The sequence below is a fragment of the Patiria miniata genome, unplaced genomic scaffold (genome assembly GCF_015706575.1).
Source record: "Patiria miniata isolate m_02_andy unplaced genomic scaffold, ASM1570657v1 HiC_scaffold_3, whole genome shotgun sequence".
Lineage (NCBI taxonomy): Eukaryota > Metazoa > Echinodermata > Asteroidea > Valvatida > Asterinidae > Patiria > Patiria miniata.
In genome coordinates, this window is record NW_024037069.1 from 46404025 (window position 1) to 46476113 (window position 72089).

The 72089-nt window shown below is 40.6% G+C and overlaps 4 protein-coding genes across 4 annotated transcripts; 3 read left to right on the plus strand and 1 right to left on the minus strand.

The window, feature by feature from the left end:
* Positions 1-8969: 8969 nt before the first annotated feature.
* LOC119736865 (beta-1 adrenergic receptor-like) lies at positions 8970-9932 on the minus strand. Its single transcript, XM_038210875.1, has one exon. It carries the CDS (start codon positions 9930-9932, stop codon positions 8970-8972), a length of 963 nt encoding a protein of 320 aa, XP_038066803.1.
* A 3573-nt stretch (positions 9933-13505) lies between these two features.
* Positions 13506-34917, plus strand: LOC119736867. Its single transcript, XM_038210876.1, has 6 exons — positions 13506-13964; positions 17783-17899; positions 18792-18927; positions 32925-33120; positions 33729-34828; positions 34905-34917. Exons 2-6 carry the CDS (start codon positions 17788-17790, stop codon positions 34915-34917), a joined length of 1557 nt encoding a protein of 518 aa, XP_038066804.1. The 5' UTR covers positions 13506-13964; positions 17783-17787.
* An 876-nt stretch (positions 34918-35793) lies between these two features.
* On the plus strand, positions 35794-39431 carry LOC119738541. The gene is made up of 3 exons (XM_038213447.1): positions 35794-38022; positions 38191-38322; positions 39123-39431. The coding sequence occupies exons 1-3, from the start codon at positions 35820-35822 to the stop codon at positions 39347-39349; spliced, it is 2562 nt and encodes an 853-aa protein (XP_038069375.1). The 5' UTR covers positions 35794-35819; the 3' UTR covers positions 39350-39431.
* An 18409-nt stretch (positions 39432-57840) lies between these two features.
* Positions 57841-68787, plus strand: LOC119736868 (putative nuclease HARBI1). The gene is made up of 5 exons (XM_038210877.1): positions 57841-58149; positions 59136-59589; positions 59682-59826; positions 59936-60215; positions 68707-68787. The coding sequence occupies exons 1-4, from the start codon at positions 58141-58143 to the stop codon at positions 60213-60215; spliced, it is 888 nt and encodes a 295-aa protein (XP_038066805.1). The 5' UTR covers positions 57841-58140; the 3' UTR covers positions 68707-68787.
* The last annotated feature ends 3302 nt before the right edge of the window (positions 68788-72089 follow it).

Below are 72089 nucleotides of genomic sequence, written 5' to 3' on the forward strand. Positions count from 1 at the left end.
GCGGCGCGGCTATAAAAGCCGAGCGTATCGCGCGCGTTTTCTCTCTCTCTGGTGGGACTCGCCGGGCAAGTTGACTTGGTGAGTATAGCTGGTTAGCTGAACTGCGGAAGCGGGACTCCAGTCGTGCACGGCGCGAGGAGGAGCTACAGGAGGCTTACTCAGGATCTGGGCTACGCATGTCCATCGGGACAGGATCGGGAGGCTGACTCACGATCTGGGTACCGCTGGTCCCTCACTGGGATCGGGATCACAGCGAGCTACTGGAGGCTGACTGAATCTAACCGGGATTCACAGGAGCTACAGGAGGCTTACTCAGGATCTGGGCTACGCATGTCCATCGGGACAGGATCGGGAGGCTGACTCACGATCTGGGTACCGCTGGTCCCTCACTGGGATCGGGATCACAGCGAGCTACTGGAGGCTGACTGGATCTAACCGGGATTCACAGGAGCTACAGGAGGCTTACTCAGGATCTGGGCTACGCATGTCCATCGGGACAGGATCGGGAGGCTGACTCACGATCTGGGTACCGCTGGTCCCTCACTGGGATCGGGATCACAGCGAGCTACTGGAGGCTGACTGGATCTAACTAGGATTCACTGGAGGCTACATGAGAAGTCGTGGCCAGAGCACAGAGGAGAGCCGGGTGCATGAGAGGCGCTCGTTACAAGCGGCTGCAACCCCTTTGTTATAGGAGGCGCGTTGCGCAATAAGCCCCCCACAGGAGGCTCCCACATAGCAAATAAGAGGCACATTCATTCACATATGCACACCCCCTTAATTACAGGCCCGATGGGTATTGAATAAATCTTATATCTTTTATTACGTCACATGAAACCCAGTTGTCAGTGTTCAATATAATTCCTTTGTCCTTGTCTATTATTTAATTATCCCCTCCCCCCATCTGATTTGTGAGCTACTACATTGGAAGTCGGCGGTATATTTCGGCCAAACGGACTCGGGTTATTTCGCTAAATGGTGGCAGCGGTCTGTCGCGCTACAATACTTATTACACGCGCCCTCCCTGTTTCCCGTGACAGCGCATCACTCGCTAGTATATTTATGTGTGTGTGTTTATTAACGTCAATTTCGTATAATGCATTGCCCAACGCATGTCGATGCGCATCGGCAAATGCCTCGTGACTCGGACTCGAACTTGAAAGTAGCTCAAAACTAAGACTCGACTCGAGTGACTTGACTACGTCGATGCTCAATGTTCTCCATCGAATATACATCTACAAAGAGTTCTTACTTTTACTGAATCTCTAGTTGAAAGAAATATAATTTGCATCACATTGGCCTATCGTTGGTCCCAGGTAATAATGTCATCAACAATGATGTCACGGTCGTCCAATGGTCAACCCATGACTGTGTTCAGTTATACCGTTTAGATAAATAGTAGTGATGAGTTTTCGTGTTTTGACTTGCATCCTGCGGTCAAGTAAGAAAAATTGATACGAGGTTTTCTACTAACTCATGCAGGGCTTGCCGAATCTCCCTGTTCCTCAGATAGTAAATGACCACATTCAGCCAACTGTTGGTGATAAAGATCAAGTTTGTAATACGGGCGATTCCAAATAGTGCGCCTCCAAGAGTTTGCAGCGCGTTGGCCAATCACAATGCGCAAAATCAGTCGACCTTTTCCAAACGGGCGTTGGGTCGACAGATTTTGCGCATTGTGATTGGCCAACGCGTTGCAAACTCTTGGAGGCGCACTATTGGGAATCGCCCGTATTAAGTGAAACGACCGCAGTTCTTCAACGATTCACCGCTCTCTCATCACCCCGATCAACATTGACCTGGGCGGCAATGCGACGTGCCTGCTGACGGGCAACTTTAAGAATGTACATGTAGAGGATGAAAATGGTCACAAGGGAGATTGCTATTATAGATACCAATATGGACAAACAAATTTTGCAGGATGAGCGACCACATGTGTGAGGTGCCTCCGGGGATATGGCATTTGGTAAAACGATGCCAGATACAATTGTGAAGAAAGTCAAAGTCAAGCTCCACGTGATAGCGACAATTTTCTTTGCTTTCTTCAAAGTCATCAGTGTCGGATAGCGCAGTGAATAGACGATAGCAACAAAGCGATCCACTGTCAGAAGAACAAGTGAAAAGACACTCAGTGCACCAAAAGATGATGCTGAAACACCCCAGGCGGTGCACAGAAAAGAACCCAACACCCATTCCCCATTGAAATGTTGTGTTAGCTCCGGAAGCACCAAGAACAGCCCTATGCAGATATCAGACACGCTGAGTGAAGCCATGAACACCTTGGTCGTTACTTGGATGCCGCTGGCGCGATGAAGAACCACAAGGCATATCGGGTTGAGAGTCAGAATCAAAACGAATGTCAGAGCTGTCAACACGCCGAAGGAAACCTCCAACGGGTCCAGTTGAGGTTTTGGCTCCTCTTTCAACAATTCGGTTACATTAACAGATTGTGGATTCATGTTGGATGGTTCCGCGGTCGTACAACAATATATTTCCCAGAGATTGCACTTTGTCAGTGTTGTCAGTGTATCTCATCGCATAGGTCTACTGGCTGATAATAGGTCGGTTGACTTGCCTTTCATCAACGCACATCGTTTTCACGGCTGCAAGTTGATTTCACTGCCTTTAGCTTTCACTTGCTGATTCTGGTTGACCATCTCTGCCAACTTCACCGTGACTGTCTTCCCCCATGATCAATTTCCTGCCCTTCGCTAAATTTTCATTTTCATGCCCGGTCATTTACTTCAGGAATCAAACGCAAAACGTCAAGAACAAAGTAGCATATTCCCATGGCAACTCAGCTTTCACTCTTCAGGCGTGCCGTTTGCCTTAACTTGGCTTGACAAGTTGTGGGATCATTGATCACCTATGGATTAATTGCGGAACGCATATAAGTTTCCTCTTTGACTCATGACTGAGTACCTGTTTTGTTCGTTTCTTAATTGAAATCAACCGCAGAACTGCCGCAACTGAGTGAAAATGATGGCCCCAGTTTGGATATGGAGATCTCGTCTGTTCTGTTCATGCACTCCATTAAGTACTGCATTCGCCAGTTAATGCAATAACATTTTACAGGGAAATGCAAGGGGACCAGGAATCCCAGACGTAATACATAGAAAGCAGACTTTTGATACGACTTGATCTTTTCACATTTTAAACTTGATAGAAACATTTGTTTGTAAACATCATGCTCGTCTAATTTCACATTATCTTTAAAAAAAAACTTGATAAAAAGCGCGTTTACACTAAATATGTACATCCGTTCAAATCTGTTATTGTTGACAATTAAATAAAAGATATGTTTTATCAGTTGATGTCCAATCATTGTTAATGTTGTAGGACTCGCATCCATACAGGACTCGGACTCAAGTCACAATTTCGAGTTGTTGACTCGGACTCGACTCGAGTCATGTCAGCAAAAGATTCGCTCTTAGACTCGTACTCTACCATCATTACTCAGACTGATATTTTTTGTGTATTCGTCCACTTTCACATCATCAATTTGAATCAAAATGATAAAAGGCTGTACGGTATCTCTTAACTTTCGAAACATATATTTTTTTAATAATAAAATCTCTTAACTTTACACTAAATATCTATACATTCGTTCAAATATTTATATTGTCAACAATTTAATAGAATAAAGTTTACTTGATATACAATTATTGTCATATAGTTACATGCAGTCAGTGTTGTAGAACTCGAGTCACATCAACAAAAGACTCGCTCTTAGACTCGGACTCCACCATCATGACCCAGACTTGACGCTAATGACTCGTGACTCGCGAGTCACGTATTTTGTTACCAAAACTATCTATTAAAAACGTAATTCCCCACCACTCCCGGGTGGTGTTACATGTACAAATAATAATGTTTCTTATTACACGCGCCCTCACTGTTTCCCGCGCGAACTGTGTGTTCATGCACGGATCCTGTAGTAGCCTTTAGTCAAGTCCCACGCGCTTACCCGGACACGTGACGCACCCCGGATGCTGACACGTAAAGAGGCTACCACGAGCTGCGAAGCCACGAGGGCCTTTACCATCTCGTGGAGAACGCCTATGTTTTTCTTTACATTTGTCTACCGATTTGGTAGACATGCATAATGCATTACCCGTTGTGAATTGATCAATGAAAATGCAGAATTACTAACGTAAATCAGCCGTCGTCTGGCGCCAGACAGCATGCGCGCCATGGCGCGCGTGCTGTTGCTGGTAACCGCAAACCACCGTAAGATGATTGGTTTATATTGCTTGATTTATATTACGTCAATAAATGAATAAGCGTGGGACTTGACTAAAGGCTAATCCTGTAGAGGATCCGTGTTTCAGTACCTCTATTTTGTTGGCCAAGGCATGTCGATACATTGGCAAATGACTCGTGACTCGGACTCGAACTCAAGCAGCTCGAAACTGTAGGACTCAAGTGACTCGACTTCAGTACTGTTAACAGTCAAACGTCGATGCTGAATGTTCTCCATCGAATATACATTTAGACAAAGCGCAATACATATGCAGTGCATTTTTGCGGTGAGATCGAATTGCGCACCGCTATGCAAATGAGGACTCTTTCATTATGGGGAGTTCTTCTCAATACGGCAGGGACATGTTTGCATATCTGGCGACGTTGTAACGACCAATACACTCAGCCTGGTCAATTGTGTAAATAACATGTATTATTGTGATATACTTGATTTATGAGTCATGTATGCCCTATAATGAATTTTGTAATGTTACACAACACAAAGTACAAACCCGGGGTAATGAGAATGATCTTCCGTGGCGGCCTAGAATACACTCTGGAATCTGAACCAATCAGTGCTCGCATAGAATTCGCTAGAATTCATTATGGGAGTTCTTCTCAATACGGCAGGGACATCAACCTCGTCCCCAGGGTGTCGAACAGTACGCGCCCATCACTACCTGCTCTCTCACCCTGGTATTGGATCATTTGCATGTGCAAGATTTTTGAACACGTATGCAATTGAGCAATAGTCTGGTGCCTGGATATGCGTTACATTAGCGTTTGTTTTTGTATGCGGTGTCTGGGGTAAAAACAGAGTCAATTCGTCGCAGCGCGAGCACGGCGTGAGTTACAAAAACACGATTTTTTTTAAAATTAAACTGTTACGATTTTATCGACACAACATGCAGTATCATATTTCATATTAATATGACCATATTGGAAAGGAAATTAGTATTTTCGAGAAGGCATGGACAAATGATTGCGAAAACACGTACTGCACGTTGTGAATAATAACACCAAGTACACGATAAAAATCCATTACTAGCCAATTGAGGTATCGAATCAGGATACAGGAAGAAAGTTTCCTATCCAGGGTTTACTATTGGAAACCAGGTTGGAAATAAAGTAAGCACTGGGGACGAGGTTGGCAGGGACATGTTTGCAGATCTGGCGACGTTTTAACGACCAATACACTCAGCTTGGTCAATTGTGTAAATAAAATGTATTATTGTGATATACTTGATTTATGAGTCATGTATGCCGTATAATGAATTTTGTAAATGATACACAACACAAAGTACAAACCCGGAGTAATGAGAATGATCTTCCGTGGCGGCCTAGAATACACTCTGGAATCTGAACCAATCAGAGTGCTCGAATAGATTTCGCTAGAGATTCAAAATACTCGCATAATCATGTTGTGTAAAAAATTCAAAACGTTTCTCCAAATCGGTAATTTTATCAGAAATAGTCAGCATCATTTGGTCTGGGAACCAGACTACGCGCGATGCAACAATATTGCGTACGCGGAGCCAGTGTTAAACCGGCTCCAAGTCTAGCGTAGCCAGGAATTTTAAACAAAGGTGGCCAAATCCTGCTAACATTTTCAAAGCCCTTTGTGTACGGTTTGTGCGTTTAATAATTTAATATTGACGGAAGGTGTTCATCTTGTTATGGCAACAGATAATAGATGGATGAATTCGGCGAAAGCTGTTTAAATATTCACAAGAGCGAGTTACATGCAAATTATTACTGATGCTTAATAATCTAATTATGTGCCTCCATCCGTTTTCATGTGCGCGTTATAACGTCGTTCCGTATCAGTGTGACCGTAAGGTCATGGCCAAATTCTGCTAAATGCAATCCAAAAATCTGACAGATTCATCAATAATCTGCCAAATTCCCCAGAATTACTCGAAATACACTATAGACACTTAAAATCATATGTAGATGTTGTAGTTTTGCCTTAATTAAGGTTGAAACTACTTTCTAAACAATCTACAGTAACATAAAGATGTTATGAAATTGCGTAAATTTCAGGCAAAACGTGGTTGCGTCATCGGACAAAGTCCGGGGTTCCCAGTGAACCTCAGCACCTAGACTAGCCAACCTGTCCCATGATGCAAGGGTTTGTTTGAAAAGATTGAAGCTTTTTTAACGAAATTTACCTTTTTTCAAAGTTGTGGAAATCTGCCAAAAATCTGCCAAAAAAATCCCCTCTGTCAAATTTTCTGTCAAACTCATTTTTTAACAAAAAAATCTGTCAAAGTTAGCCGAAAATCGGCTAAAACGGTCACCGTGTTCCGTATATAAATGTAATCAATGTTCTAGTCAGGGTGAAATTACAGCGTATATGAGCATTATTTTGTTCGTCCAGGACTTATGCGAGGGCGTGGGTGCGGGAGTTTTGATTCTAGATGCTCTGTGGCACAATCTCAATTGACTTCTGGCCACTTTCCCTGACTTCTTTTTGGCAAATTACACTGAGGGGAATTCATTTCATTGGTTTACTCTTACTGTTATTAAGTTTCGGATGTGTACTTCAAAGTTGAGAACATGTGTTTCCATCCCCATATTAAAAACAATTATATGTTGGAAAAGGGATTACATGTACGACATAATTTTGTATATTGTTGTAAGGATGCTTTCTGATGTTTACTATCCCTTCTGCAATGTTCGTCAACAGTTTAAAGGTTAAACGTTTATCGATATCAGGTATACGAGTAAAACAAATGCTTGAACATTAGCGATACATTGTAATTTAATCGAAGAAAATCTCAAACGAAAAGCAATAACATTTCAACTCCACAGTTTAACACTTTTTTTTTTAGCAATGCCATGATTAGGCCTACAGAAAGCAAATTCAATTTCACAAAATCTTTTCGAAAAACTTGATAAAAGCTTTACACTAAAATATCTACATCGTTCAAATCTTATATTGTTGACAAATACATACAATTTTAGCTGATCTACAATTATTGTCATATAGTTACAATCACTGTTATTGTTGTAGGACTCGAGTCCAAGACTCGGACTCAAGTTACAATTTCAGTGACGTGGACTCGACTCGAGTCACATCAGCAAGAGACTCGCTCTTATAGACTCGGACTGCACCATCATGACTCAGACTTGACGCTGACTCGTGACTCGCGAGTCACGTATTTTGTTACCCCAAAAATATCTTTTAAAAACGTAATTCCCACCACTTTCGGATGGTGTTACTTGTACAAATAATTATGTTTCTTATTACACGCGCCCTCTCTGTTTATCTCTCTGTTTATCTGTAGCAGAATGAAGAGAAACACTAAGGCCAAAAAAAAAAAAGTCTCCGGTTTCTGGTATGCGCATGCGTCGCCGTAGCCATGCGCGTCGGCAAAATGAAAAAGTTTTTTTTTTCAATGAAAGATGATGTCTCAAAACCGCCAAACTCACTGATTTGACTGGAATCCTGCTGCTGCACAATTTTAGCGTGTTATTAGATTTGGTTATGGTCGAGAATAAGCTTGATGTGGCCTCTCTGGACTCCCATATATTTGCACTAAGTTTATTCGGGCACCATTTGCAGTCATCAGCCGACATTTGACACAAAAAAATCAGGTAAAAAAAAAAAATGCGTCGCCGCACCACTTTTTGGGCAAGCTCCATACCAGAAACCGGAGACTTTTTTTTGGCCTAAAGGGAATCATAGAAAAAAAAATAGGGTTGAAAGAGTTTTCACAGTTTGAGAAAAATGAGTTTTTTTCACTGGTTTTTCTTAACTACACGAAAGCAATGGAAAGTCCACACTTGGTATGTAACGTAAACTTGTGTGTGTGTGTTAAAGATATAGTCCATCATTTGTAATTTGTGCATTTTGTTCGTTTGAAGCAACAAAAGTGTTCAAAATCTGAAGGATACTGAAAAACTAACCTGATGAAGTTTCAGCTTCAGCTGTATATTCCGAGAAAAACAGCATCTAGGATCTCAATTTCAAATCAAAAGTTGCTGAATCATGTTTTGAATTGTTTTGAATTGCGCAGCTATACGCGATGTCGCGCACTGATCCGACGAATTATAGCAACCGACGGTGCGTGTGCGTCGTGCCAATGCTTGCGCGCGCTTCGCCGAATAACAAAACGAACTACTAATTATAAGTTTTCCTACGGTGCGTCTTAAGACGCACCATTGGAAAGGCCTTCTTTCGTTGATTATTTCAAATTGACAGCTTGCAAGAAAGAATGATTTCACAGGGATTAGTCCCCTTACTATCTTTCAACCAAGTATGTTTTTCAACAATAATTACGCCAGTTACTTTTCGGATGGCTGCAAATGATGGACTATAGCTTTAATGAACGTCGCCCAACGCATGTCGATGCACATCGGCAAATGACTCGTGACTCCGACTCGAACTTGAAAGTAGCTCGAAACTAGGACTCGACTCAAATGACTCGACTACAATATTGTTAATAGTCAAACGTCGATGCTGAATGTTCTCCATCGAGTTTACATTTACAAAGCGCTCTTACTTTTACTGAATCTCTAGTTGAAAAAAAAAAACCCAAAGTTTGCATCATCACATTAGCCCATCGTTGGTCCCATTAGCCAAAGTTCCAGCTGTTCAGGCAATAATGTTATCAACAAGGATGTGTCGTCCAATGGTCAACCCATATACAGTTTAGATAAGTTTTCGTGCTTTGGTGCCTCCTGCGGTTAAGTAAGAAAAAGTGATACGCGGTTTTTTTCTTTTAGAATCGCCGGCGAAAGCATGACGCTAGCAACTCATGCAGGGCTTGCCGAAGCTCCCTGTTTCTCAGATAGTAAATGACCACATTCAGCCAACTGTTGGTGAAAAAGATCAAGTTTGTAATTAAGTGAAACTTAAAGGACTGCAGTTCTTCAACGATTGAGTAAGTCGCTCTTTGGAGGATTAACGGGGTCCAGCATATGCAGACCGTAATGGTTATGATGAACACCGTGGTAGCCGACTTTGTGCTGACTCTCTGCGGAGCCCTCCGATCACCCCTATCAACATTGATCTGATTCTGGGCGGCGATGCGACGTGCCTGCTGACGGGCAACCTTAAGAATGTACAAGTAGAGGATGACAATTGTTAGAAGGGAGATTGCAAATATGACCACAATGATCCCATTATAAAATTTGTAGGCTGATGACTTGAGAACGCAGGTACGAGGTTCCACCGGAGATATGGCACGTGGTAAAAGGATGCCACATACAATTATGGAGAATGCCAATGCCAGGCTCCACGTGATGGCGACAATTATCTTTGCTTTCTTCAAAGTCATCAGTGTCGGATAGCGCAGCGAGTAGACGATAGCAACAAAGCGATCCACTGTCAGGAGAACAAGCGAAAGGACACCCAGTCCAGCAGGAAGTGGAAATAAAACACCCCAGGCGGTGCACAGGAAAGAACCCAACACCCATTCCCCGTTGAATTCTTGTGTTAGCTGCGGGAGCACCCACAACAGCCCAACGCAGATATCAGACACGGTGAGTGAAGCCATGGACACCTTGGTCGTTTCTTGGATTCCGCTGGCGCGATGAAGCACCACAAGGCATATCGGGTTGAGAGTCAGAATCAAAACGACTGTCAGAGCTGTTAACACGCAGACGAAAACCTCCAACGGGTCCAGTTGAGGTGTTGGCTCGCCATTCAACGATTCGGTTAAATTAACAGACTGTGGAGTCATGTTGGATGGTTCCTCTGTCTTACAACAACATATTTCCCAGAGATTGCACTTTGTCAGTGTTGTCAGTGAATCTCATCGCATAGGTCTACTGGCTTGCACAGGTTTTGTGATTTGCTTTTCACTGCAAATCATATTCACGGCTGCAATTATCGTTGGTTTTCACTGCCTTGGTCTCACAGGCGTAGCCAGTAATTTTAAACAAAGGGGCGAAATCCTGCCAACCATTTCAAACCCCTTTGTGCGTTTAATCATTTAATATTGACGGTAAGTTGTTCATCCGCTGCCATAGCAACAGATGACAGTCGATGAATGAATATTGCGAAAGGTGTTTAAATATTCAACAGTGCTAGTTACATGCAAATTATTACTGTAACGGACAGTCTATGCACACTTTTGTTGTCATTGCTTTCTAGCACTAGTGCTCCGGCGGAGGGGCTCCGGTGGCGCGCACCTGACCTAGTTTTGGGTCTGGCTAGCGCGCGCTCCGGAAATAGGCTCTACAAATAGGTTGGCTAAGTGGGGTTCTTTTGTTCAATTGCGCGGGAAGAACTTGGCTGGATTCCAGGGCTGGGATAAGTTGCTACAATTGTATACATTTGTTCAGACTGTGTGCATGTCTATGCTGGGAATTGATCAGCTGCAGTTCTGGTAGCGGTGCGGCAAGTTGCCCGCAGACTCCGCTTGGCGAAATAAATGAGATCTTCCTTCAGAGTTAGAAATCCCGTCTGTCTGTCCCTTTTTCTTGCGTTTGGCCGGATTTGGCGGACAAGAGCCCAGTAGGATCCCGCTACAAATGGTGGCAGCGGTGGGATATTGACGGGATTTTGGACCGACTGGAAATGACGGAAAGCATAGCCGCAGATTAGATCGTGGACGCCATCAACGATGTCATCATTGACGTTCTGAAGGTGGGAGACTCCTTGGAGCGGCAGATTTGTGGATCAGCCCATTCCTCGGACAGAATTCATCCACAGGCCACTGGAGCAGCGGTAGGTGTGTCGCAGAGGATCAATAAAATGATCGCCGAATTGGAAGCGATGTACAGCTCCGATGATTCTACCAGTGCGGATCAGGATGAAGATGAACGACGAGCAAGCCTGTTCAGCGGTCCGGGGGCAGAAGTTGATGTTAGGCCGGGTTGTCGCGTGAATCGGGAGACCACGAGTAGGGAGGCCGGGGCGAGCGATGATAGCCCTGCTGTTGACGTGGAGCCCCGTCCCGTGATACTGGCGAGCATGGCGGCTGTCCATCGGATCGAGGTTCATGGATGCACCGACTTTTCCTGTCCTGATCCAACTGCTGCGGAGGACTTAAGCTGCACATCGATAGCTCCATCGTTGCTGACATCTCAATCGATGCACACTGATCCACCGTTGTGGACGGCTCCGCTGGTGCATGCCGATCAGCCGGAGCACGCTGAACTCATCGACCGCCGTACTGCCTGGACAGCAACTCAGACCACGGACAATCGACCACAAGACACTGACCTTCATGTTCAGGTGACGGCAACCGAGCCGGAGCGGCACTATCCCCCGGCGAAAGCAGCCCCGCTGGAGCAAGCAACGACATTGACTTTCAGACCGCAGGTGCACGTGAAAGGGACAAGAACGGTAAGCCAGCAGACTGCGGATCCGGCGATCTAGGACGCATCAAAGAAGACGAGGCCGAAGGTACAGGGAGTACCACAGAAGACAGGATACCCGTTGATGCAGGGAGCGTCAAAGGCTGGGAATCCGCCGGTGCAGGGTGCACCACAGAAGACGAGGCCGCCGGAGACGACAACAGTGCGTGGACAGACACCACGGAAGACAACGGGGCCAAAGCAAGGTTGGGGAGTCAACGACCAGATGGCAGGAGTACAGCGATGTGACCTGTGTACTCGGCTGAAGACTCTGAAGCTTGTGAAGTGCACAAAGGACAGAGACTGGAAAGAAGTTCTCTCTTGGATGGACATTGTTTTGTGAAATAGTGAGGTCATAAAGGACAGTTTCCAAGTGAGGTGAACAAGAAAAAAAACTGTAAAAGAATGTGTTGAAATTGTTGTAAGGTAGGCTAGTCGTCACGGTTTGTTGTATCATTGTTTGATTCTGTGCACCAGTCTGGGGACTAGAATCAACGCTGATCAACTTCCATTGAGGACACCCATTGATAAACAAAGTAAAGTGTTTGATTTCTCATGTTGTTTCTAAAATGTTTCCCTTTTGAAGAGGTTGTCATCATGGATTGCTGGATTAATGTTTGATCTGAGTAACCATTTTGGGGACCAGATCAACGTTGCTCCACATCCTTTGAGGACACCAAATGTTGGGTTAAAGAAAAAAAAGTTCATGTAAAATAAGTTGTATAGTTCCCCTATTCAGGAGAATAGGCCCAATTTAAGGAGGGGGTAGTGTAACGAACAGTCTATGCACACTTTTGTTGTCATTGCTTTCTAGCACTAGTGCTCCGGCGGAGGGGCTCCGGCGGCGCGCACCTGACCTGGTTTTGGGTCTGGCTGGCCGCGCGCTCCGGAAATAGGCTGTTTAAATAGGTTGGCTAAGTGGGGTTCTTTTGTTCACTTTCGCGGGTAGGGCTTGGCTTGATTCCAGGGTTGGATAAAGTTGCTACAATTGTAAACATTTGTTCAGACTGTGTGAATGTCTATGCTGGGAATTGATCAGTTGCAGTTCTGGTAGCGGTGCGGCAAGTTGCCCGCAGACTCCGCTTGGCGAAATAAATGAGATCTTCCTTCAGAGTTAGAAATCCCGTCTGTCTGTCCCCTTTTCTTGCGTTTGGCCGGATTTGGCGGACAAGAGCCCAGTAGGATCCCGCTACATTACTGATGCTTTAGTGTCTAATTATGTGCCTCCTTTTCTAGGTTTTCATTTTGTGCAGTTCCAATGTCGCATACTCTCTTAAAAAACCTGATAAAAAACTTTACACTAAATACCTACATTCGTTCAAATCTTATATTGTGAACAATTAAATGAAATAAATTTTAACTGATCTAAAATTATTTTCATATAGTTACAATCATTGTTATTGTTGTAGAACTCGAGTCCAGTACGCGGACTCAAGTCACAATTTCAGTGACTCGGACTCGACTCGAGTCACATCAGCAAAAGCTATGCCATGATTGGGCCTACAGAAAGCAAATTCAATTTCACAAGCCTTTTCGAAAAACATGATAAAAAGCTTTACACTAAAATATCTACATGCGTTCCAATCTTATATTGTTGACAAATACATACAATTTTAGCTGATCTACAATTATTGTCATATAGTTACAATCACTGTTATTGTTGTAGGACTCAAGTCCAAGACTCGGACTCAAGTCACAATTTCAGTGACTCGGACTCGACTGGAGTCACATCACCAAGAGACTCGCTCTTATAGACTCGGACTCGCTGACTCGCGAGTCACGTATTTTGTTACCCCAAAAATATCTTTTAAAAACGTAATTCCCACCACTTTTGGATGGTGTTACATGTACAAATAATTATGTTTCTTATTACACGCGCCCTCTCTGTTTCACGCGACAGCGCATCACTTACATATCGCTATATTATGTATGTGTGTCTGGGTGTGGGTGCGTGTGTAAATACCGGCAATCGTGGACTTTCACTAGGATACACACCTTCAAATTGTGGACGCACTGGGACCGTGGACGTCCACGGTTACTTTTGCTGTATTTTTGGAATATCTTTGGCTAGAAGAGGGCGCTCTATCATTCCCCAACAGTTTTAACGATAGTCCACGTTTTGGCGGTGAAGATCAGGAGTCGGTGCGTGAAAGTATGAACTACATTCAGCTCGTGTGACAAAAAAATGGAACGTACTCGTCCCTAACTGTAGGACGCCCTCAAGCGGTACGTGCGTGGCGCGCTGTACCGATCCGGGCCGCTGCGAGCTCGAGCGCGCCGAGCGCGCAAGTTGGCACCGTGCCATGCCATTTCCCGCGCTTGCAGGATGAAACACGTCCACGATTCGATTGTTCAGATCGCTGGACGCCTGCGATGATTTAACGATTATAGGCAGATAGAAGGCACATCAGGTTTGTAAAAAAAACATTGTATTTTCTATGCAAAAACATTTTTTAGGCCTAGTTTACTCATGGTTTTCTTTTTATCACATCACGTTAATATTTCGACGCTCAGTATAGGCCTACTTGACCTGATCACGCGGCGCGGTCCCGTCACTATCAGTACAGTCACTACATCACCCGCACGTACGTAGGCCTAACAAGTACTGAAGCCAATACTGCACTGCCTAACGTTTAATTAGACTAGTCGAACAAACATGGCTTGGCGTGAATATTGTCCTAACAATGAGCGATTGGACGTTGTCCAAATTTATGTTAGAAATTTGATTTTGGCAGTATTTTGCTTGTATGTTTTGGTTTTTGTTTTGATCATAGTGTTCAGTATTTCGATTGCTTTTGTGCGTTAAAGTATAGCCTGCCCTGCATGCGGCCTAGCTGCATTGTAGCCTAGCCCTAGGCGGCCTACTCGGTTAATTTGGAAAGGTGAGCAAGTTACGGACACAAATTCAGGTAGGACTAGGCCTACTCCGGTCGGGTTCCAAAACTAGATCTAGCGATGTCGCTTAACTGTGCATACATCGCTTAGGCCAAAAAAAAAAATGCTTCTGCTTCCGATTACATGCCTTTCAAAAATAGGGTCGGTCGGTCGGAATTTTTTTTTTTTGGCCATTTTTTTTTTATGCAGATTGAATGGGGTATCCAATTATATGCGAAGTTTTAGCCTGAACTATTTCCGTTGCACTACGAAAGCTATACACGAAATGGCAACAAAAAGTGAATAAAACCTACCTATAATTATTGTCAATATATTTACGTTCGATAATTTAAAACAATAATGGAAAATTCAGGTCGTTCGCACCATATGCACAACGCTAGTCAAGACGCGGGGAGCTGGCCAAAACTCCGAGGTGTGTGATGCGAGCATGTGGGGCGAGCGGCCCGCCATGGGCCGACAGACCTGTTTTCACGGTCGAAAATGTCGGGAAACACGCTAGTCAAGACGCGGGGAGCTAGCCAAAACCCCGAGGTGGGTGATGCGAGCATGTGTGGCGAGCGGCCCGCCATGGGCCGACAGACCTGTTTTCACGGGCAAAAATTTGGGAAACACGCGGCATGTATCACTCCAAATACGAGTAGTGCAATCTCATAATGAACTCTTGAACCCAGAAAATACATACACAGACAAGCTAGATCATTTCTGTGAATTAATTTGCAAAAACGTTCTTTCTCCATCGGTGCTTTCTTGGCATTTTTACGATGTCGAATCCGACCAGTTGACAGTGCACGTGTTTGTAGCCATGCTATCGATCACATAGCCGTGCACAGACTAGTTACCGCAATTTCATCATATCTTCTAAATTGGCGCGGCGGGAACCAGTCATCGCCGCATTGCACTGGGTTTACGCACGTGATTAGACCGTGACATCGAATTGCGAAGTTTAAAATTATATCGCGAAGCGAATTTGTAAAAATAACGAAGGTTTCTTTTGAAAAAATAGCGAATGTAAGTAAGAAAACAAATAAATACAAGCTTTGTTGACTAAAAAAGGGTTGTTGAGAGGTATTTTATGAAGACAAAAAAAGACATTTATTCAATCATTATTATAATTTTTTTCTGGAATTGCAGATAACATTTTTAGGGTCGCAGCCTTAAAATAGGGTCAGTCGGGTAACTGGAAGCAGAAGTATTATTTTTTTGGCCTTAATCAAGCGACGATGGCGCAAGGCCGAATAAAAATAAATGTTTCTCTCGTCCGGTTTTTTTGATAAAAAGGAGGAGAGGGGCCTTTTTTTTTTTTTCAAGATGGCAGCCATTTTAAAATTTCCTGCAACCGTTGGTGTTTCAACTGTTCAAAGACACTTTTAAAATGAAGGACAAGTTGGACAAGAAAACTGAACATATTAGTGTCATTTAGAGTATACTGTCACTGAAACTTCGACTCACATATTTCGCAAGTATTTATTTTCCGATGAATTTCTGGACTTTTTCGGTGTCTTTTTACTGCGTTTTCAAATTTTTTTTTTTTAAATCCAGGCGGCCTCCAAAAAGGAAGCAGGCGGGGATGTGAAACATGTTTTTTTTCACTTTGCTGAACTTACGTGTGCAATACATCATTTTTTAGTTATGTTTTTTTTATAGCTCCGTGAATGAGCTCCACAAGTTCAGCCGGCAAAAAAATGCAACGTGAAAAAAATGGAGTGTTACTTTTATGTACATGTTCATATTGAATGTCTTCATTGATCTATTGCATTGGCGGATCCCGGGGGTGCTAGGGGGGCGTGCGCACACCCCCCCCCCCCCCCCCCCCCGGCAGTGAACGAAATTTTGTAAAATAAGGTCATTTTGGTCATTTTTCATTCGAATGAGCTGTTGCGCCCCCCCCCGGCAAACAACCTCAGCCCCCCGGCAAATAACCTCTCTGGATCCGCCACTGTATTGGATATAAACTTTAAAAATAATGAATTGCAGCTGCCACGGTAGATTTTCGATCTCATCGCACAGGTCTCTGGTACTCCACACCTCGTACATGCAAAATGATTGGAGCCCGTTGAGTACCCAGACTCGGCACTAATGGGTACTCGGCGGGCTCCTATCATTTTGCGCGTACCGGTGCTTGGGGTACGGTGCCAGGGACCTGTGCGATTAGATCGAAAATCTGCCACGGCAGCCGCGATTCCCGTTGCGATGAATCGCACATTTTTCGAGATATTTTTAAAAACTTTCCCTACTATAAAGTTTTTTTTTTTTTCCACTAGATTGACGAATACATTCAAAATGAACATTTATGTACATAAAGTAAGTTTAGCAAACGCTCAAATTTTTTTTGTGTTAACGTTTTTTGCCAGCTGAGCTCGTGCGCGGAGCTTTAAAAAAACATAACTAAAAAATGACGTCTATTGTACACGTCAACGTCGCTTGATATGGCTGTGTAGGATCTTTGGTTGTGTGTGCTGCCATGCTGCATTGTAAATGTCATCAACATAAGCTAGGCCTAGGCCCAAGCTAAGACCTACTTAGCGATTCATGTCGATTATAATGTGACGGTCGGGGTAGCCAAGGTATAATGTAAAATTGACATGCCCATTTGCCGCAGATATGGCTCCTGTCCTGTCATGCTGTTCTGGACCTCGTGCGCAGGGGACTATTTTTTTTGCAATGTTTTTTTTATAATTTTTTACTCAAAATAATGACTTGGACCAGAAAGTAATACGTTAATGATAATTTCAGAGACTTTTCAGAAGACAAATTATACATGTAGGACAAATTGAAAGAAAACTGCAAAATTTGTTTGACGTTTGGATCAATTGGCCGATTTCGCTTCAGTACTGCCTATTTATGTGCATATATTCAATTTTATCACTAAAAGATCAAATTATTTATAAGCAGCAAAATTTCCGTTGATCTTCTCCTGTTGGTTATTTTATATGTGTTGTGCAAAATGTAGGCTAACTCCATGCACACCCATCTCGATCACTGTGAATGCATTTCATACTGTACTTTCGTATGAAGAACTTTGTACATGAAACCCTATTGACAAATTTGTGACAAACTAGTTTATTGTTACTTGTTCGTTGTGACCAGAGTTTGTAGTACTGCACATCATCATCATTTTATTTCCTCTGAGTCTGCTGATGATATGTGTTTTGCCGTTGCTTCACTCTCAAAATTTGCAGAACAACGCTCATTTCTGATGAATTTGAACATCAATGATTTTTTTATTGCCAAATGACATGTTGTGCATATTGCAAGCAAAAATAAAACATGGAGCATGTTTGTTTGTGTAATCTTTTGGTATTTTCTTTAATGTAGTACTTCTTTGCTTTGTCAGAGAAAATGAATTGCAGAAAAACAAGGAGAATATCGCCTCAACAACATGCTGAGAAATGGTGCAATAATGGCAGTGATCAAGTAGGCTTCGAGAGGAGGTACATCAATGACTGTGTTGGTAAGTAGAACATGTGATTGAAGACAGTTATAAAAACCAATAAATGGCTATACTCACTCACGTTTGACTGATATAATGTACTGATATGACTGATATAATGTACGTAGTAAAATTGACCGATACTGTATTACTAAACGATAGTGTTATACATATTTACGCATTCTGGTTAGTAATACAATGTATGTATCAGTCAATTTGTGTGACAGTTGGTTACTAAATTTAAAGTTGTAACAACATCGGGATTCCATCATGACCGTGGGATGCACCTTTGATTTCTCAAATGAAGTTTATCAGGGGTCCTGAAATTTACTGATCTAGCAAAATTAACCAGGCATTTTTTAAGGATTTTGGCAAGCAAAAGGCAAATAACCTTTGTGTAATAAAGCCTAATTCCTAAATCCATTTGAGTTTGAAGGGTCCACACAGGGGTCCTCTTGTAACATACTATAGTCCATGTAGGCCAACAAACGTGTATTGTAGGTACTGTGTTGTTTTGGTCATTAATTCCATGCCAAAATCATCTGCATTTAAAAATAAATTGTCATAAGATAACAGGGATTCTTTTAAAAATGTATAACTATAAGTTTTATACTTAACACAAAGATAAAACACAAGAGAAACTGACTAGGTAATCATCTTGCATACATTTCAAAGAATTAACAAAGAAAGACTGGCAGGGGCAGGATTCGAACCTGTGACCTCCGGAATACTGTACAGACGCTTTACCGACTGAGCTATACTCAAAATTGAATGAAGTCTCTTGGCAATCAACTTGGCAAAACAAAGAGGGAAAAAAAATGTGGGTCCAATTCTTATCAACTCGCACATGTGTGTATACTTTTTATGAGTGACCAATTGTGGTGTTTGACCTTTATTTCTTGTTGGTATACAGGTTATGGTCTTTTCACCACTAAGCATTTCAGCAAGGGGGACTTCCTGCTGGAGTATAGAGGGAAATTGGGCAAGGGAAATTGCAACAACGATAACGATTACACTTTCTTTTTCAACCACCAGGGTGTTGAGTACAGGTTAGTTATATTTTTTTTATTTACATTCCAGAATTGCCAAATTTTACTTAAAATAAATGATAATGCTCCTACATGTAGCAAGGAACTTATACAAAGACAAAAGAAGGCAAGAGTGTTGTAGTCAAGACCTGTCACAAGACCGGCACGCCAGGCGCCTGGCCTGGTCCTTGCATTCCTTTGCATGTCGGTGCAGGCAATTGCGTGCCAATTATGCAGGCTATAAGCACAAGGGTCCGAATGCCACTAATTGCCACTATTAGCGCCGACAATAGAAATTCGCTGGCTGGCCAAACCAGACAAAGAGGTTGTGATGAAAAGATTAGAGTTTCAATAGAAAGAAGTATGTGCATTTGGTGCCACAGTGTGTCAATGTCCTGATTAATTAGTCTCTGGGAGGGTACATGACTTTAATAATGTACCGATACACTTGTTGTTTTTTTCTTTACGAGTTTTTATTATAATTTTTTTGTTCATGTGGCTTTCTCTGCTACTGCTAATATAAAGACGGCTTCATTTACTTCTTTTTACTCACCGTCCCAAACGTGCCAGAAAGTGCTAGTATATTATTCAAGTTCTTTGCATAAAATAGCCGGTCCGTCGCATCACTCATAACAGTAATCTTATCTAAGGACATTATTCCGCCAAAAAGAAAGTTGAGCTGATCAGTTGAATTTTCTAACGCAACCAATCTACCTGATCAAATTCTAGGTTTCATAGTAACATTAGCTCCTCGAAAGATGATAAATTTTGGGTTTATGAGGAAACTCCTGTTTTTGTTAATACATGTAATAAATGGGGCCTGCTGCAACTAAATAATAAAATTGTTAATTAATGGGGCCTGCTGTACATGTCCTCTATTGCATAGTCCATGTACAAGACACATTCCAAAACATTTTAAATACTAAAATTGTTAATAAATTGGGCCTGCTGTACATGTCCTCTATTGCATAGTCCATGTACAAGACACATTCCAAAACATTTTAAATACTAAAATTGTTAATAAATGGGGCCTGCTGTACATGTCCTCTATTGCATAGTCCATGTACAAGACACATTCCAAAACATTTTAAATACTAAAATTGTTAATAAATGAGGCCTGCTGTACATGTCCTCTATTGCATAGTCCATGTACAAGACACATTCCAAAACATTTTAAATACTAAAATTGTTAATAAATGAGGCCTGCTGTACATGTCCTCTATTGCATAGTCCATGTACAAGACACATTCCAAAACATTTTAAATACTAAAATTGTTAATAAATGGGGCCTGCTGTACATGTCCTCTATTGCATAGTCCATGTACAAGACACTGTCCAAAGCATTTTAAATACTAAAATTGTTAATAAATGGGGCCTGCTGTACATGTCCTCTATTGCATAGTCCATGTACAAGACACTTTCCAAAGCATTTTAAATACTAAAATTGTTAATAAATGGGGCCTGCTGTACATGACCTCTATTGCATAGTCCATACATGTACATGTACAAGACACATTCCAAAACATTTTAAATACTAAAATTGTTAATAAATGGGGCCTGCTGTACATGTCCTCTATTGCATAGTCCATCATGTACATGTACAAGACACATTCCAAAACATTTTAAATACTAAAATTATTAATAAATGGGGCCTGCTGTACATGTCCTCTATTGCATAGTCCATCCAAGACACATTCCAAAACATTTAAAATTGTTAATAAATGGGCCTGCTGTACATGTCCTCTATTGCATAGTCTATGTACAAGACACATTCCAAAGCATTTAAAATTGTTAATACATTGGGCCTGCTGTACATGTCCTCTATTGCATAGTCCATGTACAAGACACATTACAAAACATTTAAAATTGTTAATAAATGAGGCCTGCTGTACATGTCCTCTATTGCTTAGTCCATGTACAAGACACATTCCAAAACATTTAAAATTGTTAATAAATGGGGCCTGCTATACATGTCCTCTATTGCATAGTCCATGTACAAGACACATTACAAAACATTGAAAATTGTTAATAAATGAGGCCTGCTGTACATGTCCTCTATTGCATCGTCTATGTACAAGACACATTCCAAAGCATTTAAAATTGTTAATACATGGGGCCTGCTGTACATGTCCTCTATTGCATAGTCCATGTACAAGACACATTGCAAAACATTTAAAATTGTTAATACATGGGGCCTGCTGTACATGTCCTCTATTGCATAGTCCATGTACAAGACACATTACAAAACATTTAAAATTGTTAATAATGAGGCCTGCTGTACATGTCCTCTATTGCATAGTCCATGTACAAGACACATTCCAAAGCATTTAAAATTGTTAATAAATGGGGCCTGCTATACATGTCCTCTATTGCATAGTCCATGTACAAGACACATTACAAAACATTGAAAATTGTTAATAAATGGGGCCTGCTGTACATGTCCTCTATTGCATAGTCTATGTACAAGACACATTCCAAAGCATTTAAAATTGTTAATACATGGGGCCTGCTGTACATGTCCTTCTATTGCATAGTCCATGTACAAGACACATTACAAAACATTTAAAATTGTTAATAAATGAGGCCTGCTGTACATGTCCTCTATTGCTTAGTCCATGTACAAGACACATTCCAAAACATTTAAAATTGTTAATAAATGGGGCCTGCTATACATGTCCTCTATTGCATAGTCCATGTACAAGACACATTACAAAACATTGAAAATTGTTAATAAATGAGGCCTGCTGTACATGTCCTCTATTGCATAGTCCATGTTCAATACACTTTTCAAAACATTTTAAATACTAAAATTGTTTTTAATTGGGGCTTGCTGTACATGTCCTCTATTGCATAGTCCATGTACAAGAAACCTTCCAAAACATTTTAAATACTAAACTTATTAATAAGGCCAAAAAATAAATAGTTCAGCTTCTTAATTTGCTTATTTTTTCTGCAAACCAATCTACCTGATCAACTTCTAGGTTTCATAGTAGAATTAGATCCTCGAAAGTTGATAAAATTTGGGTTGATGAGGAAGCTCCTGTTTTTGTTAATACATGTAATAAATGAGGTCTGCTGCAAATGGGCAATTCCACCGTTACGGACGTTACATTCAGAGGCGACTAGAAACTTTGACAAACCAAAATAACATATTTGGGGTCAAAGCAAATTTTATTCACTCAGCACATTTCAGACTTAGGCCCAAATGTACAACATGGTATGGTGAACTAAGAGGTAACCTGATTAATTAATTAGACATAATCGTTGCTATGAGTGTTACGGACGTTACGTTTTCGGACATGGCTTTTCAAATTTGGAATGTATTGGTGAAACTCTGTGAAGTTTCTTGCCAAAGCCCTTTGAAATAACTATGCACTAGCAGTTGTAACTTCACTCTTTACAAACATGGATGACCACTTAGAAAAATCCACTGTGATGTTGGAGAAACGGACGTTATGCATGTGAAAACGAGATGCTCCGCAAGATTACCAGTCATGTTTTTTTTAGCTGTAAATATCTTTTTCATCCTTTTTATGGTGTACCACCATCACCACATGGAAACCAATTCTTGTAAGAAAATGTCAGTGATTGCTTACTTAATGATAATCTTTCTTCAGAGAGTAGCACATTTCAAATTAACATTGACCATGTATCCTGTAGTATTTGCAATGCAGCAATAAGAGTGTCCTCAATCTGAAACAATTCAGGTCACCGTCATTTCACTTTTAGGGTATACCTACCGGTACATGTACATGTACATTAAATCAATTCATGTGCCAATTTGAAAACATTTCAATACATTTTACAATTTGCATTTTACAATTTGCGGGAGAAATGTTTGAATGTATTTCAATAAAAGATCAGTTGCTAATGTATGTGACCCCTTCCCCCCCCCCCATTTCTTCAATTAGAGCTCCCTCATTTAAAAAGTACAAGTATGGCGTATTTGCATGTGCATACTGCACTCTGGAGGTTCAGCCAAATTATGCTTCCATTATAACAGCCTGTAAGAATTGTGAACAAACACATTTAGAAACATTGTGAAAATCTTCCAAATTTTCTCTTTCCTAAAAATACCTAGAAAATTATATCCCCCCCCCCCCCCCCCCCCCCCCCCCCCCCCCCCCCCCCCCCCCCCCGCCGTGTTTTGGGCCAATTTTAAGGCGGATTTCTGGCTGGGGCCATTTTGGGGTTTACCCAAATCAGGGAAAACATCTACAATTGTTCTGTCTTTCACATAAATGTCAATATTAGTAGTCAGAGATTACACTAAAATTGAAATAAAAAACAGTTAATGCAAAGGTCCAAGATTAGGGGCCTTTAAAATTTGAAAAAATACATGTGACGCATCATGACGGATCATTTTTGACAACCCCCCCCCCCCTAAAATTAAGGAGTGAGGCATGATGGGCATTATTTTCCTATATTCATGCTCTACTACAGTAGTTGTACCCATGTATTCAAATTCAGCTTCCAAATCAATTTCAATCTCAAGATATGGGTCCTTAAAGTCAGTGATTTATTCTATGGGCCAGTCAGTTTCCCCTTTTTGTTGTTGCAAAGTTCATTGAACTTTGTGCTACCGTAACACCACAACAGAAAGCAATTTGAATTTTTGCTTTCGATTATCATGTATGGAACAGCTAACAGAACCTTACCACCAAGTTTGAACAAAATCTGTGACATATGGTGCCATGGCCCGTTGAATTGGCACGGAATGACCCAGTGAGCCCTGTATGCACACCATCAATTACAGGAATGTCCAAGAGTACTTGACGAAGGAGTCGAAAAGCCAAGCGGTTGTATAGCATCACTCCTGATTTAAAAGCAATTTTTATCTGAGAATTATGAGTTACTTGGGTTTTTATAAGCTGAGAAATACGGTAACTGTTGTTTGTATCATGTTATAAATTTAGTGAAATGGCGAAACAAAGCTATTGACACTTTAGTTCAGATAAAAACTTCTGAAAAAACTATTAATCAAAATTCACTTACTTTGCATGTGTGCTTGTCAGTTTCAAACTTCAGCTGTACATATATGTACATGTACATGTACATGTAAGTGGCATGCCTGAGATATGGCTCTTATACATGTACATGTAATTATAACATTCAAGCCAGGAGGCAGAACATTGTTACAAATGACCTAGATTACTTGCACATATAGGGTCATTTCATATTTTAAAAGAGGGGTGTGAATAAGGTGCATAATAGAGGGTGCTTGAAAGGTTCATTTGTATGCAGTATTTAATGTGTAACGTCCGTAACGTAACATCCGTAACAAAATTTTGTAACATCGGTAACGCTCGTTAGGCCAAAAAAATAATACTTCTGCTTCCGGTTACCCGACCGACCCTATTTTTAGGCTGCGACCCTAAAATTTTTATTGGCAATTCAAAAAAAATAAAAAATAATAATGATTGAATAAATAAAAATAAAAGCTTGTTGCCTAGCTTTTCTGTCTTCACAAAATACCTCTCAACAACCCATTTGCTTCAAAAAATGCCTGTATTTATTTGTTTTCTTACTTACATTCTCTATTTTTTTTTCAAAAGAAACCAAATTCGCTTTGCGATCTGTCATACCTCGCAATTCGATGTCACGGTGACTATTATCACGTGCGTAAACCTTGATCAATGCAGTGACGACTGCATAGCTGCCAACTAGTACGATTTTTTCGTAATTATATTACGAATTGTTTGTTAAATTACGAAAATACGATTTGCCACTAAAACATTACGAATTTCCCATTTTCGAAAAAAAAAAAATGTAAAGTATCGTTTTTGACCGAAAACTTCTGGCGAAATGTCACGATTATGGATGGACTGGTGACAAGTCTAATAAGAATGCAGTCAAGCACCTGATAGACATCAATACAGTGTGCGCAGTGGAGTACTTGAGGACCAGACTAAAAATATTTTTCAATGGTGTGTCATCTGTGTGCATCTCGTGGACATGGTGGATGTGTGGTTGAGTGTACTGTATACGTGTGAGTACTTTTCAGTGACGATCGTGAGCATATTTATTCGCTTATTGCCGGGATGAGACCCATCAGTGCGAGATTTTAATGAGTATGGTTGGAATAATTGGTAATAGAATTTGAGTTTGTCACAACGGACAGAAAAGATAAATCAGCATGCGTTTACAAGGTATGTTGGCGGGATATTTCTATTGCATACGGTGGCCATAGATCATTGTGTGTAAAAACATATACGAACTCGAGACTCAACATCGAAAGCATGCATCTCCAAAAAAATATGCGCACATGTTATTGATGTTATTATTTATTTGACTTCAACAAACAAATACAGACAATTAAAACAAAATTAATTTTTTTTTTTTAAATTATCTTTCGGCCTACAGTACATTATTATTCACAACAAGAAGGGTAAGCTAGCACATGTATGTGTACATGTCCTGTTCTCGATGTTGGTAAAGCCTTCGATAAAACGAGAAGTTGAAAATGACCGCGCAGGTTGATTACTACATGTAATTGGGATTTTGAAATGTTGGCAGCTATGCGACTGGTTCCCGCCGCGCCGTACAGGGGCCAATTTAGAAGACATGATGAAAGTGCGGTAACCAGTCTGTCATGGCTATGGGATTCGTCGGATTCGGAACTGGTCGGATTCGATCGTAAAAATGCCAAGAAAACACCGATGGAGAAAGTTCAACATTTTTGCAGGTTAATTCACAGAATTGATCTATCTTGTCTGTATATGTATTTTCCGTGTTCAAGAGTTCATTTTGAGATCGCACTCGTTACTCGTATTTGGAGTGATACATGCAGCGTGTTTCCCGAAATTTTCGACCCTAAAACGAGGTCTGTCGGCCGCGGGCCACAAATGCACAGTGCATCACACACTTCGGAGTTTTGGCCAGCTTCCCGTCTTGACTAGCGTTCTGCATATGATGCGAATGTCCTGAATTTTCCATTATTTTTTAAGAATTATCAGAGTAAATATATTGACAATAATTAAGGTAGGTTTTATTCACTTTTTGTGGCCACTTTTTGTGTATTATAGCTTTCGTAGTGCAATGGAAATAGTCATTACTGGACCAAGCCCAGTCCAATGTGGCTTTCACGAACCCGGGATTCCCGGGTTCGTATTCATGAGCCCCCTACTAAGATAATGACTACTTAATCAGTTGACGACCATAAATATGTTCGCACATACTAATAAAACAGGTGGGAGTGCAGTGGTTTTGTCCTTGATAAACAGTCAGGCTATCCCCAGTGTATGTGCATCTGTTGTCTAGAGCCAGCCTGCCTCCCATCAGAATTGAGTGACGAGTGACGAGCCAGTTAAGTGCTGGAAAGCTACCTACATCTAAGAAAGCCACATTAGACTGGGTTTGGTCCAGTAATGTAAGGCTTCGCATATATAATTGAATACCCAATTCAATCTGCATAAAAAAAATTGGCCCCCCCCCCCCCAAAAAAAAAACCCGACCAACCGACCCTATTTTTGAAATGTACATGTATGTAATCGGAAGCAGAACTATTTTTTTTCGGCCTTAGCCTAGATCTAATTATTGGAATTTCAAGTTTCACACTGCACAAGGTAACCCTTCAGAAACTAAGCTTTAAATTTGTGGTTTGGAAAAAATCACTTCATTAGATATGACTGTAGAGGTAAAATATGCTCAAAACGTTACGGACGTTACACGTTGCCGCGGAAATAAAACCTTAAATATGATTATTCATAGTGTACTAATGCAAATACAAATCAGATTTTTGTCCTAATGTTTTGGAGAAGGTTCCCTTATATAATAAATTCCAAAGATGTTTTCATCTTTGGTAAGCTATTAAATGTTAAAATTTTTAAAAAAAAATTTGGAAAATTTAACAAGTTACCATGGATACATATTCAAACGTTGAAAAAAAAATGAAAACCAACAAATCCAGGCAATATTAGTGCATATTCATAAGGTTTAGGTATCCCCCTCACCTGCAAAAGTGAAACAATTCGAATAAGTTCCATTTAAAATGTTGAGGGTCATGTCAACTGTGGCATGGAATTGCCCAAATACTAAAATTGTTAATTAATGGGGCCTGCTGTACATGTCCTCTATTGCATAGTCCATGTACAAGACACATTCCAAAACATTTTAAATACTAAAATTGTTAATTAATGGGGCCTGCTGTACATGTCCTCTATTGCATAGTCCATGTACAAGACACATTCCAAAACATTTTAAATACTAAAATTGTTAATAAATGAGGCCTGCTGTATATGTCCTCTATTGCATAGTCCATGTACAAGACACATTCCAAAACATTTTCAATACTAAAATTGTTAATAAATGGGGCCTGCTGTACATGTCCTCTATTGCATAGTCCATGTACAAGACACATTCCAAAGCATTTTAAATACTAACATTGTTAATAAATGCGGCCTGCTATTGCATTGCATAGTCCATGTACAAGACACTTTCCAAAGCATTTTAAATACTAACATTGTTAATAAATGGGGCCTTGTCCTCTAGTGCATTGGACTATGCAATAGAGGACATGTACAGCAGGCCCCAATTATTAACAATTTTAGTATTTAAAATTTTTGGAATGTGTCTTGTACATGGACTATGCAATAGAGGACATGTACTGGCAGTCCAAAACATTTTAAATACTAAAACAGTTAATTAATGGGGCCTGCTGTACATGTCCTCTATTGCATAGTCCATGTACAAGACACTGTCCAAAACATTTTATAGACTAAAATTGTTAATAAATGGTGCCTGCTGTATAGTGTTGGGCGGTTCCACATTTTTTGGAACCGGCGAGTCTGGTTCCATGAAAAGACTCGATCCCGAGTCGGAACCGGTTCCAAAACTTATAAAGAAAAACAAAGGGATGACATTCTTCCGACGTCTGACTTTTGCGATTTTGAAGAATAAAAACGAATTCTAAATCTCACGAACTCACGTTTGTTTTTCCAACATCTGATATTTCTGACTTAAGTTATTTTTGCTTCGTAATAAATTGTGCTTCTCCTTACTTTTTCGTTTCCTGTTTCACGTCTTTTCTTTCAATCTCTGCCTGTGCACGGTTAGCCTTTAGTCAAGGCGCATTACGTGAATCTCCCATTTGAGCTAGACCCGAGTTTGCCTATGACAAACTCGGGTCGTACCTACCGATTTCAGAATCAGCAGCTTTCAACGCGATCTCTCTTATCTGATCAAGAGTTAACGAGCCGTGAACAGGTGGTGTATGGTGCCTCTGCCTGTGAGCTTACTGACAAAAAATATCTACCAAAGTCTACTAGGTTCTTGTTTATAATGTAAAGTATTTGGAAAAGTGTGAAAAGTTATTATGTGAGCAACTTTGAATCATAAAAATCGATCAAATATATCTCGAGATATCAAATAAGAAACAGTCCGCGACTTCAGCCATGCTCTTCAAGGTTTCCGTTATTTGACACCACCAGCTCATGGTCACTGGCCCTGGGGAAGTGGGTGCCAGGGTAAGTGTTTATCTTATAATTACTTTACTGATAACAGCTGATAAGAGTCACAGTGAAATCGGTAGGTAGTTCAGGGGTTTTGGCAAATGGGAGTTTCACGTAATAGCGCGCGTGGCTACCCGACGCGTGACGCAACCTGGTTGCTTACGAGAAAAACAAAAAACACCTGTGGTGCGACTATGCGAGTGGCGGAGCCACGTGCCAGAGGGCGACAGAATCTGCACAGACAGTCTGGGCGTCGCACGTACTGCAGTCGAGTATGAAGTACACTTATTGGTCTAAAGCCTTATACAAGACATGTACGTCATACAAATCAGCCAATCCAAATATTTCTTACGCTGATCCAGCGTTTCCCCTGCCCATTCAATCGTCACGAGGCGGCCTGCCTCACGACTTTTTGAGGCCGCCTCGGGTTTTTTTGGCCAATATCGCCGCCTGACGGGTACGAAAAAGGAATAAAAAAAAAAATTATAGGCAAATCTGTGCACTTTATGTGTGTGTCTTGGTATTTCACCTTCGTATTCTCCGGACTAATTGTTAGTGTTCTTTGAGATCGTCATTTGTACCGTGAACGAAGACGATACACGTCCAATTCTCGAGCTAGTATGGAGCCTTTTCAACGTCCGTGTGTATATAACTAGTCGAGTCTGGGTGCATGTCGACTCAAGATTTTCGACTGAGTGACGAAGTGAAAATAATCCCATTTATGGATACATTGCACAATCCTAATGCGCAGATCCTCCATGCTTAACAAGGCAGATAGTCCCAGAATGCTGGGCGCGTTCCGGCTGATTCGCAGTGAGTTCCTCATGTGCAATTGGGCACGTGGTGCGACAATCTTGGTTGCACAGCACGCGTGCGTACATTATGTATGACCTGGTACCCTCCTCAGCCTGCCGAGCAATCGGTGAATGCAATTTTTTTGTTTTCCGAAGGCTACAAAACGGTACCATGTAACGGTTTTCCAATCAAAAATCCTCAAAATACATGCGTAGAAAGTCTATGAAATGGAGTTTATTCGGAAGCTTGGACTTTTAGGAGAACACGAAAGTTGATTTTTTGTCAAAAATAATGCCGGCCCGTTCCGGCAGCCGATTTTATCCGCATGTCGCAACGGCGATTACGCGTACACGTGCATGTTTCGTGTTGCTGCATTGTGTGTACCGTGAATGGAACTGAATTTTTTACCCGTGTGTTATGGCGGGCTGTGTGGTCGCATTGCGGTGTGAACCCAGAGTCAGACATGTCGGACAATCGTGCGGCGCGGTGTTAGTGTTACGAGGGAACAATTATAACTTTTTTGTAACAGTGATAATAAGCTGATTCAAAATTTAAAATATTGTTTATTTTATAAGGATTCTTATGATGTTAAACATTTTGATAGATTTGAAAAATTTAGAGGTGTTTTAACTAATATTTTGACCCTAAAAATTTCAGAATGTTTTCATTGAAATTTTTATTTTAAGTCTGAAGCTACACGTATTATTCATTGGTATAATGCCCAAACTCACGTTATTCCGCCGGATTTTGCTAAAAATGAACGAACACCGAGCTCGTACGTACCAGAAAGATCGTGCGTGTACAGCAGCTGTATACTGTACGTACACAATCTGCATATCGCATAGAGCTGCATGAAAACACGTGGACCCGTACATACGAGAGAGTGCAGCAATGACTGGTTCCCGCTGCGCTGCACACTAAGGCCCAAAGAAGGCGTAATGGAAATGTGGTAATCAGTCAATGCAATAATCGCGCACGGTGCAATGCGCACTGCTGTATGTACTTTTTGCAGTATCAGTGTTTTGCATGCAGGCCAGCCGGACGGAATAGACATCGTAAAAATGCCAAGAAAACATCGATTTAGAAAGACGATCTTTGCAAGTTTATTCACAGAACTTGATCTCTCTTATTTCCCGTGTTCATGAATTTATTTCGAGGAAGTACTACTGGTATGCATACATGTATAAAGTGAAACGATGCAGCGTGTTTTACTAAAATCCTATACCGTAAAACAAGGCTCATTGCCGGCCCACCACAGTGCATCACAAAAGCTCGTAGTGCGAAGTTTAGACGTTGTTTGCTGGATTCTCGTCGTGACTATAACATTGTGCATATGGCATACTTGACCTGCATTTTCCATTATTTTTGAGATTATCAACGGCACAATTATTTTCGATAATACTTAAGGCAAGTTTTTGTCATTTTGAGGCCCTTTTTTGTATAGCTTTCGTAGTGCAATGGAAATAGTTCAGGCTGAAAATTTTCATATAATTTTAACAAATCTGAAAGCAAATATTCAGTTGCTTTATGTGCCGTTTATTAACTCCATTTCCAAGTATAATTAAGTGATGAACCAACTGACAACTGTATTTAAAAAAATGAAAACATAAGCAGTAAAACCTTTTATTAATCTCCATTTAGGCCTAGTTAGTTTTTAAAAATAAATTCTTACAGTTACAAAAACCAAAGAAGTAACGCCACTTTAGCATGTTATTAAGCAAAAACTATAATGCAGCCCCCTGAAGAAATCCTGATATTCAAAATATTAAAAACAATGTTGACCCGTCGTTTCACCGCTGTTTATCCGTGAATTTTAAGGAGAGCGATTTGCTCTCCTCAAAGATTTGAGGGGAGCAATTTATACATGTAGCTCTAATGGATTTCCTTTAAATGAAGGACTGATTCCAAAACATTTTAAATACTGAAATTGTTAATTGATGGGGCCTGCTGTACATGTCCTCTATTGCATAGTCCATGTACAATGCACATTCAGTGCGTGAAATTACAGTCGGACATCGGACATTTTCCGACCACTTTCTTGGTTTGTCCGACCAAATGCAGATGTACTCGGACAAAATGTCAGAGCGATGTATGAATATATTCTTTGTGGAGTTGTCTTTTAAAGAAGTATGAAATATACGCTTGCACACAAAATTCTCTTGCTGTTTATTTTCAGTAATCCGGTCTGAATTACTCTAGCTGAGCTTATTTTTACGCAATAGATGCAATGCAAAACATAGATCCAAAACATTTTAAATTCTAAAATTGTTAATAAATGGGGCCTGCTGTACATGTCCTCTATTGCATAGTCCATGTACAAGACACATTCCAAAACATTTTAAATACTAAAATTGTTAATAATTGGGCCTGCTGTACATGTCCTCTATTGCATAGTCCATGTACAAGACACATTCCAAAACATTTTAAATACTAAAATTGTTAATAAATGGGGCCTGCTGTACATGTCCTCTATTGCATAGTCCATGTACAAGACACATTCCAAAACATTTTAAATACTAAAATTGTTAATAAATGGGGCCTGCTGTACATGTCCTCTATTGCATAGTCCATGTACAAGACACATTCCAAAACATTTTAAATACTAAAATTGTTAATAAATGGGGCCTGCTGTACATGTCCTCTATTGCATAGTCCATGTACAAGACACATTCCAAAACATTTTAAATACTAAAATTGTTAATAATTGGGCCTGCTGTACTTGTCCTCTATTGCATTGCATGTACAAGACACATTCCAAAACATTTTAAATACTAAAATTGTTAATAATTGGGCCTGCTGTACTTGTCCTCTATTGCATTGCATGTACAAGACACATTTTAAATACTGTATGCCTGCTGTACATGTCCTCTATTTCACAGTTCGTGTACGTGTACCGCTAATACATATTCAAACATTTCACATATCCTATAATGTTAGAATGTGTTATGTTCCAGTGGTTTTATTTGCGTATTTACATTGACTATGGTGCGGATGACTTGAATGCTCCATTAATAATTAAAACAAAAACTTTTACCTTATATATTTTACATTGAGCAATTATATTTTAAGCTCTTTTGATGTTCATTCTCGAAAAACTTTCTGGTGCTAATGGAACTAACCCAGACCCAAAGTAAAACACATACATGTATGATTCTTTGCTCCTGTTCCACCATACAATCATCACACAAAATGACGATAATTTTTTTTTAGATGTACTGACCCTATTTTTAAAAAGGCATGTAAAAGGAAGCAAATTTCCCTTGGCCTTGCTTCTTAATTTGAAACTTAGTTTTAGTCCATACTTTTCCAGTTCAAAAATAATCAATCTCATTTGAATTTTAAGGAAAAATCCAGTTACTTGTAAAGACCACCGTATTTGTTACAGCTACCGGTACATGTGTAATCACTATTGGCAATCACTTAAATAACGGACAACTGCACATCCTGTATTTTTGGTCAAACGTTTTATTTTCTGTTTAAAAAAAAGAGAAAAAAAATCAAAACTACTAAGCTGACTTCTACATGTACTTGGAAAACGGGTATTGGGAATGCATCAGCTACCATTAGAAAGCAAATTAATTAGCCATGATAGTATCCATGTTCTTTAAGGCTTTTTATGCGGCCCTGGATCGCGGCAGTGAGACTTCGTGTTGTGCACAAAAAATCTGGACTCCAACGTTGCACTCCCACTTTTAAATTTTACACTCCCACTTTCTCAAATCCTGGCTAAAACACTGTTATGAACATCATGATTTGCACTACTGTTTTTTACAGCATTGATGCAATGAGTCCCACTTCATGTATGGCACGGTGGATCAACGATGCGAAAGACACACCCAACTGTGTGATGAAGAAACTAGTTTTCAAAAGCTGTGATGAACCACACCTGTGTCTGTTTGCCTTGTTCGATTTGGAAGTTGGCTCAGAGCTGCGATACAATTATGGCATAGACAATCTACCCTGGCGACAGGTAAGAAAAAGAGCTATACATGTATATAAAGCAACCATGTATACCCAGGGCCCCTGTGGCCTGGAAAAATCTTGAGAATGACATGGATTTTTTTTTCATTTCAAGGACCATAAATAAAAAATTGTATGGTCCTCATATGGCTTTATTTCATACCTTGCAAAATGTTCTTGAAAATTGTATTGGACAAAAACTAATCTTGAGTTTCCAATAACCCGACTGTGACTGCAACAAATTGGCCATTAGTAGAGTTGGTAAAAAATGTCTTTTCAATAATGAAAGTAAATGGGAAAAAAAGAAATAAAACATTAATTTATATATAAAATCAGCTGAAATTGCTGCATGTATATTGTGTAACAAAATTCAACAGATTGTAATCACTAGTGGCAAGTTAGTGGTTGAAACAAAAATCATGTTGGACTGAAAGCAAACAAAACAATTGAGAAAGTCAATGTCTTTTCTGTCAATTTAAAAATACTTAAATTTATGTCAAAAATGCTTATAACACTTCCATCGTCTGTTTGCTCGTTTGCTCTATTTGCTTATTTACTGATTTACTTTTTTGAGGGTAGGGGCGTTAATAATAACTTGTTCTTTGTATCTAATTTTAGACCAAATGGAAGCAAGATCACAGCGACAATGACTGTCCATGCCAGTTGTATTCACCATCGTTTCATGATGAGCCACAGCAATCACGCATCAGTGCTGGTCATGCAGCACAAATGCCTTCCAAGTTGTCTATAGCTGAGCCACACCAATCACACATAGTTTGTGGTGGTCCACATTGTCTTAAGAAAGATGTCCAGGCAGCAGACCAAATGCCTTCCAAGTCTCTTGATGAGCCACAGCAATCACACATAGTTGTTGGTCCTCATTGTCTTGAGCAAGATGTCCAGTCAGCAGACAATATGCCTTCCAATTCCTCTCTAGGTCAGCCACAGCAATCACACATAGTTGGTGGCCCTCATTCTCTTGAGCAAGATGTCCAGTCAGCAGACCATATGCCTTCCAATTCCTCTCTTGGTGAGCCACAGCAAACACACATAGTTGGTGGCCCTCAATATCTTGAGAAAGATGTCCAGTTAGCAGACCAAACTCCTTTGAAGTCCTCTCTTGATGAGCCACAGAAATCACACACAGTTAGGGGTCGTCATCGTCTTGAGATAGATATCCAGTCAGCAGACCAAATGCTTTCCAATTCCTCTCTTGATGAGCCACAGCAATCACAGATAGTCAGTGACCCTCAATGTCTTGAGAAAGATGTCCAGTCAGCAGACCAAATGCATTCCAATTCCTCCCTTGGTGAGCTACAGCAATCACACATAGTTGTTGGTCCTCATTGTCTTGAGCAAGATGTCCAGTCAGCAGACCAAATGCCTTCCAATTCCTCTGTTGGTGAGCCACAGCAATCACACATAGTTGTTGGTCCTCATTGTCTTGAGCAAGATGTCCAGTCAACAGACCAAATTCCTTCCAATTCCTCTCTTGGTGAGCTACAGCAATCACACCTAGTTGTTGGCCCTCAATGTCTTGAGAAAGATGTCCAGTCAGCAGACCAAACGCCGTTGAAGTCCTGTCTTGATGAGCAACAGAAATCACACATAGTCGGGGGTCGTCATCGTCTTGAGAGAGATGGCCAGTCAGCAGACCAAATGCTTTCCAATTCCTCTCTTGATGAGCCACAGCAATCACACATAGTTAACGTTGGTGGCCCTCAATGTCTGGAGAAAGGTTTCAAGTCATCAGCAGACCAAATGCCTTCCAATTCCTCTCTTGGTGAGCCACAGCAATCACACATAGTTGGTGACCCTCTATATCTTGAGAAAGATGTCCAGTCAGCAGACCAAATACATTCCAATTCCTCTGTTGGTGAGCCACAGCAATCACACATAGTTGTTGGTCCTCATTGTCTTGAGCAAGATGTCCAGTCAGCAGACCAAATGCCTTCCAATTCCTCCCTTGGTGAGCTACAGCAATCACACATAGTTGTTGGCCCTCAATGTCTTGAGAAAGATGTCCAGTCAGCAGACCAAACGCCGTTGAAGTCCTGTCTTGATGAGCAACAGAAATCACACATAGTCGGGGGTCGTCATCGTCTTGAGAGAGATGTCCAGTCAGCAGACCAAATGCTTTCCAATTCCTCTTTTGATGAGCCACAGCAATCACACATAGTTAACATGGGTGGCCCTCAATGTCTTGAGAAAGGTTTCAAGTCATCAGCAGACCAAATGCTTTCCAATTCCTCTCTTGATGAGCCACAGCAATCACACATAGTTGGTGACCCTCTATGTCTTGAGAAAGATGTCCAGTCAGCAGACCAAATGCTTTCCAATTCCTCTGTTGGTGAGCCACAGCAATCACCCATAGTTGTTGGTCCTCATTGTCTTGAGCAAGGTGTCCAGTCAGCAGACCAAACGCCGTTGAAGTCCTGTCTTGATGAGCAACAGAAATCACACATAGTCGGGGGTCGTCATCGTCTTGAGAGAGATGTCCAGTCAGCAGACCAAATGCTTTCCAATTCCTCTCTTGATGAGCCACAGCAATCACACATAGTTAACATGGGTGGCCCTCAATGTCTTGAGAAAGGTTTCAAGTCATCAGCAGACCAAATGCTTTCCAATTCCTCTCTTGATGAGCCACAGCAATCACACATAGTTGGTGACCCTCTATGTCTTGAGAAAGATGTCCAGTCAGCAGACCAAATGCATTCCAATTCCTCTGTTGGTGAGCCACAGCAATCACACATAGTTCATGGCCCTCATTGTCTCGAGAAAGATGTCCAGGCAGCAGACCAAATGTCTTCCAATTCCTCTCTTGGTGAGCCACAGCAATTACACATAGTTGATGGCCCTCAAAGTCTTGAGAAAGATGTCCAGTCGGCAGACCAAACACCTTTGAAGTCCTCTCTTGATGAGTCACAGAAATCACACATAATTGTTCAGAGGCATGCTCCATCATATCCTGTAGAGGATAATCTTGACTCACCTGATGAATATTCCTCAGATGAAAACGACCCAGATTTCATTCCAGATTCAAATTCGTCAGATGAAGACATTGTTCCAGAATCATCAGATGAAATATCTTTGAGGTCACCAAGCCCGGTAATACCGATTCCATCAAGGGAGTCTTCCAATCATCCAGTTTCTTCTGATGAGACTGTCTCCAGCACAAGTGAAATTGAAGTCATGACAACTTCAAACTCTGAAGGGAAGCGCCACTGGGACAAACCACAGTACTGCCCATTTTGTCTTCAGCAACAGAAGAAACTACCACGCCATTTGACTACACCGATGCATAAAGATGAAACCCAAGTTAAAACTTGGCTGGCCACAACAGATGTGAAGGAAAAGAAGAAACAACTCACACTGATGAGAAACTACGGCAATTTTCTTCATAACTCAACTGTTTTGAAAAAGGGGAAAGGCACTCTTATTGTTGTGTATCGTCCTGGATATGACACGGACCATAATGATTATCTTCCTTGTCAGGACTGTTACGGCTACTATGCCAAGTCAGATTTATGGAAGCACAGATGCAGCCAAAAACCTGATGTTGATTGCTCTGGTGAGCCTTGTGTAAAAAAGAGAAGAACTATGTTCTGCAAGCCAGGGAGAATGCTTTTGCCATCAACACCCGGGGTTAGTGCTAGGACTAATGAAATCTTGTCAAGTATGAATGCCGACAACATTTCCCGCTTGGTCAAGTCTGATGAGCTTATCAAAAGGTTTGCTGACAAGTTGGTAATGAAGCATGGCCACAGCAAAGACCAGGCTGGATACATCAGGCAAAGATTAAGGGAGATTGCACGAATGGTGTTGGAATTTCGATTCTTGACGGGCCAAACAAATGTTGGATTGTCTACACTGATATGTCCTACAAAATTTGTTGCAGTGACTCGTGCAACACGAGTTGCAGCTGGCTTCAATGACGAAACTCATCTGTACAGCACACCCAGTCTTGCACTGAAGATTGGACACAGCATGAAGACTTGTGCAGAAATTCTGCGTGGTGAGGCTCTTATGTCTGGGGATGAGTCGACTGAGAAGCGTTGTAAAGGATTCCTATCACTTTACTCCACACAATGGGAAGAAAAAGTCAGCCATCATGCATTACGTAGTTTGAATGAGGCGCAGCGAAACAATCCAAAGCTGTTACCGTTGACTGAAGATGTGGTGAAGCTATCGCAATATCTGAAGGATGAGGTTAGAGTCAGGGAACAGGTGTTGCAAAGTGCAGATGGCTCAAGAGAAGTCCAAACAGCATGGTCAAGGCTGGCAGAAATTCTTCTCTCCCAAATCATTCTCTTCAACCGAAAGAGACCCGGGGAAGTCTCAAGAATGACAATTCAAGACTACAGTAAGTGCATGAATGGAGAAGACACAATCATTGAAGGTGCCCTGACAGCCTGGGAGAAAGCCCTGTGCAGAGTGCTTTGGAGGGTAGAGTTGATAGGAAAGCGGTCCAGGACTGTCGTTGTACTTCTCACCTCTGACATGAAGCATGCCTTGGATCTTCTCCTAAGTAAGAGAGCTGCAGCTGCAATTAATGATGGCAACGACTATCTCTTCTCAGCTAGATATGGAGAAGGCCACATTAGAGGGACAGATACTGTTCGTGAGCATGCCAATAAGTGCGGAGCCAAACAACCTGCAAATCTACGAGCGACCAGGTTAAGGAAACATATCGCAACAGTCTCGCAGATCATGAACTTGAAAGAAAACGAACTGGATGTCCTGGCTAATTTTCTTGGACACGATATCAGGACTCACCGACAGTACTATCGTCTCCCTCAATCTACCATTCAAGTTGCAAAAGTATCCAAGGTTCTTCTGAAAATGGAGAAAGGGGACATCAGGGGTCTCGCCGGAAAAACTCTACAAGAGGTTGAGCTCAATCCAAATGAAGGTACACAAAGAAAATTGCTATTGTCAACATTCAAAATAATATCCATGTATCAATGCCCATTTTTGGGAAGTGTGATTTACAAAAACATTTTCAATTTTTTTTTTTAACCTCATCACGTTGACAATATCAAGTGAAATAAAAGAGACGTGTTTTATATCATTCTCTCAGACTACAATACAGATGCTGAGTCTGATGCTGAGTCTGGGTCTGATGCTGAGTCTGGGTCTGATGCTGAGTCTGATGCCGAGGCAGAGGTCAATCAGGTCAAACCACCAGCTAATGGGGACAGACACGGGAAAGGTACGCATCAGTGCTATCAGACACGGCCAATATGCAGTTATCACAAGTATATTTTGTCAATACAAACAAAAAGGTGTACATTTCAATGGGACAGATTTGCAAGATGTGTTGGAACCTATACTGTGAAAACGGCTCACACATTTGTGGGTAGTACGGTCGAGTGAAAAAGAATTATTTTTTAAGTTTTTATTACAAACCAAGTAATTTTTGAAATCACGTTTTGAATTGGGAATCTTGCCAAATCTAGAAGAACTGAATCAATATTTAATACCCTCTAAACGCTAATCCACTTGTTAATCTGTGCTGCAGTTTTAACAAAGACCACATGGTGAATGTGGCTCATAAAGGACTGAAAATACAAGTTGGTGTCGCAATTGTTTACGGTACATGAACCTTTACTGGAGGAAGTTCATTGTATGTTTTGTTTTGATATTTGGTTTGGGGGGGGGGGTAAGGGGTTATGATATGGTACACGCAAGTTTTTTCTCTCCAAAATTCAAAACCGATGACTGATTATAAACACACAACAGACAACTCTGAGCAAGACCAGAATAATCTGTCAGCGACCAGCTCGCAGCTGGCATTTGTGCGTGATGTCCACATTTGGCTGGGGTTGGAGCCACTGGGTCGATGTTAGTGGAAAATAATATTGCACCTGTGTTCGGTAAATTAATTAAAACATGTTGCGAACTGGTTGAAAGATATTGCAGTGATTCGGATGACTGGCTAGCGTTTTCCCTCTCCCATCCACCACCCCACAAAAAACTACATAGGTGTATGTCTTTTGGTTTATCGTGCAGGCAAACAACCTACAATTAAGAGAGCTTGGAGTAGTAAAGAAAAGAAAGCTGTTGCAAGGCATCTAGGTGGATACCTCCGTGGCCGTACAGTTCCCGGCAAAGCTGCTATCATCAAACTGTTCCAAGCTGAGACTGGCACATTCTCACACAGGTCATGGAAGAATGTGAAGGACTTTGTCAGAAACCAAACAAGAAAGCAGGACCCAATGTCCTTTCTTGGTACCTAAATCAGTCTAGAGCTGTAGCAACCATCAAATCAATACACCTTTGGGGATAAATCTCACAATTCCCCTCCCCCACCCCCACCGCCCCCCCCCCCCCAAAAAAATATTTAAAATAGTGGTCGCTTTTTGTCAAACTTTTCTAACCAATGATTCTAATGCCCCTTTTTTTCCCAAAATAGCTCTACTTTTTCACGTCCACATACCCCGTGATTTTCAAATAAAAAAACAGAAAATAATGTCTGTGTAATAATGATTCCATTCAAATAACAGTGGGACCCTTTTGCCCTGTACATGCTGAAAATCTACTTGAGTGTTAATTCAGTTTCACTTAAGATGTTTTTGTTTGCCTAACATTCCTAACCAAAGATGCAAAACTAAACAGTTAAGCAGAAGCATATATATTTATAATGTGCAGTTTTCTCCATAAAAAATGAACGTATGTTTTCAGGAAGAAGAATGTGAGATTGACAATAGGTGTGTTGATTTGACAATGAATTATCGCCATTCTGAAAAGGGTGTCCCTTTTTAAAAAGGAAAGAAAAATGCAGTTTAACCTGATTAGACATATTATGTGATGAGAGTCAACATAATGCATCTGCTCATCCTTTGGGATTCCACAGGTTGTTGTATGCCGTATTTGGTGTATCAACTAATCTTTTTTAACAGCCTTCAAATGATCACAGGAGCCATTCTCTGTATTTACTATTCTTTCCCCCTTTTTTGAACGGGGTTGCGCATAGGCTTAATGGGTGGAAATAATCATTTTTTTCTTGGGTTGGAAGCCAGTAGGTCGGAAATGAGAACCGCATGAATAAAAAGGGACGCCCTATAGGCAGGTTGTTTTTTTTTTCTTAGGAACATATACTCTGCCGAACACGAAAAAAAAGTAATGTCACTGTGACGTTACTGTGTGATTTTATGAGATACAAATATATAGGTTTTTCCGGGTTATTTTAACACTTGTATCACACAAATTCCCTATATCTTTACTTTAATTTCGTCCCCGAACATCGCCAATCTCACTTCTTAATTTGCGCGTTCCACGTCCATTTGTATATCATGTGATTGGACAATATTTTACAAACTGCATTGACGCGATTCTACCGCGATAGGTCAATTGTAGTACTGCGCACAAAGGACACATTTTCTAATCGTAACGTTTAAGTCAATAGAAACGAAATGTAATGACAGCAACATTAAAACGAATGACAAAAAAACAAATTTGCTTTGTCAATTCAACGGCATTTCCAAACGAGACGAATTTCAAGGATTTTGGACAAATCGTATGCTGAAAATTGTACTGGACGTTAAATAAAATCTAGTGGTGGCTTTTTGAAATTCAAATTAAGAAGTGAGATTGGCGATGTTAGGGAATGAAATTGAAGTTTCAATATAAGGAATTTGTGTGATACAAGTGTTAAAATAACCGGGAAAACCTATATTATATTCATTATTCTGTTTCAGAAAGAACATAGATTCAACAGATTTAACTTCCAAACAGCTCGACAAAAATCATTCATATTTAGGATGTCCAGTTTTCTAACATCTCTAAAGATATCTGAAAGATTATCGATCCTGGAAGGTGTGTTGATTTGACATTGAATTACCCAGACTAATTGAAGCTGACTGAATCGCTATATTTCATGTTTCGGCAATTGTCAAAACACCTCTTTTGTGATAAAACTTTGTTTACATGTAGATGAGAACATTTGTGACATCAAGATGATGTCACTATGTGGTTATATGAGATACACAACAAATGTTAATTCCAGTAGGATATATTTGGTCATAGAAATGCACGAAACACATTGCACAATGACATTTTCACGTCGCAGTGACATTTTCAAGACTATTCTTTACTTCTGCCTGGAAATAGAGGCTTGAAATTTATATTTTCTAAAGAAGTGATAACAAACAACGATTGAATGTGTTTTTTTTAGTTAGATGTTTATCAACAACTTTTTAGGTTTTTTTTGCAAAAAAAATGCAAGAAAATATTCCTTACAATTTTTTACTTCCTGCCTGAAAATAAAGGCTTTAAATTTCCATTCTTTATTTTCTGAAGAAATGATGACCAATTACGGATTGAATTGGTTATTAGGTTGTTAGATGTTTATCAATACAACTTTTTGGTTATTTTTTTTGTATTTGATGAGAATGTGCTCGACATGAGGATGATGTCATCGTGTTATATGATATACACAAATGTTATGAATACATTATTCAGTTTGTGGTAGTCTTACAAAATGTGTTGCACAATGACGTTTTCACAACGTCATAGTTTGAAACAATTAAAGCAGCTTTAAATTTCAAAGAAAATTGCTCTTATTTAAATTGTTCTTTCATTCCTACCTGCAAAAAGAAGCAGAAAAATTCCATTCTGTATTATTTGAGGAAGTGATGAAGGTTAACAGATTGAATGATGTTTGTTTCGACATCGATCGAAACACCTCTTTTAGACGATAATATATGTGACATCTGTATGATGTCATTGTGTTGTTTTATGAGATAACGAAAATTTTCTATAGTACTATATTTTTAAATTCCTGCCTGGAAATAGAGGTTTGAACTGTCCATTCTTTATTTTCTGAAGATGTGATGACGAAACATGGATTGAATGGGTTATTTTAGTTAGATGTTTCAATGTTTATAAAAACAACACTTTTTTTTTTTGGTTTTAGATGAGAATATACGTGACATGAGGATGATGTGGTTGTATTAGATACACACATGTAATTTCAAGCTTTCGGTTTTTGGTGAGGCTCAATTCCTGTCTTGGTCAGCTACAGCAATCACACATGGTTGCTGGTCCTCATTGTCTTGAGAATGATGTCCAGTCTACAGACCATATGCCTTCCAATTCCTTTCTTGGTCAGCCACAACAATCACACATAGTTGCTGTTCCTCATTGTCTTGAGTAAGATGTCCCGTCAGCAGACCAAACTCCTTTGAAGTCCTCTCTTGATGAGCAACAGAAATTATACACAGTTCGGGGTCGTCATTGTCTTGAGATAGATATCCAGTCAGCAGACCAAATGCTTTCCAATTCCTCTCTTGATGAGCCACAGCAATCACACATAGTCAGTGACCCTCAATGTCTAAAGAAAGGTTTCAAGTCATCAGCAGACCAAACGCTTTCCAATTCCTCTCTTGGTTAGCCACAGCAATCACACATAGTTGGTGACCCTCTATGTCTGGAGAAAGATGTCCAGTCAGCAGACCAAATGCCTTCCAATTCCTCTCTTGGTGAGCTACAGCAATCACACATAGTTGTTGGCCCTCAATGTCTTGAGAAAGATGTCCAGTCAGCAGACCAATGGCCGTTGAAGTCCTGTCTTGATGAGCAATAGAAATCACACATAGTCGGGGTCGTCATCGTCTTGAGATAGATATCCAGTCAGCAGACCAAATGCTTTCCAATTCCTCTCTTGATGAGCCACAGCAATCACACATAGTCAGTGACCCTCAATGTCTAAAGAAAGGTTTCAAGTCATCAGCAGACCAAACGCTTTCCAATTCCTCTCTTGGTGAGCCACAGCAATCACACATAGTTGGTGACCCTCTATGTCTGGAGAAAGATGTCCAGTCAGCAGACCAAATGCCTTCCAATTCCTCTCTTGGTGAGCCACAGCAATCACACATAGTTGTTGGCCCTCAATGTCTTGAGAAAGATGTCCAGTCAGCAGACCAATGGCCGTTGAAGTCCTGTCTTGATGAGCAATAGAAATCACACATAGTCGGGGTCGTCATCGTCTTGAGATAGATGTCCAGTCAGCAGACCAAATGCTTTCCAATTCCTCTCTTGATGAGCCACAGCAATCACACATAGTCAGTGACCCTCAATGTCTAAAGAAAGGTTTCAAGTCATCAGCAGACCAAACGCTTTCCAATTCCTCTCTTGATGAGCCACAGCAATCACACATAGTTAACGTTGGTGGCCCTCAATGTCTTGAGAAAGGTTTCAAGTCATCAGCAGACCAAATGCCTTCCAATTCCTCTCTTGGTGAGCCACAGCAATCACACATAGTTGGTGACCCTCTATGTCTTGAGAAAGATGTCCAGTCAGCAGACCAAATGCATTCCAATTCCTCTGTTGGTGAGCCACAGCAATCACACATAGTTCATGGCCCTCATTGTCTCGAGAAAGATGTCTAGGCAGCAGACCAAATGTCTTCCAATTCTTCTCTTGGTGAGCCACAGCAATTACACATAGTTAATGGCCCTCAAAGTCTTGAGAAAGATGTCCAGTCAGCAGACCAAACACCTTTGAAGCCCTCTCTTGATGAGTCACAGAAATCACACATAATTGTTCGAAAGCATGCTCCATCATATCCTGTAGAGGATAGTCTTGACTCACCTGATGAATATCCCTCAGTCGAAAACAACCCTGATTTCATTTTAGATTCAAATTGTCAGATGAAGACATTGTTCCAGAACCATCAGATGAAACATCTTTGAGGTCACCAAGCCCGGTAATACCGATTCCATCAAGGGAGTCTTCCAATCATCCAGGTTCTTCTGATGAGACTGTCTCCAGCACAATTGAAATTGAAGTCATGACAACTTCAAACTCTGAAGGGAAGAGCCACTGGGACAAACCACAGTACTGCCCATTTTGTCTTCAGCAGTAGTAGTGCTGGTCCTCATTGTCTTGAGTAAGATGTCCAGTCAGCTGACCATACGCCTTCCAATTCCTCTCTTGCTGAGCCACAGCAATCATACATAGTACTAGTGCTGGTCCTCATTGTCTTGAGTAAGATGTCCAGTCAGCTGACCATACGCCTTCCAATTCCTCTCTTGCTGAGCCACAGCAATCATACATAGTACTAGTGCTGGTCCTCATTGTCTTGAGTAAGATGTCCAGTCAGCTGACCATACGCCTTCCAATTCCTCTCTTGCTGAGCCACAGCAATCATACATAGTACTAGTGCTGGTCCTCATTGTCTTGAGTAAGATGTCCAGTCAGCTGACCATACGCCTTCCAATTCCTCTCTTGCTGAGCCACAGTAATCATACATAGTACTAGTGCTGGTGCTCATTGTCTTGAGTAAGATGTCCAGTCAGCTGACCATACGCCTTCCAATTCCTCTCTTGCTGAGCCACAGCAATCATACATAGTACTAGTGCTGGTCCTCATTGTCTTGAGTAAGATGTCCAGTCAGCTGACCATACGCCTTCCAATATCTCTCTTGATGAGCCACAGCAATCATACATAGTTGGTGGCCCTAATTCTTGTCTTAACTTTTTAAGAAAATATTTCTTACAATTTTTTACTTCCTGCCTGAAAATAAAGGCTTTAAATTTCCATTCTTTATTTTCTGAAGAAATGATGACCAATTACGGATTGAATTGGTTATTAGGTTGTTAGATGTTTATCAATACAACTTTTTGGTTATTTTTTTTGTATTTGATGAGAATGTGCTCGACATGAGGATGATGTCATATCGTGTTGTTATATTATATGCACAAATGTTATGAATGCATTATTCAGTTTGTGGTAGGCTTACAAAATGTGTTGCACAATGATGTTTTTACAACACGTCATAGTTTGAAACAATTAAGGCAGCTTTAAATTTCAAAGAAAATAACTGTAATTTAAACTGTTCTGTCATTCCTACCTGCAAAAAGAAGCAGAAAATTTCAGTTCTGTATTATTTGAGGAATTGATGAGGAATATCAGATTGAATGATTTTTGTTTCGACATTGATTGAAACACCTCTTTTAGACGATAATATATGTTACATCTGGATTATGTCATTGTGTTCTTATATGAGATACACGAATGTCAATCCAATCTTTTAGTTTGTGGTTGGCTTAATCACATTTTCACAACATCATAGCGGAGAGAGCTTTAACTTTTAACAAAAAATTCCATTATACATGTACTATATTTTTTAATTCCTACCTGGAAATAGAGGTTTGAATTGTCCATTCCTCATTTTCTGAAGATGTGATGACGAAACATTGATTGAATGGGTTATTTTAGATGTTTCAATGTTTATAAAAACAACTCTTTTTTTTTGGTTTTAGATGAGAATATACGTGACATGAGGATGATGTGGTTGTATTAGATACATACATGTAATTTCAAGCTTCAGTTTTTGGTGAGGCTCAATTCCTGTTTTGGTCAGCTACAGCAATCACACATGGTTGCTGGTCCTCATTGTCTTGAGAATGATGTCCAGTCAGCAGACCAAATGCTTTCCAATTCCTCTCATGATGAGCCACAGCAATCACACATAGTCAGTGACCCTCAATGTCTAAAGAAAGGTTTCAAGTCATCAGCAGACCAAACGCTTTCCAATTCCTCTCTTGGTTAGCCACAGCAATCACACATAGTTGGTGACCCTCTATGTCTGGAGAAAGATGTCCAGTCAGCAGACCAAATGCCTTCCAATTCCTCTCTTGGTGAGCTACAGCAATCACACATAGTTGTTGGCCCTCAATGTCTTGAGAAAGATGTCCAGTCAGCAGACCAATGGCCGTTGAAGTCCTGTCTTGATGAGCAACAGAAATCACACATAGTCGGGGTCGTCATCGTCTTGAGAGAGATGTCCAGTCAGCAGACCAAATGCTTTCCAATTCCTCTCTTGATGAGCCACAGCAATCACACATAGTTAACGTTGGTGGCCCTCAATGTCTTGAGAAAGGTTTCAAGTCATCAGCAGACCAAATGCCTTCCAATTCCTCTCTTGGTGAGCCACAGCAATCACACATAGTTGTTGGCCCTCAATGTCTTGAGAAAGATGTCCAGTCAGCAGACCAATGGCCGTTGAAGTCCTGTCTTGATGAGCAACAGAAATCACACATAGTCGGGTCGTCATCGTCTTGAGAGAGATGTCCAGTCAGCAGACCAAATGCTTTCCAATTCCTCTCTTGATGAGCCACAGCAATCACACATAGTTAACGTTGGTGGCCCTCAATGTCTTGAGAAAGGTTTCAAGTCATCAGCAGACCAAATGCCTTCCAATTCCTCTCTTGCTGAGCCACAGCAATCATACATAGTACTAGTGCTGGTCCTCATTGTCTTGAGTAAGATGTCCAGTCAGCTGACCATACGCCTTCCAATTCCTCTCTTGCTGAGCCACAGCAATCATACATAGTACTAGTGCTGGTCCTCATTGTCTTGAGTAAGATGTCCAGTCAGCTGACCATACGCCTTCCAATTCTCTCTTGCTGAGCCACAGCAATCATACATAGTACTAGTGCTGGTCCTCATTGTCTTGAGTAAGATGTCCAGTCAGCTGACCATACGCCTTCCAATATCTCTCTTGATGAGCCACAGCAATCATACATAGTACTAGTGCTGGTCCTCATTGTCTTGAGTAAGATGTCCAGTCAGCTGACCATACGCCTTCCAATTCCTCTCTTGCTGAGCCACAGCAATCATACATAGTACTAGTGCTGGGCCTCATTGTCTTGAGTAAGATGTCCAGTCAGCTGACCATACGCCTTCCAATTCCTCTCTTGCTGAGCCACAGCAATCATACATAGTACTAGTGCTGGTCCTCATTGTCTTGAGTAAGATGTCCAGTCAGCTGACCATACGCCTTCCAATTCCTCTCTTGCTGAGCCACAGCAATCATACATAGTACTAGTGCTGGTCCTCATTGTCTTGAGTAAGATGTCCAGTCAGCTGACCATACGCCTTCCAATTCCTCTCTTGCTGAGCCACAGTAATCATACATAGTACTAGTGCTGGTGCTCATTGTCTTGAGTAAGATGTCCAGTCAGCTGACCATACGCCTTCCAATTCCTCTCTTGCTGAGCCACAGCAATCATACATAGTACTAGTGCTGGTCCTCATTGTCTTGAGTAAGATGTCCAGTCAGCTGACCATACGCCTTCCAATATCTCTCTTGATGAGCCACAGCAATCATACATAGTTGGTGGCCCTAATTCTTGTCTTAACTTTTTAAGAAAATATTTCTTACAATTTTTTACTTCCTGCCTGAAAATAAAGGCTTTAAATTTCCATTCTTTATTTTCTGAAGAAATGATGACCAATTACGGATTGAATTGGTTATTAGGTTGTTAGATGTTTATCAATACAACTTTTTGGTTATTTTTTTTGTATTTGATGAGAATGTGCTCGACATGAGGATGATGTCATATCGTGTTGTTATATTATATGCACAAATGTTATGAATGCATTATTCAGTTTGTGGTAGGCTTACAAAATGTGTTGCACAATGATGTTTTTACAACACGTCATAGTTTGAAACAATTAAGGCAGCTTTAAATTTCAAAGAAAATAACTGTAATTTAAACTGTTCTTTCATTCCTACCTGCAAAAAGAAGCAGAAAATTTCAGTTCTGTATTATTTGAGGAATTGATGAGGAATATCAGATTGAATGATTTTTGTTTCGACATTGATTGAAACACCTCTTTTAGACGATAATATATGTTACATCTGGATTATGTCATTGTGTTCTTATATGAGATACACGAATGTCAATCCAATCTTTTAGTTTGTGGTTGGCTTAATCATGTTTTTACAACATCATAGTGGAGAGAGCTTTAACTTTTAACAAAAAAATTCCATTATACATGTACTATAGTTTTTAATTCCTACCTGGAAATAGAGGTTTGAATTGTCCATTCCTCATTTTCTGAAGATGTGATGACGAAACATTGATTGAATGGGTTATTTTAGATGTTTCAATGTTTATAAAAACAACTCTTTTTTTTGGTTTTAGATGAGAATATACGTGACATGAGGATGATGTGGTTGTATTAGATACATACATGTAATTTCAAGCTTCAGTTTTTGGTGAGGCTCAATTCCTGTCTTGGTCAGCTACAGCAATCACACATGGTTGCTGGTCCTCATTGTCTTGAGAATGATGTCCAGTCTACAGACCATATGCCTTCCTTTTTCTCGCTTGGTCAGCCACAACAATCACACATAGTTGCTGTTCCTCATTGTCTTGAGTAAGATGTCCTGTCAGCAGACCAAACTCCTTTGAAGTCCTCTCTTGATGAGCCACAGAAATTACACACAGTTAGGGGTCGTCATTGTCTTGAGATAGATGTCCAGTCAGCAGACCAAATGCTTTCCAATTCCTCTGTTGGTGAGCCTCAGCAATCACCCATAGTTGTTGGTCCTCATTGTCTTGAGCAAGGTGTCCAGTCAGCAGACCAAACGCCGTTGAAGTCCTGTCTTGATGAGCAACAGAAATCACACATAGTCGGGGGTCGTCATCGTCTTGAGAGAGATGTCCAGTCAGCAGACCAAATGCTTTCCAATTCCTCTCTTGATGAGCCACAGCAATCACACATAAACATGGGTGGCCCTCAATGTCTTGAGAAAGGTTTCAAGACATCAGCAGACAAAATGCCTTCCAATTCCTCTCTTGATGAGCCACAGCAGTCACACATAGTTAACATTGGTGGCCCTCATTGTCTTGAGAAAGGTTTCAAGACATCAGCAGACCAAATGCTTTCCAATTCCTCTCTTGATGAGCCACAGCAATCACACATAGTTAACATGGGTGGCCCTCAATGTCTTGAGAAAGGTTTCAAGACATCAGCAGACCAAATGCTTTCCAATTCCTCTCTTGATGAGCCACAGCAATCACACATAGTTAACGTTGGTGGCCCTCAATGTCTTGAGAAAGGTTTCAAGTCATTAACAGACCAAATGCCTTCCAATTCCTCTCTTGGTGAGCCACAGCAATCACACATAGTTGGTGACCCTCTATGTCTTGAGAAAGATGTCCAGTCAGCAGACCATACGCCTTCCAATTCCTCTCTTGCTGAGCCACAGCAATCATACATAGTACTAGTGATGGTCCTCATTGTCTTGAGTAAGGTGTCCAGTCAGCTGACCATACGCCTTCCAATTCCTCTCTTGATGAGCCACAGCAATCATACATAGTACTAGTGATGGTCCTCATTGTCTTGAGAAAGATGTCCAGTCGGCTGACCATACGCCTTCCAATTCCTCTCTTGCTGAGCCACAGCAATCATACATAGTACTAGTGCTGGTCCTCATTGTCTTGAGTAAAATGTCCAGTCAGATGACCATACGCCTTCCAATTCCTCTCTTGCTGAGCCACAGCAATCATACATAGTACTAGTGCTGGTCCTCATTGTCTTGAGTAAGATGTCCAGTCAGCTGACCATACGCCTTCCAATTCCTCTCTTGCTGAGCCACAGCAATCATACATAATACTAGTGCTGGTCCTCATTGTCTTGAGTAAGATGTCCAGTCAGCTGACCATACGCCTTCCAATTCCTCTCTTGCTGAGCCACAGCAATCATACATAGTACTAGTGCTGGTCCTCATTGTCTTGAGTAAGATGTCCAGTCAGCTGACCATACGCCTTCCAATTCCTCTCTTGCTGAGCCACAGCAATCATACATAGTACTAGTGATGGTCCTCATTGTCTTGAGTAAGATGTCCAGTCAGCTGACCATACGCCTTCCAATATCTCTCTTGGTGAGCCACAGCAATCATACATAGTTGGTGGCCCTAATTCTTGTCCTAACTTTTTAAGAAAATATTCCTTACAATTTTTTACTTCCTGCCTGAAAATAAAAGCTTTAAATTTCCATTCTTTTTTTTCTGAAGAAGTAATGACCAATTACGGATTGAATTGGTTATTAGGTTGTTAGATGTTTATCAATACAACTTTTTGGTTATTTTTTTTGTATTTGATGAGAATGTGCTCGACATGAGGATGATTCATCGTGTTGTTATATGATATACACAAATGTTATGAATGCATTATTCAGTCTGTGGTAGGCTTACAAAATGTGTTGCACAATGATGTTTTTACAACACGTCATAGTTTGAAACAATTAAGGCAGCTTTAAATTTCAAAGAAAATAACTGTAATTTAAACTGTTCTGTCATTCCTACCTGCAAAAAGAAGCAGAAAATTTCAGTTCTGTATTATTTGAGGAATTGATGAGGAATATCAGATTGAATGATTTTTGTTTCGACATTGATTGAAACACCTCTTTTAGACGATAATATATGTTACATCTGGATTATGTCATTGTGTTCTTATATGAGATACACGAATGTCAATCCAATCTTTTAGTTTGTGGTTGGCTTAATCACGTTTTCACAACATCATAGTGGAGAGAGCTTTAACTTTTAACAAAAAAATTCCATTATACATGTACTATATTTTTTAATTCCTACCTGGAAATAGAGGTTTGAATTGTCCATTCCTCATTTTCTGAAGATGTGATGACGAAACATTGATTGAATGGGTTATTTTAGATGTTTCAATGTTTATAAAAACAACTCTTTTTTTTTTTGGTTTTAGATGAGAATATACGTGACATGAGGATGATGTGGTTGTATTAGATACATACATGTAATTTCAAGCTTCAGTTTTTGGTGAGGCTCAATTCCTGTCTTGGTCAGCTACAGCAATCACACATGGTTGCTGGTCCTCACTGTCTTGAGAATGATGTCCAGTCTACAGACCATATGCCTTACTTTTCTCGCTTGGTCAGCCACAACAATCACACATAGTTGCTGTTCCTCATTGTCTTGAGTAAGATGTCCTGTCAGCAGACCAAACTCCTTTGAAGTCCTCTCTTGATGAGCCACAGAAATTACACACAGTTAGGGGTCGTCATTGTCTTGAGATAGATGTCCAGTCAGCAGACCAAATGCTTTCCAATTCCTCTGTTGGTGAGCCACAGCAATCACCCATAGTTGTTGGTCCTCATTGTCTTGAGCAAGGTGTCCAGTCAGCAGACCAAACGCCGTTGAAGTCCTGTCTTGATGAGCAACAGAAATCACACATAGTCGGGGGTCGTCATCGTCTTGAGAGAGATGTCCAGTCAGCAGACCAAATGCTTTCCAATTCCTCTCTTGATGAGCCACAGCAATCACACATAGTTAACGTTGGTGGCCCTCAATGTCTTGAGAAAGGTTTCAAGACATCAGCAGACCAAATGCTTTCCAATTCCTCTCTTGATGAGCCACAGCAATCACACATAGTTAACATGGGTGGCCCTCAATGTCTTGAGAAAGGTTTCAAGACATCAGCAGACCAAATGCTTTCCAATTCCTCTCTTGATGAGCCACAGCAATCACACATAGTTAACGTTGGTGGCCCTCAATGTCTTGAGAAAGGTTTCAAGTCATTAACAGACCAAATGCCTTCCAATTCCTCTCTTGGTGAGCCACAGCAATCACACATAGTTGGTGACCCTCTATGTCTTGAGAAAGATGTCCAGTCAGCAGACCATACGCCTTCCAATTCCTCTCTTGCTGAGCCACAGCAATCATACATAGTACTAGTGCTGGTCCTCATTGTCTTGAGTAAGATGTCCAGTCAGCTGACCATACGCCTTCCAATTCCTCTCTTGCTGAGCCACAGCAATCATACATAATACTAGTGCTGGTCCTCATTGTCTTGAGTAAGATGTCCAGTCAGCTGACCATACGCCTTCCAATTCCTCTCTTGCTGAGCCACAGCAATCATACATAGTACTAGTGCTGGTCCTCATTGTCTTGAGTAAGATGTCCAGTCAGCTGACCATACGCCTTCCAATTCCTCTCTTGATGAGCCACAGCAATCATACATAGTACTAGTGCTGGTCCTCATTGTCTTGAGTAAGATGTCCAGTCAGCTGACCATACGCCTTCCAATATCTCTCTTGCTGAGCCACAGCAATCATACATAGTACTAGTGCTTGTCCTCATTGTCTTGAGTAAGATGTCCAGTCAGCTGACCATACGCCTTCCAATTCCTCTCTTGCCCAGCCACAGCAATCATACATAGTACAAGTGATGGTCCTCATTGTCTTGAGTAAGATGTCCAGTCAGCTGACCATACGCCTTCCAATATCTCTCTTGATGAGCCACAGCAATCATACATAGTTGGTGGCCCTAATTCTTGTCCTAACTTTTTAAGAAAATATTCCTTACAATTTTTTACTTCCTGCCTGAAAATAAAAGCTTTAAATTTCCATTCTTTATTTTCTGAAGAAATGATGACCAATTACGGATTGAATTGGTTATTAGGTTGTTAGATGTTTATCAATACAACTTTTTGGTTATTTTTTTTGTATTTGATGAGAATGTGCTCGACATGAGGATGATTTCATCGTGTTGTTATATGATATACACAAATGTTATGAATGCATTATTCAGTCTGTGGTAGGCTTACAAAATGTGTTGCACAATGATGTTTTTACAACACGTCATAGTTTGAAACAATTAAGGCAGCTTTAAATTTCAAAGAAAATAACTGTAATTTAAATTGTTCTTTCATTCCTACCTGCAAAAAGAAGCAGATTTTTTTAGATGATAATATACGTTACTAGAGGATGATGTGATTGTGTGGTTATATGAGATACACAAATGTTAATTCAATACTCAGTTTGTGGTAGTCTTAAATGTGGTCAGTTTAAAACAGTAGTTTAAAACAGTTGAGGCAGCTTCATCTTTCAAAGAATATAACTATAATTTACATTGTTCTTTACTTCCTACCTGCAAAAAAAAGCTGGAAATGTTCACACTCGGTTGGCTGTCTTGAGAATGTCCTTTGGTGTTTTGCTTCTACGGAAGCTAGCTTATGTTGTTGATTGCCAGATGTACATGTAGTACATTTGTGACTGGCTCTACAAAAAATAGGTATTATTATGCAAAACTGTGAAATTGAGTTATGTACATGGATGGAGAGCCCACAATGTACATTAAGCCTTCATTTGGTGTATATTAGAACTACATGGCCCCTCCTGCTCTTGAGATATAATGCATTTCCATATTAACTTCTTCCTTGGAGTTCAAGTTACACAACTGAGAAAACAGGCTTTGAAATACCTAGCTCTGTGGTAGATGTGTGCACAATGCACTCAAAATTGTCCATTATCAAAATCAATATTTCTGTGAATGAGCCCTGACATTATGTACTATAAAGATGTCATTCATGACAAAAAATGAAAATCACATTTTGATGAAATTTTCACCCTCTCAAGTTTGTGCGGGTCATTACACAAAACCGCACAGCGTGACTTAATACCGTTTTTCCTAGAGCTGGTGACATTTTTGCCAACACATTAACTGTATAAAACAATTGCAATGTATGTTTTTCCAATTACTTTGTAATATTTTTCAATTAAATAACTATTTGCGCTAATTACCTTGCTTCTTAATCTAGACTGATTTTGACAATTCATTTAAAATTTGCCCATTTTAAATTTGAACTGGGATAAGGTTCACAACAGAGAAAACAGGCTTTGAAATACCTAGCTCTGTGGTAGATGTGTGCACAATGCACTCAAAATTGTCCATTATCAAAATCAATAGTTCTGTGAATGAGCCCTGACATTATGTACTATAAAGATGTCATTCATGACAAAAAAATGAAAATCACATTTTGATGAAATTTTCACCCTCTCAAGTTTGTGCGGGTCATTACACAAAAATGCACAGCTCAACTTAGTACCGTTTTTCAAAGAGCTGGTCACATATTTGCCAACACATTTACAGTATATAACAATTGCAATGTATGTTTTTCCAATTACTTTTTAATATTTTTCAATTAAATAAATATTTGCGCTGTTAACCTTGCCACTGTATATATTTACATTTTCAGCTAGACTGATTAATACTTGACAATTCATTTAAAATTTGCCCATTTTAAATTTGAACTGGGATTATTTACACAACTGAGAAAACAGGCTTTGAAATACCTAGCTCTGTGGTAGATGTGTGCACAATGCACTCAAAATTGTCCATTATCAAAATCAATAGTTCTGTGAATGCGCCCTGACATTATGTACTATAAAGATGTCATTCATGACAAAAAAATGAAAATCACATTTTGATGAAATTTTCACCCTCTCAAGTTTGTGCGGGTCATTACACAAAAATGCACAGCGCGACTAATACCCTTTTTCATAGAGCTGGTGACATTTTTGCCAACACATTTACTGTATAAAACAATTGCAATATATGTTTTTCCAATTGCTTTGTAATATTTTTTCAATTAAATAACTATTTGCGCTGTTAACCTTGCCACTGTAGATATTTGCATTTTCAGCTAGACTGATTAATACTTGACAATTCATTTAAAATTTGCCCATTTTAAATTTGAACTGGGATAATTTCAATTACCGGTACATTGTATTAACACTTTTTAAGACAGAAAATGAGCCTGTTTCACCCTTTAATAAACACGTTTACTTGAGATTTTCTTTGCGCATTGAACTGAATAACATAAGTGTTGCCCTGCCTGCAAGAAGAGGCATGGAATTGACATTTTTCTTTTGCTGCAGAATAAACAAAAATGCAATCACATCCATGAAACTGGCTATATTATTGTCCACAAGTGATTCTTGTTTGCAGTGTTGTATTCACTTTTAATTTACACTATCAAGTGTTATTATGCATATACATGTAGTTGAGCTTATTGTCATCGTGAAGGCATTTTTTTTGTAGATAAATTTTTTTTTTTAATGTTTGGTTTTAACTTTTAATTGAATCTAAATTACTGGCACCCCCGCACCCCCCCCCCCCCCCCCCTCTTTAAAAAGTAACATACTTTCAGTGTTTAGGAACTACATTTTTTGGATAGGAAATGTTGTTCGAAGGAAAATAGTACCAACCATCCTGATTCGGTTAAGTAGTTTTGATAGTAGCACCATTTTTGTGAACCAGAGTCGGGATAATTTGGTCTTGGACTGTGTGCGGTAATCTTAAGACCACCCCCACCCCACTTTGATTAACAAAATTGGTGCTGGGATCCAAACTCCTGGTCCGAATTGATATTTCTTGGTAACATTTTCCTCCGACAACTTTTCCTATTCACATATATGATAAGTGCTTGCACTTTATATATCTACAGATCTGAAGAAATAAGTATAAAAGGTGTACGTTTTGGGGCTGCGGTTTTTTACCACGCTGTATCTGGAAATCAAACTGAGAAAAAAATAGCGAACGCAAATCCAGGTAACTTACATGCAGGCATTGTGGAAAATATGATATACATGTTTTTGCAAAGATCCGTGACATTACATAGGTGTGTTCCATCAGTGTTAGGAATCTATTTTGTTTTCCATGACTGGCCCTAAGGCAAAGCAATTGTAAACTTTATGATGCAGATAATGATGTCTGTTGTTGCCACTGCGATGAGATCAAATACTACTACTTGCTCTTTACTATAGTCTTCATACTGACTGCCAAGTCCTCATTTGCTGTTTATATGATGTCCACTATTGTTTAGTCTTAATACCAACTACCAAGTCCTCATTTGATGTGTATATGACGTCCACTATTGGCTAGTATACCGACTGCCAAGTCCTCATTTGCTGTGTTTACGACGTCCACTATTGGCTAGTCTTCATACCGACTGGCAAGTCCTCATTTGCTGTGTATATGACGTCCACTATTGTTTAGTCTTCATACCGACTGCCAAGTCCTCATTTGCTATGTTTATGACGTCCACTATTGGCTAGTCTTCATACCGACTGGCAAGTCCTCATTTGCTTTGTATATGACGTCCACTATTGGTTAGTCTTCATACCGACTGCCAAGTCCTCATTTGCTGTGTATATGACGTCCACTATTGGTTAGTCTTTAGTTGCCGTGTACTGATGAGGTCCATTATTGTTTAGTAAAAAATCTGGATTTAAAAGAATGTTTTTTTTTTTAAATGTTGATGTCATTTCAAACGTTAAGCTATTTAATTTCTTCCATTGAAGGGAAAATTGAATATTCATTAAAATCAGTGGAAATAATTAGGTCCTCATTTGTATAGTAAAACTAAGGGGTCCACGTTTGCAGGTAAATACCAGTATGTGTGTGTGTGTGTGTGTAATACATATATATATTTTTGCGGCGGGGTTGTCGCTACTTGAAGTATCGGCACACTCCGGAACTGGGGATTCAGTTGTCAGTGTGTGTACATCGTACCTAATAGTACGTACAGTGCATGGGGAATCGCTGGTGTTTGGCCACGGACGGCCGGCCGGCCGTGCGTGCGATTGATTCAGCGAGATTTTAAGACAACCCCGATATCGGCCAATCGGGCTGGGATGACATCGAAAAATACATTGTCAATGTGTGGAAAAACAACTGAAATCCTAATAAGCTGATGGATGTTTTTGCAAAAAGGGCAACACGGCCAAGGTAAATATGGGGCAAGGCAAAACTGGCCGTGAAGACGGGATTTTTTGTGGGGCACCTCGGCCAGTGAGAAGGCAACGACGGCACTGGCCGTCGTGGCTGTCGTTTCAAGCCCTGCAATTTACTGGGAAGCAAACGAAACATTTTATTATATTATAAGGCTATCTACAACTGAAGTTCATGGAATACAAAATCCAACAAAAGTTAGCCTTAACCCCAAAGTCTAGGGTTTAAAACATCCTTTAGTCAAAGACTATTAAAAAACGATGCCAATGCCCGCTGCAAATTCCGCAAACGTATATAACAGTAACACACACGTCGCCAGGCCTGCAGTCCAAGCAGTGCAGTACACAAGTGTGCTCGCGTATATACGTACAGTACGTAGGTCGTGTAGGCTATTTTGCATGGAACAATGGTACATCTTGTTACCAGACGATTCCCGAATAATATGATGATAGAAGAGAACGGAATAGTCAGAACCAGACTAAACTGCATCGATCATAGAGAATAAATAAAGTGAGTTATGATCCGCGCGCATCGCAAACTTAGACTAGGTTCAGTGGGAAGTCATTCAATTTTATTCGAAAATGAAGTGGTCATTCTTGTTTCTAAATACTTTTAGTTGTAAATGTACACTGTAGAGTCAAAAAATTTAAACCTGGCGGCAGGATTTTAAAGCTTGGCGGGGACTTCTTAAACATGGCGGGCGCCGCAGAAAGCATGGCGGGGCGCCAGGTTTGTTCTACATGTTGGAGGGGTTAAATAAAGGGGGGGGGGCAGTATATAGGGATCAGAGTAGGGGTTGCATGGGGTCAGGTGGGGATGTATGGGTGGGGGAATGGGGTGGGCGGGATATTGGAATTCGAGTAAGGGTTAGGGTGGGGATGTGTAGGGTGGGTAAGGCCAGATAGGTGAAGATAGGGTAGGTGAGTGTAGGGGGTCAGGGGAGGGAGATAAGGATTGGAGTTTGGGTGGGGTTGGGATGTGTAGGTGATAGGGTGGGGATGGTTAGGGGAAGATGGGATGGGTGTGGGTAGGGGGTTGGGAGGGGGAGGGGGCGGGTTGGGGATGGGGTAAGGTTTTGGGATGGGTAAGGTTTGGGGGAGGTGGTGATGGTTCTGTGTCTACATGTACATGTATACCCATTCTTGTTCTGCATTTGTGGCGACTACGCAAGAGTTTTCCCATGGTAATACAAGTATGGGGAGCAGAAGACACTGTTGGGGCTGCAAAAATCCACAACTGGGTCCTAATTACCCTAACAATGGAAAACTCCCCCATAATACAGTGACGGCTAACCTATATACACATGTATTTCTTAGGTCATCTGTTGACTTTTTATGTTGACATTTAAAAACTGTCCCCTACACCTAGGCACATCAACAAGAATCCTGATCCTCTTCCATCATGCCCATCCCCAACCCTACCTTCAGCCTCCCTTCCTGCCTTGGACAGTGAGCCATGGTCGCTTCGCCATTCTAGTTTTCATGGAAATTGCCCGTCACGAGCATGGGCGTCACAAGAATTTTTTTTTTTTATATATAGAATGGAGCAAAATTCTCGCCAGAAAGCATGCAGCGAAGGGACTGAGAAATCACTGGCCGTGGAAAACTTGAAAAGGGAGGCCGGTGCTCCCTCGACGCTTTGTTCAAGACAGCAATACCAAGGCCTATTATTGTATATAGCCGCATGATTTGTGTATGCATATACTTTTTGGATACTACAATCTCAACATATGCCAATATTTATCATTGTAAACATTAATAAGTTGCACAGGGTGTTTCCGCAAACCTTTCATTATTTAGTATCTCCACCATGCAAAGCCTCAAATCTTACTTAAGTTGCACATTATTATGCCCAATCCTTGTACAAGCTATAGCATAATTTATTCTCAATTTATTATTTTTTTCCAAGGTGGACAAGGGGACATTTCCTTGGGCTTTCCGAAGGATGGGGGGGGGGCTGGAAAGCACCCAAAAAGAGAGAGAGAAAGAGGTGCAAAGTCATATTGCTATTAATTGAATGGGTTGGGGGAAGGGGCAAATGTCCCCCAGCCCACCCTAAAAAAAGGAAATGTGCTCTGCCCCCCTCCCTCTAGAAAAAAATCCTGGCAACGCCCATTGATCCCAGTGGACGCCCATTTCGTTCAATGTGATTAAATTAACAGCAATGACTTTGCACCTCGTCTTTATCATTTTCCTTTGCACTTTTTTTTCTTTTCCTTGTCCCCCCCCCCCTCCCTCCCCCCAACACCCCCATTGCGACGCCCATCGTCGCAAGGAGGGCCAGTCAATTAAGTTGTAGGCAACAAAGGGGGAAAAACGGGGGGGGGGGGGGGGGGGGGGAAGGTTGCCATGGTCGAAGAACCATTGGCTTTACAATTGACGCTAGCACGAGTGACTGCACTTTTTTAAAACATATAACGTAGGCCTAAGCCCATATAAACAGACTCTCACATTATACGGAACTTGAACTTAAAGCCTGTTTATATATGTGCCTATTTATTCACTCACATACATGTAAATATTAAAGTTTTGAGTAATGGTAAGGGAATAAATCAAAAAGGGAACTGGAAATGGAGATACACATAGTTAAAAATATTATATTCGTTTTGTTTCTTTTAAGCTACACTCTCTAGCAAGACTCAGTAGTCCTTATGGTTTTTTTTCTTCAAATCTTTACAGCGAAGCAATGCAATTTCTCCCTACATGCAAACACTGGCAACTCTTCGTTTCCTTGCAACGGGATCCTTCTACACCGTTCATGGTGACCTCCATGATGTGAGTGTGCCTTCAGTGTGCCGCATAGTCCAACGTGTGGTGGCTGCTTTATCAAGATTGGCACCAGCAGAAGTAAGGTTTCCTGTCCGGCCTCAAGATGTAGCGCTCACCAAGCATGAGTTCTTCCAGCTTGCTGGGTTTCCCAATGTGGTTGGTGCACTAGATTGCACACACGTCCGTTTATACGGAGCACCATTAGGAGAGAACGAACATTTGTACGTCAACAGGAAGGGATACCACAGTATCAACGTTCAGGCAATCTGTGATGCCAACTACAGGATCACTAATATTGTAGCCAGATCATATTGTATGCTATCATCTACGGGAGCATCATCAGAGAGAGGTTTGACAATGGAAGGTATGTTCATCATGTCTTAAGTTATCCTTACTGCAAACTGTTTCATAAGTTTTGAATTGATTTAATTGATTTATTTGTTATATCACCTACAGAACTTGTCATAAATGATACAACTACTGGTTTTATTTTGTTCAGACTCAACGGTGTGCTGGTGGGAGACACTGGGTATGCCTTACGGCCATGGCTGATGACGCCTATTCTTGCACCAACGACTAATGCTGAAAGGCATTACAACAGGTACAAATGAAAGGCAACTTTTTATAATTGCTAGGAGATTAGGATTAGAATTCCTCAGAGAGTGGATTTTTCATTAACATGGACCAAATATGCTTTGTTTCATTCACAGGAGTCACAGAAAGGCGAGGGTCACTGTTGGACAAACGTTTGGCCAACTGAAGCGAAATATCCCATGCTTATCGCTGGGAATGAGAGTGTCACCTCAACGAGCCTGCATCATAATCAGGGCTTGCTGTGTCCTCTTCAACCTTTCCAAGGAGTTTCGTCAGCCTGAGCTGGATGACACAGATGATTTGGAAGCAGATGATGATGATGATGACCTCCCGTATGATGGTCCAATCCAGGATGGCTGTATCCAGCGTGACTTGTTGGTGAACACCTATTTTTAGGTCTGTATAATATACATGTAGAGAGAGAAAAAGAGTGAGAGCCGTCTTGAAAAGCAACGTTTAATTCAGCAAGTACACAATACAGAGGGAGTAAAAAAACAAAACAACGAAACCCAAATGTTGGGACCATTGTTTTAGTGAAGTTCTTCATGTAGCACGTTCAAAATCTTGGGTATGAAAGCCCAATTCATAAGTTTTCTTTTAGTATAAGAATCATTCAAATCAGTCATGTACTTTTCAAGTGACTGAATTTTAAACACAACCACCGTTTTAAAGTTCTGTTCACGGATCACAAAAAAACGTGTACGTTCTTTCTGCAAAACGAAAACAGTTCACACACATCCCTATGTGATTCGTTTTCGTTTTGCTGAAAGAACACTTACCTTCTTGTGATACATGTATAAGGCAAGTACAACGATACATTTTTGCAAAATAAAAACATGCACTTGAGCCCTTTCGGAGGATTCAAATTCAACAAACAATATTCAATCCAACTTGCCCACTCAAAAATAAACTGGACAAATAATATACCACAATTTAACATGCCTTTTGGTCGTCTTCAATTTCTTTACAGAAATGGTTAACAATGCCTGGATTTGACACATCAAAGGGGCTCATAAAGTGAATAGTTTTAATAACTTAGTTTGTGCTACTTTCTAATCCTCTTAAGCATATGAAAACTAAATGACAGCCCTTTTTGGTTAATATGCCTGAAAAATGCACTTCTTGAAACATTTTAAGTTGTCCATGCTTTTCCAGACAACTGAGGGAGATGTTGCTTTGATGTCATTTCAGTAAGACACTGTTCATCTTATGCTTTTCTGATGAAATTGTGGACCCAAAAAGTTGTTCATTGAAAACAGAATTGCATTAAAAACAATTTATGGGCCATTAACGAAGAGGCCAAGTGGAGTAGACACCAGTAAAACATAAGACAGTATTTTCTCATTCCTTTGTAATGTCATTTTCTGTATTTTATTGCGACAAATAATGTTTTAAGGTTTAAATAACATTTCATTTCATTCACAAATATTTAGGTTATAAATAAGTGCACTGCCAACAGAAAGAAAATGCAGCACGAATAATAAACTGTAACTTGCTTGAACAATTTATTATGCATTAAATGCTCTTGTTGATTTTAATTAACAATTTCAGATTCCAGAGAAGTGTGGTGGAAAAGCCCTTCTGTTTAAATTCTTTTGGGTAATTTTTTTGACTCCGTTTTCATCCATATCCCAGGGTAAAGTTATAAATACAATAACAAGCCACTGTACTATCCTATATAATATCCTACACTGTCTATCTATCTATCTGATGTGTGTCACTTTTCTCTGTAAAGGAGTGTGCAAAAAATGTAAAGCTTAATGGAGATGTGTCTAGTGTATGTATTATAGAAAAACATCACAAATTAAACATACCAGGTATTTTTGTGGAGTGAATATATTTTAAGCAGGGATGGAGGGTAATTATAATTAGATCTGAATATTTCATAACAGTGTGTTTGTGAAGATACATGTACTTGAATATGAAGTGCCGGTTTCTTGAAAAAAAAACAATTAACAAAAAGCTTGCTCTGAATTTAATATTTAACCTATTCATTTCTCCTGGATGAGACTCATGCTGCCCGGCTTCTGAAGTGTGAACTCAAGGAACAATTGCAAGTCTCGGCTGATTTCACTTAGAGATAATTGTATCTGCTTCGAAACTTCCAAGTCTACTTCATTCACTTACCCAAATAGCTACTACATATGCATATTTATTCAGCCGACAGGCTCAAACGCTAAAAGATTTAATCAACCAATGAGCGCCCTCTCGGGGCCTACCCATTATGCTACGTTATGAATCCGCCATTATGCTTCCTCTTTTTTTCTAGAGACGGCATCGTGCATAAGCAAAAAATTTGGCTCTCGCCTTTTGACGAGTTTTTGTACGATTTTCGCTTTAAGAGTCTTGTTTTATAGAATTTATCAACCAAGTGAGTTGTGTAGAATACTGTAGAGTTTGGTTTGAGTTAAATAGTTCTCATTTGGAGTCATTTTGCTTTCGTTTTTCTTTCACGTGGCGTAGCAGGCTTTTCAGCCTTTGTCTGACACCACGTGCGTAGGGCCAGGTCGGCAACGCGGGACTAGCCCAGTGCCGGGTAGGCATCGTAGGTTTTCCCTTTGGGATGGAGTGCAATCCCCTTTTAGCCAAGTCGGCTTTCCTGAGTTATTATTATTATTTCTGTTGTACAGTTATTTTATAATAATATTTCTTTGTTAGAAAAAAAAAAAAAAGCAGTGCATTTAGTTTATGACTCCATAGACGGACGAATCCGTAAAGACCTTTTAGGGGAGACAGTGCGTCGTATATCCCCGGAGAGAAGTGCGGTTATTCTCCACAAGGTCTGCTAGTCGCCCCACACGTGGGCCCCCTGTTCTGAAGTCAGACTTTCAGCCGTTCAGGGGACTAGCGAAACGTTTCGAAGAATACAGCGGTTTCGGCCGTTCCCTTTTCTCCATTCGTTTTCCCAAAGCTCGCGGTGAGCTAGGGCCTAGCGAGACGAGTACAGTGGGGGTATATCCATAGCTGCCAACTATTACGAATTTTTCGTAAATATTACGAATTGTTTGTTAAATTACGAAAGTACGGTTTGCCACTAAAACATTACATATTTCCCATTTTCTACCTAACAAAAAAAAATACTTGTAAGGCCACAAAAAAAAGGCTCCGGTTTCTGGTATGGAGCTTGCCCCAAAAGTAGTGCGGCGACGTGGCTTTTTTTTTTTTTTTACCTGTTTTTTTTTTGGGGGGGGGGCTTCAAATGTCAGCTAATGACTACAAATGGTGCCCGACTAAACTTAGTGCTTATATATGGGAGTCCAGAGAGGCCACATAAAGCTTATTCTCGATCATAACCCCATCTAAAAACACGTTAAAATTGTGCAGCAGCAGGATTCCAGTCAAACCAGTGAGTTTGGGGGTTTTGAGACATAATCTTGTATTGAAAAAAAAACTTTTTCATTTTGCCGACGCGCATGGCTACGGCGACGCGCGCGCATACCAGAAACCGGAGACTTTTTGGGGGGGGGCCTAAAGTATCGTTTTTGACCGAAAACTTTTGGCGAAATGTTGCGATAATGGATGGACTGGTGACAAGTCTAATAAGCAATGCCGTCAAGCACCTGATAGACAACAATGCAGTGTGCGCAGTGGAGTACTTGAGGACCAGACTAAAAATATTTTTCAATGGTGTGTCATTGTGTGCATCTCGTGTGGTTGTGTGTACTGCATGTGAGTGCTTTTCAGTGACGATCATGAGCACATTTGGTCGCTTATTGCCGGGATGAGACCCATCAGTGTGAGATTTTAATTATGGAATTTGAATAATCAAGAGTATGGTTGGAATAATTGGTAATAGAGTTTGAGTTTATCACAATGTCCAGAAAAGATAAATCAGCATGCGTTTGCAAGGTATGTTGGCGGGATATTTGGCATACGGTGGCCCTAAATCATTGTGTGTAAAAACATAATACGAACTCGAAACTCAACATCGATAGCATGCATCTCAAAATAATATGCGCACATGTTATTATTGTTATTATTTATCTAACTTCAACAAACAAATACAGACAGTAAAACAAAATTAATTTAAAAAAAAAAAATTGTTAAATTTTTTTAATTAATTATTTTTTTTTTAAATTATTTTTTGGCCTACATTGTACAGTACATTATTATTCACAACAAGCAAGGTATGCACATGTATGTGTACATGTAAACCATGTACCTGTACTCGATGTTGGTAAAGCTGGTATACATACACTTTTGATAATACGTCAGCAGTTGAAAATGACCGTGCGGGTTGATTACTAATTGGGATTTTGAAAAGTTGACAGCTATGTATATAGACAGAGGTCGTTCCCTTCCCCCCTGACTGTTTCAGCTAGCTCGGGGAGCTAGTAAGCTAGAAGAGGATGTTTCGTTGGGTATATCGACAGAGGTCGTTCCCTGCCCCTCGCCCGTCCTAAGCTATCTCGATAGTGCGACGACAAACGAGATAGCGGCGAGATATTCGTGGGTATATCGGCCGCTGGCCGTTCCCTTCCCTCGGCCGCCTCGCCTGGCGTGTAAAGAGAAATTCCGTGGGGTACAACGACCAGCGGTCGTTCCCTTCCCCTCGGCCGTTCTCAACTGCATTTATCTCAGTAGTACAATAGTACGAAAAGACAAGATAGCAGTGAGTCCCCACGCAGGGACACCGCCGTAGTCTGTAACGGTCATCCCGTGTTACGCGTTTTGACCGACATCAAACATACGTCCTACGGTATGGAACGCCGTGAGGATACCGGGGATAAAACTCCCTGTGTAACCACGGCCCCCCAGGTGACCAGCCGTAAGGGTCCCGCGGTTAAAAAGTCGCTCGATCACGCCGCCGGTCTCCGGACCATTGGTCTGCTGGCTCGGGGACGACCAGTCACGGAGCGGTAAAAGGATTCAATCCTCACCGGCCCCGTCTGCACATTCATCGCGCTCTGAGCTTCCTGCTTCCACCCGTGCGGAATGGGCAGGACTCGCGGTGACTGACTTGCCTCCTCCCCAAATTCGGGCCACGGACTCGCAGTCAACATCATTCTTTGATCAATGCCCCGGAATTTCCAGGATATTATCGGAGTTTTCATCCAGTGAATCAAGTCACCCAAGTAAGAAAAGGAAACACATGGCAGCGCCGTCCTCTTCAGGGGATTCCCCCCGTAAGTCGACACATCGGCAAAAGAAAAACAAAGGTGTATCCACGGAAATCTTTCTAAAAGCTTTCCAGGACATCAACGTTTCGCTAGCAGCCCTCACTAAACAACAACAATGGAGATCAGCCCCAACGGTGACTCAGAGGTCACTTCCGGCGGCCACATTTCCGGACCCAAATCCGGGTTTAATCCTGCTGGATCCGGGTGTGATCCGGCCGGATCCGGGCCGAATCCGGGTGCAATCCGGCCAGGTCCGGGCTTAATTCAGCCGGATCCGGGCGCAATCCTGCCGATTTTGGGCGGGATGAGAGGGGAACACACTGGGCCCCCAGATCCTGGGGTTGCCATCAGTGTCTGCTCAGATAATCCACCTACTCCAGGCCGCGATTGGGTGCCCCCGAGATCACAGGCGGGAATTTCCTTACATCCATCTATGAATTTGGGCACTTCTGTTCAAGATGCTCCTGACGTAGATGTTGATGATACTCACCCCCCTTCCACTCGCTCACAAGATGAGTGCTCTGGGGATGATGAAGCCACTGACCCTGGCAATTTTTCACAATTTGAGACTCAGCTGAGGCTGGTTCAAAGAGATATGGTTCGGGTACTGCAACTACCAGAGAGCAGTAAACCAGAGACCACCCGTCGTTCTTTCAAACGCCGGACTGGCGTAGAGGAACCTCGGGATCCAGCTTTCCCAACTATGCCAGTGGATCGCTTATGCGCATCGCCGATTCAAAAAAATGGATGGCTTTCAACAAAAGGTCGGCAGCCTATTTCCAATTTCCAGAAAAGGACCGAAACAATTTCTTTACGGTACCTTCTATTCCGGATACAGCCAAGGTCAAATTGACTGGAGATAGCGGCAAAGCCCCAACCAAGTCAATATTTGTCGATAAGACAAATGTACGTACATGTACGTACGTACGTTACCGCGTGGCTAGGCTTCCCGCGTCAACATGTCTGCCCCGACATGTTCGCGTCCGACTGACTCGGGACTTCAGTTTTGACATGAACATTGTCAAGTTGGTGCTATAATTGGAAAAAAAATTGACTTGAAACTTGTAAAAATTTGACTTGAGACTTGACTTGACTTGGAAAAATTTGACTTGTGACTTGACTTGACTTGGGAAAAAAAATGACTTAAAAATTGACTTGACTTGGGAAGAAAATGACTTGGTTACAACACTGCCTGGTACACACTTAGACCACAACCCACAGATGTGTGCCGAATATTGGGGTCATCACGAGTCACGTGACTTCACATTAAAAGCACATATTTTGAAGGCCTATATCTTGAGAACTACATGGTCCAATTGGGTTGAAAGTTGGTATGTACCTAGACTGTGATGTGTTATAGATGAAAATTGAAGTGACGTCATAAGGACGTCATCATGGGTCACGTGACATCACGTTATTAAAAGATGAATAGATTTAATCTTTGAAAATCAATATAAAATCAACCATGAGAGACCTAAATTTGATGTTTGCAGGAATTGATCAAATAATCATCATTTTTTATTTAACATTCAAAATCACGTGACCCTTCCTTCTGGTTGAAACCGGAAGTGCCTTGTACTTAAAAATTGGTGAAAGATGTGAGCTTTCAATGATACAAAAAATAACGGTGACGTCATAAAATGTTAAAGCGCCCTCTAGCGGCAGGTTGTTATAGATGATAATAGATGATAAAAGATGAAAATTGATGTGACGTCATAATTCAAAGCCCTATGCAGGGTTCTCCCCAGGATTTTTTCAAACCTGTGGGGGAAGTTTTGTTGTGGTTCACCAACCTGCGAAGCCATGGCGTGGGGTTCGGGACCCACTTAAGGGCCCCGAAAAATTTTTAACTTTAGAGGCTCTCTGGTACATTTTAGAGCAAATATGTGACCCACTCCGCAAAAATGAGTCTGTTGTGGAAAAACTGACATTTTGAGTTAACTACATTAATAAAATGGGAATGAAATAAGCTTTCATTTGGTATATCACGGACCTCTCTAGGACATTTGGTTGCATTGTTGTGCTTGTTTCATTCTGTAAAGTTTTTGCAAAGCTAGAAGTGTCTCAATGGAGAAAAAAGGCTTTGAAAAATGACAAATACACTGTAACTAACCAAGAAAAGCACCAAAGAGTCATAATTTTTTTTCTTTTTCTTACAATATTTACATTTCTGTGTAAGATATTTGAACTAAAACTATCAAACAACCAAAATAAAACAAAAACAAAAAAATCCAAATTTTGAGCACATTTTTACTGTTTCCATTTCAAAATGGCAAAAGCTTGAATTCAAATTATGCGACATCAGACTCATTTTTGCAGAGCGGGTCACATATGGGGAGTCTTTGAGGAAGATTTTCCCTTAAAATTTAGAGGAGATCATGTGATATTTTTTGTAATTAAAGAAAAAAATATATCAAAATTTTTAACTTAAAAAAAAAAATCAACATTTCAAAACCTGTGTTAAAACTTCCTGATCTAGAAAGTATGAATTATATTAACAAGCAAGTTTCAAATTAAGAAATTAAGGTGAAGAAAAATATCACTTTTGCTTCCGATTACATGCCTTTCAAAATAGCGTCGGTAAGTCGGAAAAATTATTTCGCCAATTTTTTGGGCTGCTGATTGAATCATGGAGGAATAAAAACACTTGATTGAATGGAGCATATTGAACAAGGAATCATGTAGTTTTGTGCCTGGATTATTTTCCTTTGCACCACGAAAATTATCAAGACTGACCATCAAAAGTGATTAAAACTTGCCTCACCTAGTTAAAAATATATTTGAGGTAGTTGATTCCACAATATGTTTAACGTACATCATGGCCCCTGGCGCCGTCAACATTCAGTCTGGCCGGCTGTACATGGAGCTGTGCTCACGGCGCAGCATCAGTGTGCATTACTGAACTGTGTACGGCCCATCCCATGTGGCTGACAATTTTGCACCACTGCTTCTAAGAAGCATGCTACGTGTAGTCGCGTACGATGTTTCGCCATACGTTCGAGCTTTGCAATCTCGTCATTTTAATGGAAAATACATACACAGAAAATAGAGATCACGTTCTGTGAATTAATTTGCAGAAATTCTCTTTCTCCATCGATGTTTGTTTGGTGTTTTTACGATCCAACTTCGGCCGAAATCATCATGTATGCACGTACAAGGCAGTAGTCACTGGTTCCGGTCCTTCATCATAGCATTGATACTGTTAGCACGCGAAGGGAACCAGTGTACCATGCTGAATGCGCTAATATATAGCTGGGTGCTGGCGGTCGTCGCGAAAGACCCGTCATCGTGTGCATTTTGATCACACATGCAGCATCAGAAATACGGGATTTTTGTCAAGATTTTGAATGTCAAGATGAAATAATGGCGTATGAAACGATAATGTTGTGCATTTTAATGGCTTGTGTAATAAATTATATTGTGCGTATCGGGGGCTGAAAAATGTGATCGGCATTTTTGTCGGCGTATCGGGCCACAATTCCAGCGTATCGGGCCGATACGCACGTTTGTATGTGGGGAGAACCCTGCTATGAGAATGTAATCGCATATTTATCTGCCACCATTTATTATAAACAGAACAACACATCCTTCCTGGATGGAACTTATACTTGAAACTTTATACATGTCACAAAAAAGTTACCCAAACAGCCCTGTGTTGTCCACAAACATAAGTATAGTTTTGTTTTATTCTTGTTAGCCATTATATTTTGTGTGTTTGCAATATTCCTGACTAACATGGCTGAATGCCACATATATTGATTATTTAGAAACATCTTGAAGAACGCTCTCAGAAGGTTGGAGATGAGGAGGTAATAGTGACAGGAATTGAGAGGACTGTACAGTCAAGCACAGACCTTCCCACTACATGGCAGACATACTTCCTACAAGATGGGTAAGCTTACTTTTTTTTTAAAATAAAAACATAAACGAGCATGTTTCCCACGCATCCGAAAACATAGATCCCTGCTGTCCGAATAAAGTCATGTGCATGTTTTACACATTTTTACAGTTGTCCATGGAGAGTGTTTAACTTTTTCAACCAAAGGCGCACAGTTTCTTTTAAAAAAGTGAAGAAAAAAAAACAGTATTAAAAAAGTGGGGAAAAAACAATAATACATGTATCGAACTGATAATAATATGAAATACTGTTCAGTATTTCATATTATTATCAGTGCGATACATACAAGTTCTTCAATTTTGATCAAAATAAACTTGAATGGGCCGATTGTGAATGTGTACCGGTACTTTTTAGTGGATGGAGGGGAACACCTATCGTGTATAATTATTTGTTTCAAATAGCTTGTTGAACTAAATAATAATTGACACAAAAAGTACTTGTTATGGCCGATACATAAGCATCAATCAGAACCGCTACAATGCACTGCGAGATCTATGCAATTTGTAACTGGTTTCCTTCTTAGTCAGGGCCTTTAAAATCAGGGAATGGGAGTGTTTCTAGGGTTTCAAAGGACCCCCGCCTGGTGGCGAGTACTGCTAGGAAATTTAAAACTAACACAAAGAGTAATGATACAATCAAGTTTTGATCATGGCCCATTCCATGATCAAAACAGGGGAAAGTGGCCAAATTCCTCGGATTGCACAAATTCCTCAGATTGCACTAAGTACTGTACATCTAGAATCCATTTTTATTCCTGAGACTTATCAGCAGGCCTAGGACTCCACGTCGTATTGGCTTCCAACATAAAAAGTTCCACGTTTGGATTTGAAGAACCCCCCCTGTGATTGGCAATTTTTTTCCCAAACGACATCCGCATATGCGAGGGGGGGGGGTCACAGCAAGGGCGGATCCAGGGGGGGGCCAAAGGGGGCCATGGCCCCCCCCAAAACGAAACCAATTTTTTTTTTTTTTTATGTGACATCGCAATAAAGGCAGGCAATGAGTACACCACCATCTTTTCCTCAAAAAACATTGGTTAAAGTGGTCAGAAATTGCCTCAGATCGCACCACAGAGCATCTAGAATCCAAAAAATTTCGGGCCCTTAAGCGGGCCCCGAACCCCACGCCGTAATTTTTGTGACCCACTTTTTTGGGGGACCAAAATTTTTTTTTGGCCTCCTCCAAAATTGTGTTCTGGATCCGCCCTTGGGTCACAGGGAGGCACCAGCATTTAATGAGGGGGCACCGAAGTTGGATCAACATCATTTCCCCTCAATTTCCAGGCCACCACAAGTGCTGCCAATTTGAAAAGCAGGGGATTGGCTGGAACTCTTCGGACGCTTCAAGACGCTCTTTTTTCGTATTAATTTATTCACATTTTATAAAGCTGTGTGGTTAAGGAAAGTCATTATAAGGGAGTAGTCGACTGTATTCCTCTTCGTTTTATCAACCCATAATAATTCTTTTAGAAGAAACTTCCTTGGCAACCTGAGGGCACCTGGGGGCACCTTGGGCCCTTCGAGAACCAAAATTTACAATTTGCAATGAGAGCCACACTGCACTGAGTGAAATTTGTTTTTGAAAAAGCATGAATGCATTATTCAAAAATAATGCGCTATAATTTCAAAACCATGTAATATTCTGTTATTTTGAGCGTAGGGCCTACTTTGTTGATTTTTTTAAATTACTGCCACGGAATTTCGCGATTCAGGGATTTTGTTTGCAATCTGATATGCTTATCTCAATCCTATTGCGCTAGTTCACGAAAGAGTCCATCTATTTACAAGTGTTCCGCGTTATTTTGCAAAACCACTTACGTTTTCACTATTTAAGCCGTGCAGAAATTGGCCTCCGTACCGTACAATTGTAGTTAGCAGTAAAAAAGCCGTTCTTAAGTAGATTTTGCACGAGATTTTTTATTCTTAAGTTGAAATTCTGCAAACGCTGACTCATACACTCTCGTTTGGTGCTGGAATGATCGTTGTGCTCAACATTCTAATTAAACACACACAAAAAAAGTTCCTTAGCGGGCGGCTCATTATTGAACTTTAACTCATTCTTAAGCACAAAATGCATGGGAAAATCCATTCTTAAACTGCGGATCTTGCATTTTGGTCACGTTAATTAGCTTTTAGTGAAGGTTTCACTCTTGTGCTCAAAATTCTAATTCAAGGTGAATAATTAGCACTAATTAGGCCTTTCTTAAACATGGAATGCACAGGATTTCTCATTCTTAAACTATTGGTCATTGATAAGTTCATCGAATACTATCTTTCCTGGAATTGTGCTTGTGCGCAATATTCTAATTAAAAGTCAATTTTGGGGTGTGTGTTGACGAAGAAGTCACATTTGTCATTGGCAAAACAAAACAAAATCATCAGGTTAGAAGAGGGTTTCATAACATTTCTTCCCAAATGCCTTGCAGTTTATTTGAAGTGCTTATTTTTTGGTAGTCTTGATGGTTTAGAAAAGATCTTTCCGAGAATAATCAAAACATTTTGACAGCCGTGACACTACAGCTCGGCCGATATAATTGCTGTAACTGGTGGCATGGCTGTGGACATAAATTCTCTGAGTCAATATATCAGTCACGTCTTTCAAATCACTTTTAACACCAATTTTTCAAATATTAATTGTTTTAATTGTTTTTTATTAATACTAAGGCGATTTATGTTTTGTTCAGATTTGTTCTGGTATTGTTTTGTTTGCTGTTACTTCTTTTTTTCCCATGACAATCATGACAATAGCAGGCTTAGAAATAACAATTGTGAATATTGTTTAAATGTCAAGTTTCCATGGAAATGGTTTGAAATCAGCAGAAGAAGAAATCTGAAGCTGTAGGCATTTGTCTGTTTATCAAATATTGAAAGTTTTGGGGAAATCGGATATATTCACTAATAGTCCAGCGGATATGTGACAAAATATTGATGAATTGTGCACTTCTGCATAAAAGCGTAAAACTTGGCAGAGATGTTCATATTCATGCCAGAAAATGTTTTAGATGTGGAGTCATTGCAAATTTACCTTTTTAGGGGCGTGGCACCATTAAAAAAAGGGGGCGGGACTTGTTGTGTCGGCAGTGAAAACGGTTGTTCCCATTTGTCACAAAAGCAGGAAACCTCACAGAGACATAATTATATAGATTATAATTGTTTTCCAAATTCGGAGCCACCACAAAAGTGGTAGCGTGGCAGCCATTTAAAAAGGGGGGGGGGAGTAATTATTATGCCCTCCTTGGGAAAAATTGTGCCC

Bases quoted from the DNA above. Each gene is read 5' to 3' on its own strand.
- LOC119736865 (XM_038210875.1), bottom strand. From the start codon at position 9,932: ATGACTCCACAGTCTGTTAATTTAACCGAATCGTTGAATGGCGAGCCA.
- LOC119736867 (XM_038210876.1), top strand. From the start codon at position 17,788: ATGAATTGCAGAAAAACAAGGAGAATATCGCCTCAACAACATGCTGAG. The intron at 17,900-18,791 runs GTAAGTAGAACA...GTTGGTATACAG, and splicing joins GTACATCAATGACTGTGTTG to GTTATGGTCTTTTCACCACT. The intron at 18,928-32,924 runs GTTAGTTATATT...TGTTTTTTACAG, and splicing joins CACCAGGGTGTTGAGTACAG to CATTGATGCAATGAGTCCCA.
- LOC119738541 (XM_038213447.1), top strand. From the start codon at position 35,820: ATGCATTCCAATTCCTCTGTTGGTGAGCCACAGCAATCACACATAGTT. The intron at 38,023-38,190 runs GTACACAAAGAA...TCATTCTCTCAG, and splicing joins TGAGCTCAATCCAAATGAAG to ACTACAATACAGATGCTGAG. The intron at 38,323-39,122 runs GTACGCATCAGT...TTTATCGTGCAG, and splicing joins TGGGGACAGACACGGGAAAG to GCAAACAACCTACAATTAAG.
- LOC119736868 (XM_038210877.1), top strand. The intron at 59,590-59,681 runs GTATGTTCATCA...TATCACCTACAG, and splicing joins GAGAGGTTTGACAATGGAAG to AACTTGTCATAAATGATACA. The intron at 59,827-59,935 runs GTACAAATGAAA...TTTCATTCACAG, and splicing joins GCTGAAAGGCATTACAACAG to GAGTCACAGAAAGGCGAGGG.